This window comes from Ornithorhynchus anatinus, chromosome 11, assembly GCF_004115215.2.
Source record: "Ornithorhynchus anatinus isolate Pmale09 chromosome 11, mOrnAna1.pri.v4, whole genome shotgun sequence".
Classification (NCBI taxonomy): Eukaryota; Metazoa; Chordata; class Mammalia; order Monotremata; family Ornithorhynchidae; genus Ornithorhynchus; species Ornithorhynchus anatinus.
In genome coordinates, this window is record NC_041738.1 from 50,812,377 (window position 1) to 50,876,174 (window position 63,798).

Sequence of the window (63,798 nt, forward strand, 5' to 3'; positions counted from 1 at the left end):
CCCCAGTAGCTCCCTGCAGCCTGGCTCGGTGGCAAGAGCCCGGGCTTGGGAGTCCGAGGTCGTGGGTTCGAATCCCGACTCTACCACCTGTCAACTGTACGACTTTGGGCCAGTCACTTCACTTCTCTGTGCCTCAGTGACCTCATCTGTCAAATGGGGATGAAGACTGGGAGCCTCACGTGGGACAACCTGATGCCCCTGGACCTCCCCCAGCCCTTAGAACAGTGCTCTGCACACAGTAAGCGCTTAACAAAAACCAACATTATTATTATTATTATAAATGAACTGGAGAAAGAAAAGAGCAGGCCAGAAGCCGGGGCGGGGGCTGAGCTCCCCCTAAGGACTCACCTGGTCCCGGCTCCCTCCACACCCTCCAACCTCGGCCAGCTTCCCCGCCGGAAAGGCCGAGCCGCTTGGCGGACTACGCATGCGCCCGCCTCATCCTGGGACTCCATTTCCCAGCATGCCCCGCCGGACGAGCCCGGCCCGCCTCATCCTGGGACTCCATTTCCCAGCATGCCCCGCCAGACAAGCCTAGCCCTCTAATCCTGGGACTCCATTTCCCAGCATGCCCCGCCAGTCAAGCCTAGCCCCCTAATCCTGGGACTCCATTTCCCATCATGCTCCGCCAGACAAGCCTAGCCCCCCTCATCCTGAGACTCCATTTCCCAGCATGCCCCGCCAGACAAGCCTAGCCCCCTAATCCTGGGACTCCATTTCCCATCATGCTCCGCCAGACAAGCCTAGCCCCCCCTCATCTTGGGACTCCATTTCCCAGCATGCCCCGCCGGACGATCCGGCCCCGCCCCCTGCGCCCTTGAGAAAGGGAAGCTTCGGGGCCTGGTGGGAAGAACCAGGACTTAGGAGTCAGAGGACCTGGGTTCTAATCCCGCTCCGCCACTTGTCAGCTGGGTGACTTTGGCCAAGTTCATTTAGCTTCTCCGGGCCTCAGTTACCTCGTCTGTTAAATGCGGATTAAGAATAATAATCATGTTGGTATTTGCTAAGCACTTACTATGTGCAGAGCACTGTTCTAAGCGCTGGGGGAGATACAGGGTCACCAGGTTGTCCCCCCGTGAGGCTCCCAGTTTTCATCCCCATTTTTACAGATGAGGGAACTGAGGCCCAGAGAATAATAATAATGTTGGTATTGGTTAAGCGCTTACTGTATGCAGAGCACTGTTCTAAGCGCTGGGGGAGATCCAGGGTCATCAGGTTGTCCCATGTGAAGCTCACAGTCTTCATCCCCATTTTACAGATGAGGTCACCGAGGCACCGAGAAGTGAAGCGACTTGCCCAAAGTCACACACCTGACTGGTGGCGGAGCAGGGATTAGAACCCATGACCCCTGACTCCTAAGCCCGGGCTTTTTCCACGGAGCCACACTGCTTCTCTGTGACCCCCACATGGGGCAACCTGCTGACCATGTATCTACCCCAGCGCTTAGAACAGTGCTTGGAACATAGTAAGTGCTTAGCAAATGCCATCATTATTATGGAGAAGCAGCATGGCTTAGTGGAAAGAGCCCAGGCTTGTGAGTCAGAGGACGTGGGTTCTAATCCCACCTCTGCCACTTTGCTGTGTGGCCTTGGGCAAGTCGCTTAACTTCTCTGGGCCTCAGTTACCTCATCTGGAAAATGGGGGTTGTGAGCCCCACGTGGGACAACCTGATTATCTCGTATTTCCCCCAGCGCTTAGAACACTGCTTGGCACATAGAGAGTGCTTAACAAATACCATAATAGCAATAAAGTCACTTGACTTCTCTGTGCCTTTGTTTCCTCAACCGTAAAATAGGGATTCAATCCCTATTCCCCTTATTACTTAGACTAGTAAACCCTCTGTGGGACAGGGATTCTGTCCAACCTGGTTAACTTGTATCTATCCCAGCATTTAGAATAGTCCTTGACACAAATACCAGGGCATGTCACCCCCCTCCTCAAAAATCACCACTGGTTACATATCAACCTCCGGATCGAGCAAAAACTCCTCACTATTGACTTCAAAGCTCTCCATCCCCTTGCCCTTCTTACCTCACCTCCCTTCTCTCCTTCTACATCACAACCCACACACTCCACTTCTCTGGTGACGCTCACCTTCTCCCTGTGCCTCGACCTCACCTGTTTTGCCGCCGACCCCTGGCCCACATCCTACCTCTGGCCTGGAACACCCACCCTCCTCAAATCCGCCAATCACACTTCTCCCCTTCAAAAGCCTTAGAACAACAGCGCTTAGAACAGTGCTTGGCACATAGTAAGCGCTTAACAAATATTATTACTGAAGGCGCACCTCCTCCCAGAGGCCTTCCCAGACTAAGCCCCCTTTTCCTCAGCTCCTCCTCCCTTCGGCGTCATCTCGACTCGCTCTCTTTGCTCTTCTCCCCCTCCCCACACAACAGCGCTTATGTATATATGTATGTATCTCTAATTCTATCTGTATTAGTGCCTGTTTACTTGTATTGATTTCTGTCTCCCCTGCTCTAGACTGTGAGCCCGTTGTGGGCAGGGATTGTCTCTATTTGTGGCTGAATTGTACTTACCAAGCGCTAGGATGGTGCTCCGCGCACAGTAAGTGCTCAATAAATGCGATTGATTGATTGAATGAATGAATGAATGAATGAATACCACAACACCCCTCGCTCCCCACATTAGCCAGTGTTTTAATCCCGGCTCCGCCACTTGTCAGCTGAGTGACTTTGGGCAAGTCACAACTTCTCTGTGCCTCAGCTATCTGTAAAATGGCGATGAAGATTGTGAGCCCCACGTGAGGCAACCTGATCAACCTTGTATTCGCCCAGCGCTTAGAACAGTGCTTGGCACATAGTAAGCGCTTAACAAATGCCATCATCATCACTATCCAGGTGCAGGCAAAAGCAGTACTAGATCTCCGGTGTCCAGGAGCAGTAAGCTTTCCACGGGACCAACAGAAGGGGTGAAGAACCCGAAAACGATCGGAGCCGGTATCGGTAGAAGAGAAGCAGCATGGCGTAGTGGTTAGAGTCAGAAGGTGGGTGGTGGTGGGTGGGTGATATTGGGCTTGGAGGAGAGAGTGGGAAGGGTGGGGGAGAGGAGAACAAGGATGCAGTGAGCCGAAAGAGTAGTGTAGAGCCAGGCCAGGCAAAGGGAAGGTGATGGAGGTGTGATGGGGCGGGTAGACCACGCGATGGTGAGGTTGGGGAGCAGGAGGCTCACGGTGGTTCTGCAAAGAACTGGGTCAGTGGTAGAGGAAGGGGAAGGGGCCCGTTGGAGGGGGCTCTGCCATTCATTCAGTCGTATTTACTGAGCGCTTACTGTGTGCAGAGCCTTGGGCTAAGCACTTGGAAAGTACAATTTGGCAACAAATAGAGACAATCCCTGCCCACAGCAGGCTCACAGTCTAGAAGCGGGGAGACAGACAGCAAAACAAGTGAACAGGCATCAGTAGCAGTCCCCCGGGGGTGTGGAATAATAATGATAATAATAATAATGGCATTTGTTAAACACTTACTATGTACGAAGCACTGTTCTAAGCGCTGGGGGGGGATACCAAGTGATCAGGTTCTCCCACGTGGGGCGCACAGTTTTAATCCCCATTTTACAGAGGAGGTAACTGAGGCCCAGAGAAGTGAAGTGACTTGCCCGAAGTCACACAGCTGCCGAGCGGTGGAGTCACGATTAGAACCCATGACCTCGGATTCCCACGCACGGGCTCTTTCCATTCTGCCACACTGAAGCTTCTCCTTGGGACCTCCTATTCCTACCCTGAGTGAGAAGCAGTGTGGCTCAGTGGAAAGAGCCCGGGCTTGGGAGTCCAAGGTCATGGGTTCAAATCCTGCCTCCGACGCTTGTCTGCTTTGTGATCATGGGCAAGTCACTTCAGTTCTCTGGGCCTCAGTTACCTTGTCTGTAAAATGGGGATTAAGACTGTGAGCCCCACGTGGGACAACCTGATTACCTTGTATCCTCCCTAGAGTTTAGAACAGTGCTTTGCACATAATAAGCACTTGGCAAATACCATAATTATTATTACCCTCCTCTGTCCCAGGAGCTGCCCATTAGGATCAGTCTCCTGGGATACCCCGACAAACTGACAAGAAACAGTTCCCATACATGCTTGGAGAAGCAGCATGGCCTAGTGGATGGAGCACAGGCCTGGGAGTCAGAAGGTCATGGGTTCTAATCCTGATCCACCACTAGTCTGCTGTGTGGCCTTGGGTAAGTCGCTTCATGGCTTAGTAGGAAGAACATGGGCTTGGGAGTCAGAGGACATGGGTTCTAATCCAGGATCCGCCACTCGTCTGCTGTGTGACCTTGGGCAAGGCACTTCACTTCTCTGTCCCTCAGTTACCTCATCTGTAAAATGGGGATTAAAACTGTAAGCCCCAAGTGGGACAACCTGATTTACTCTGTTTCTGTCCCAGTGCTTAGAACAGAGCTTGGTACATAGTAGGCACTTAACAAAGACCATTATTATTATGCTCTGCACACAGTAAGTGCTCAATAAATACAACTGAATTATTATTTTCTGTGCCTCAGTTACCTCATCTGTAAAATGGGGATTGAGACAGTGAGCCCTATGTGGGACAGGGACTATGTCCAACCCGATTTGCTCATATCCACCCCAGCACGGAGTACATTGCCTGGCACACAGTAAGCACTTCACAGATATGATGATTATTATTATACATGCACCCACCGAGAGCGTGAACTGAAAACTGACTGAAATCCTCAAAAACAGGAGATTTTTGAGTCCATTCCTGGGACTCTGCCTTTCAGCCGAGGAAAACATCCCTGAACAGGCACCCCCGGGACCTTTATCTGCCACTTGTCAGCTGTGTGACTGTGGGCAAGTCACTTCACTTCTCTGTGCCTCAGTGTGCCATCTGTAAAGTGGGGATTAACTGTGAGCCTCAAGTGGGACAACCTGATGACCCTGGATCTACCCCAGCGCTTAGAACAGTGCTCCGCACATCGTAAGCGCTTAACAAATACCAACATCATCATCATTATCCAGGGTAACTCCCCCCCACTCTCAGGGTTCCCCCTCAACCAACTTCCTGCCTGCTGGGCTCTTGCTTCCTTTGGGATTCTCTGTTGGAATTCTAGATAATTGCACATACGTGGAACTAATTTCAAACCCAAGCCGTCACATAACTCCCATCATGAGAGGTTAGAGCCTCGCCTTGTTGCTTTGGGGAAAGGCTTGGCTAACACAACCCACTTTCCCACCTCCCTCTCTTCCTTCTTGGTAGCAAAGCACCAGCTGGGACTCCATCCCTCACCCTTTCCCCACCACACTATCTGGTACTTCCCGCATAGAAGTGTCTGGCAGTCACTCCAAGATTGAGGACTTGGAAGCATTCCTAAGAAGGAGGAGGAGAGGGGGGAAAGGGAAAAACTCAGCCTAGTGGTGTGGAATGGGGCTGGGGCAATCTACAGTTCAAAGATCATCTATCCCGGGAAGCGTTTTCGGCATAATTTTAGCAAAACTTCTGGGAGCAAGGAGGAGAACTAATCACTCCCCATTCTTGCACCGGACCTCACTATCCTGATCCTTCTCTGGCCACCTCCCGATCTTCCTGCCCCTGTCCTCATTCCCTTTCCTCAGCGGTTTCTCTTCTCCTTCATCGCTACTGCCTCCCAAGTCTTCCCCTTGCCCATTTCTGCTGGGACCCCCCGCCTTCCACCTGTGACCGCACCGCTCCAGAGCCCCCTTCCCCTCAGCCCTTGCTGGCTTCCATCCCCATCGCTTGGATCTGTACCCTTTGAGCACTTGATAGTCACCCCACCCTTAGCCCTACAGCCCTTACGTTCAGATACTGTTGGTATTGGTTAAACGCTTACTATGTGCAGAGCACTGTTCTAAGCGCTGGGGTAGATACAGGGTAAGCAGGTTGTCCCACGTGAGGCTCACAGTCTTCATCCCCGTTTTCCAGATGAGGTAACGGAGGCCCAGAGAAGTGAAGTGACTCGCCCACAGTCACCCAGCTGACAAGTGGCAGAGTTGGGATTCGAACCCATGACCTCTGACTCCCAAGCCCGGGCTCTTTCCACTGTGCCACGCTGCTTCTAATCATAATAATAGTGTTGGTATTTGTTAAGCGCTTACTATGTGCAGAGCACTGTTCTAAGCACTGAGGGAGATACAGGGTAATCAGGTTGTCCCAAGTGAGGCTCAAAGTTAATCCCCATTTTCCAGATGAGGTAACTGAGGCCCAGAGAATAATAATAATAATGTTGGTATTTGTTAAGCACTTACTATGTGCAGAGCACTGTTCTAAGCACTGGGGTAGATACAGGTAATCAGGTTGTCCCATGTGAGGTTCACGGTTAATCCTCATTTTACAGATGAGGTAACTGAGGCACAGAGAAGTCAAGTGACTTGCCCATGGCCACACAGCAGATAATAATAATAATAATGTTGGTATTTGTTAAGCGCTTACTATGTGCAGAGCACAGTTCTAAGCGCTGGGGTAGATACAGGGTAATCAGGTTGTCCCACATGAGGCTCACAGTTAATCCCCATTTTACAGATGAGGTAACTGAAGCACAGAGAAGTGAAGTGACTTGCCCACCGTCACACAACTAAGTGGCAGAGGCAGGATTCGAACCCACGACCAATGACTCTCAAGCCCGGGCTCTTTCCACTGAGCCCCGCTGCTTCTAGACCGTGAGCCCGTCGTTGGGCAGGGATGGTCTCTCTCTGTTGCCCAATTTTCCATTCCGAGCGCTCAGTACAGTGCTCTACCCCTAGTAAGCGCTCAATAAATACGATTGAATGAATGAATGAATGAATGGGCTCCGCACCAATGGGAGAGAGGCCAGCCAGGAAAGCCCCGCCTACCTACGCTATGATTGGCTGGAGCAGCCAAGGGGGCGGGGCCCCGGTCCTGGTTTCAGCGGCGGCCGATGACGCACAGGAGGCAGGCGGCGCGCGGAGGACCCTGGGAGTTGTAGTCCGTAGCGCCCAGGTCCCGCCCTCCTATTTCCTCTTCCGGTGCCGCCGCCCCCCTCCCCCGCCCCGCGAGTAGGCGACGCCCAAGTGCGACCTGCTGATGCTAATGGCTGTGCCTGCGGGCAGCCGCTGGGTGGATGCCCAAGCTTTGCGTGATTTTTTATGGGATTTGCTAAGCGCTTATTAGTTGCCAGGCACTGAACTAAGCGCTGAGGTAGCTATAATCTAATTATTGAGAAGCAGCGTGGCTCCGTGGAAAGAGCCCGGGCTTGGGAGGCAGAGGTCATGGGTGCGAATCCCTGCTCTGCCGCTTGTCAGCTGGGTGACTGTGGGCAAGTCACTTCACTTCTCTGGGCCTCAGTGACCTCATCTGGAAAATGGGGATTAACTGTGAGCCTCACGTGGGACAACCTGATGACCCTGGATCTCCCCCAGCGCTTAGAATAGTGCTCTGCACATAGTAAGGGCGTAGTGCTCTGCACATAGTAAGGGCGTAACAAATACCAACATTATTATTATTCATTATTGAGAAGCAACGTGGCTCAGTGGAAAGAGCCCGGGCTTGGGAGTCAGAGGTCATGGGTTCTAATCCCGGCTCCGCCGCTTATCAGCAGTGTGGCTTTGGGCGAGTCACTTTGCTGGGCCTCGGTTACCTCATCTGTAAAATGGGGATTAAAATTGTGCGCCCCACGTGGGACAACCTGATGACCTTGTATTCATTTATTCAATAGTATTTATTGAGCGCTTACTATGTGCAGAGCACTGGACTAAACGCTTGGAATGTACAATTCGGCAAAAGATAGGGACAATCCCTGCCCGTTGACGGGTTTACAGTCTAATCGGGGGAGAGAGACGGACAAAAACAAGGCAACATAATCACGATAAAGCGAATCAAGGGGACGTACACCTCATTAACAAAATAAATAGGGTAATAAAAATATATACAAATGAACACAGTGCTGAGGGGAGGAGAAGGGAGAGGGGGAGGAGCAGAGAGAAAGGGGGCTTAGCTGAGGGGAGGTGAAGGGGGGAAGGAGGAGGGAGAAAAGGGGCAGCTCAGTCTGGGAAGGCCTCTGTTCCAGCGCTTAGAAGAGTGCTTTGCACATAGTAAGCGCTTAACAAATGCCATCATAATAATTAGGTTGGATGCAGCCCGTGTCCCACATGGCATTTACAGTCGTAATCCCCATTTGACAGATGAGGTGCCTGAGGCACGGGGAAGTTAAGTGACTTGCCCAAGGTCACACACCCAGGCCCCATGCTTTATCCACGAGGCCACGCAGCTTCTCACAAGCTTTGAAAACAGAGGCTGGGGGACAGAGGGGAAGGTTGGGGATGGCGGAGGTAAAGGAGGTTCAGGAGCAGTTACTGAGGGCCGGGAGCCTCAGGTCTAATTCTTTCCTCGTCTTCTTGAGGCTGCTGATCCCACTGAGGGCCCCACAAGATAATAATGATGATGGTATTTGTTAAACACTTATGGCCAAGCACCGTTTTAAACACAGACACTGTTCTAACCTTTCTAAGATAGTAACATCAACTGCAGGGCAACACAGGGGCTCCAAGCCGGGTAATAATAATAATGTCGGTATTTGTTAAGCACTTACTAGGTGCCAAGCACTGTTCTAAGCACTGAACTAGTTTCCCTAGGTGTGTGGGGAATGATGGACCCACATAACCCTCTCCAACCACGTTATCTCCGGGGCCAAAAGGGCCAACCCACTGCCAGCAGAGAAGCAGGCCTGTCTCCTCAGCCCAACCTTATCCTTCAGCCTAGTCAGCTAAGGGACATTAGGATAGATTGTGCCACAGCAGTGAAGGGTCATCCACAACTGGATAAACTGGGCAGAGGCTTGGGGACAGCTCTGCATGCTAATCCTTGAAGCCCGCAAAGCAATGCAGGAGGGAGAATGTGGACAAGAGTTAAAACCAGAGGCCAGACCTCAGGCAGTTACACAGTCACCCACCTCTGTACGGTAGGCCCCATCTTCTCTTGAAACTAGTTTTAGGAGCTTCTGGTTTCTAATAATAATCATAGTAATTATGGTCATTGTTAAGCACTTACTATGTGCCACATACTGTTCTAAGCACTGGGGTAGACACGATGTAATCGGGTTGGATATAGTCCCCTTCCCACATGGGACTCTCAGTCTTCATCCCCATTTCACAGATGAGGGAATTGAGGCACAGAGGAGTTGAGTGACTTGCCCAAGGTCTCACAGCAGACAAGTGGCAGAGCAGGAATTAGAAGCCACATCCTCTGACACCCAAGCCCATGCTCTTGCCACGAGGCTATGCTGTTTCTCTGAACCAACTCTCTTGGCCCCCCATCTCTAGATTCAATCGGGTCCATTCTTTTGCATCCCAACATTCTATGCAGTTGAAGCTGTAGTTCTGAGTTTTATAGGTTGAACTCCTGGTGGATTCCCTTGTTCCACTATCCAGGTCAAAGAGGTCAGCGTTTTCTGAAATCCTAAATTTCTCAGCCTTCCACTCTTTTGTGGGGACAGTATCTCAGATAAAGCACCCCAAGATATCTAGCTCTCCCTATCACCATTCAGTGCCTTGACCTCTCTTTTCCAAGCAGTGGAAAAGCTGAGGTTGGCTTGTCTAAGACTTTCTGTCCCCTTCCTCAGTAGCGTTGCCCAAATAACTAGAATTAAGAGTATTTATCAAGTGCTTACTGTGTGCAGAGCACTGAACTAAGCACTGGGAAAGACTACATGAGGGGAATTAGACACAGTCCCTGTCCCTTGGGGAGCTCAAATCTTAAAAGGGTAAAAACACTCAACATCAAGACACACAGATATTTATTTTAATACATAAAAAGAAAGAAAAATGCAACTTATTAAACAAAGCTAAAGATAGATTTTAGGATTTGACCAAAAGCACAGTTTCAATAGTATTAAGCAAACAAACACGAAATAAAAAAGCATGCATAGTCAAAAGAGCATCTAAAGAGCTTCTCAGGAATCAGGATGGCCTAGTGGAAAGAGCCCAGTCTTAGGAGTCAGAGGACCAGGGTTCTAACTGTATCTCTGCCATTCACCTGCTGTTTGACAGTGGATAAGTTACTTAACTTCTCTGTGCCTCAGTCTCCTCCTTTGTAAAATGAACAACCAGCTCTCCCATCTCCTCAGACTGTAAGCTCCAAGTGGGACCAGGACTGTGTCCACCCTAGTTATCTTGTATGTGCCCCAGTATTTAGTACAGTGCTTAGCACAGCAGTAAGCACTTAATAAATACCACAATTTATTATTTTTATTGATGATACTTCTTGACTCAAAATAAAATTTGGAAACTCCTTAAACTTTTCCTGCTGTTTGGGCTTGCAAAGATTTAACTTTAGGCTCTTCCTTCCTCCATACGGCTCCTTGCTCAGCATCGTTTCTCAAAACTCCTCACAAACTGCGGTCATTCATTCATTCCTTCATTCAATTGTATTTATTGAGCATTTACTATGTGCAGAGCACTATACTAAGCGCTTGGAATGCACAATTTGGCAACAGATAGAGACAATCCCTGCCCAACAACAGGCTCACAGTCTAAAAGAGCGAGACAGACAGCAAAACAAAAGGCATCAATACCATCAAGATAAATAGAATCATAAGTATATACACATCATTAATAAAATAGAGAAATAATATCTACAAATATACACAAGTGCTGTGGGGAGGGGAAGTGGGTAGAACAGAGGGAGGGAGAAGGGGGAATGGGGAGGGGAGAAGGGGTAGAGGGAAAGGGAGGGCTCAGTCTGGGAAGGCCTCCCGGAGGAGGCGAGCTCTCAGTAGGGCTTTGAAGAGGGGAAGAGAGTGAGTTTGGCGGAGGTGAGGAGGGAGGGTATTCCAGAATAGTAGTAGGACGTGGGCCAGGGGTTGATGGCGGGATAGGAGCGAACAAGGGACTGTGAGGAGGTCAGCGGCAGAGGAGCGGAGTGTACGGGGTGGGCAGTTGAAGGAGAGAAGGGAGGTGAGGAGGGTCCTTACTGCTGTTCCACAAGACTGTCAACTTACTTCTCTTTCTCTCTTTTCCTAATATCAATGACTGACTGACTAATCCGTGATTCCAAGATCCCATTCCTGAATGGGTAGTGGTTCAGCCTCTAGGACCTTGTGCAGGTGGCAGCATTTCTTTTGGGCATCTGCCTGGATCCCAGATGGCTTTATCTTGCCCTCCATTAGGATTCTGCGATCCATGTGGGAAGGGGAGGGGGGAGAGAGAGAGAGAGAGAGAGAGAGAGAGAGAGAGAGAGATGGGCGGGCCAGCAGGGGAAGGTTGCAGGCTGGAACTGTCTGCATCCCCGCCTACGACGGACACCCCCGTATGCCACATTTAGATCAATCAATCAATTGAGCAATCGTATTTATACAGCACTTTCCGTATGCAGAGCACTGAAAAGCAGCGTGGCTCAGTGGAAAGAGGTCATGGCTTCTAATCCCGGCTCCGTCACTTGTCAGCTGTATGACTTTGGCCACTTCTCTGTGCCTCAGTTCCCTCATCTGGAAAATGGGGATGAAGACTGTGAGCCCCACGTGGGACAACCTGATCATCTTGTATTCCCCTAGCGCTTAGAATAGTGCTTCAAACACAGTAAATGTTTAACAAATACCATCATCATTATTATTATTACTGTACTAAGTTCATGGGAGACTACAATGTAAACAGAGTTAGTAGACCCATTTGCTGCCCACAATAAGCTTACAGCCTAGAGGAGGAGACAGTCACTAATATTTTATAATATCAATCATACCACTAATATCAAGTCACTGCACTTCTCTGTGCCTCAGTTACCTCATCTGGAAAATGGGGATTAAGACTGTGAGCCTCATGTGGGACAACCTGATCACCGTGTATCCGTCCCAGCGCTTAGAACACTGCTTTGCACATAGTAAGTGCTTAACAAATGCCATCATTATTATTATTAATATAAATAAACAAATTCCCAATATATACATAAGGGCAGTTAGTGCTGCTCTACAACCTCAATGTGGAGATTGTCCCGGTTTGAACAGGGCAGTTCAGAGTGGAGCGGGAAAGAGCCTGGGGATTTAAGAAATAAACTGTTACCTTTGTCGTGTTGCTTTTTCTGAACTATTGAATTTAGCTTTCATTTTTCCCTTTAGTGTTCTGCCCTCCCGTTCTGAAGCTGCGAACTCCTTGAGGGCCATGGAGTCCATGAGAATGAATGTTCATGTATTCTTCCCAGTGCTGAGCACTGTGCTTTGTGTATTGTAAACATTTAATAAATGTCATTATTATTGTCAAAAATAAGCAGGCAGAAGCATGGAGCCTATGAATTTGCAAACAGTCTCTTTCAAAGCCCCTGCTATCAGCAAGCCTTCTGACTGCAAGTCAGCTCCAGTATGAGGGAACAAATCCTCCAAGGTCATTTCAAAGATAAAATCCAAGTCTAATGTACAGCTATTTCAGATTGATAACAAAGATGAAGCAGAGTGTTAAAACGAAAATAACCTACACTTCTGACAGTCTCACTGACTAAACTGCCGAGCACCCAATGGGAACTCAGTATAAATACACTCAATATATGCGTTCATATATCTCAATTGTACTTATTCATTCAGTTGTACTTATTGAGCGCTTATTGTGTCCAGAGCACTGTACTAAGCACTTGAGAGAGTCTCTCTCCCCCTTCTAGACTGTAAGTCCGTTGTTGGGTAGGGACTGTCTCTATCTGTTGCCGAATTGTACTTTCCAAGCACTCAGTACAGTGCTCTGCACACAGTAAGTGCTCAAAAAATGCGATCGAATGAATGAAACGTTGTATTTCTTAAGCGCTTACTATGTGCAAAGCACTGTTCTAAGCGCTGGGGATGATACAAGGTGATCAGGTTGTCCCACGTGGGGCTCACAGTCTTAATCCCCATTTTAATAATAATAATAATGTTGGTATTTGTTCAGCGCTTACTATGTGCCGAGCACTGTTCTAAGCGCTGGGATAGACATAGGGGAATCAGGTTGTCCCACATGGGGCTCACAGTCTTAATCCCCATTTTACAGATGAGGGAACTGAGGCACAGAGAAGTGAAGTGACTTGCCCACAGTCACACAGCCGACAAGTGGCAGAGCTGGGATTCGAACTCATGAGCCCTGACTCCAAAGCCCATGCTCTTTACACTGAGCCACGCTGCTTCTCTTAATAATGTTGGTATTTGTTAAGAGCTTACTATGTGCCGAGCACTGTTCTAAGCGCTGGGGTAGACACAGGGGAATCAGGTTTTCTCACGTGGGGCTCACAGTCTTAATCCCCATTTTACAGATGAGGGAACTGAGGCACCAAGAAGTGAAGTGACTTGCCCAAAGTCACACAGCTGACAAGTGGCTGAGCTGGGATTTGAACCCATGACCTCTGACTCCAAAGCCCGTGCTCTTTCCACTGAGCCACGCTGCTTCTCTACACATGAGGTAACTGAGGCACAGAGAAGTGAAGTGACCTGCCCAAAGTCACACAGCTGACAGGCGGCAGAGCCGGAATTTTAACCCATGACCTCTGACTCCCAAGCCCGGGCTCTTTCCACTGAGCCACTGTACTAAGCGCTTGGGAAAGTACAATAAAACAATAAACAGTGACAATCCCTGACCACAGCTAGATGTGCTTTGAATAAGGCTTTGAAGGTGGGGCAAGCGATCGTCTGTCGGATATGAAGAGGGAGGGCGTTCCGGGCCAGAAGCAGGATGTGGAAGAGACATTGGCGACAAAGACGGACGAGATGGAGGTACAGGGAATAGGTTGGCATTAGCGGAGTGGAGTGTGCAGATTAAATTGTAGTAGGAAATTAGGAAAGTAAGGTAGGAGGGGCCAAGGTAATTGAATGCTTTAAAGGAGTTTCTGTTCGATGCAGAGGTGGGTGGGAAACTACTGAAGGTTCTTGAGGAATGGGGAAACATGGACTGAACATGTCTGTAATAATAATAATAATAATGTTGGTATTTGTTAAGCGCTTACTATGTGCCGAGCACTGTTCTAAGTGCTGGGGTAGACACAGGGGAATCAGGTTGTCCCACGTGGGGCTCACAGTCCTAATCCTCATTTTACAGATGAGGTAACTGAGGCACCGAGAAGTTAAGTGACTTGCCCAAAGTCACACAGCTGACAAGTGGCCGAGCCGGGATTCGAACCCATGATCTCTGACTCCAAAGCCCGTGCTCTTTCCACTGAGCCAGGCTGCTTCTCTAGAAATATGTATATATTTATACATATACATATATAGAAATATGTAGAAATATGATCCAGGCAGCAGGGTGAAGGAAGGACTGAAACGGGGAGAGGAAGAAGGCAGAGAAGTCAGCAAGTAGGCTGATGCGGCAATCAAGGCGGGATAGGATTATATAGAGTGAAAGAGAGTAATGAAAATCACTGTGTGTGTGTATATATATAAACGTATATATACATATACATATGTCTGTGTATATAGAGTATACAGTGTATATATAGTCATGTCAGTCAATAGTACATATTTTATACATATGTAGTTGACTGACTCATCACTACATTGAGAGAGAAAATAGTTTCCTTTCAGAAATGAAACGCCTCGTCGGGAGCCAGTTTTGGCCAAAGTTTGTTTGTCCTCATTGGGTACTGATACTGACGGGATTGCTTGAGTGGTGCCTGCTGTGAATAAGAAGTCCCAAATAGATTCAGGAAGGATGAGGGGCATGCCAGAAAGCTGGATCCAGACTTGGAGGGAATCAAATGATTCGGGAAAAGGGGCGTGAATACTGGGGCTCTAGACCGAGGAGCAAGAATTTGGAAAAGTGGGAATTGAAAATGGAGAATGGAGGGGCTGAGCGTCCTGGAACTGCCACATTAAGGCCAGGAGTAGAGTGCACAAGTGGAGGAGCCAGACAGTCAGTCGATCAATAGCAATTATTGAGTACCTACTAAGTGCTTGGGAAAGTACAATACAATTAGTAGCCGTGATCCCTGCCCTCAAAGAGTTTACAATATAATGGGGACAGAGCATTAAAGTAAGTTACAGATAGGAAGGAGGAGGAAAAGGGGATACTTACATGAGTTAGCGCTTAAATAATAGGGTATGTAAGATATGTACCTAAGTGCCGCGGGAGGTTGAGAGTACTTAAGTGCGTAGATGCTTCGGAAGTGCTGAAGTGGCAGTTGTGAGGGTATTATAAACCGAGGAAGTTAGAAATTTATCAGGGAAATCCTCCTGGAGGAGATAGGATTTTAGAAGAGCTGTGGTCTGTCAGTTATGGGGTGGGAGGGTGTTCCAGGCAGTGGGGAGGGAGTGAGCAAAAGGTCGATGGCAAGAGAAATGAGAATGAGGCCTAGTGAGTAGGTTCCCTTGAGGGGAATTAAGAGCGGCAGCTGGGTGTAGTGGGAGAAGACAGCAGTTAAATCGGAGCGGGAGAGCTCTTCCACAAAAACTCCTCATCACTGACTTGAAAGCACTCCATCACCTTACCCTCACCTTGCTTCTTTCCTACAACCCGGAAAGCACTCCATCACCTTACCCTCACCTTGCTTCTCTCCTACAACCCGGCCCGCATACTTTGCCTCGATCTCGCTTGTCTCGCCGCCAACGCCTGGCCCACATCCTGCATTTGGCCTGGAACGCCCTCCCTCTTCAAATCCTACTGACAATTACTCTCTCCACCTTCAAAGCCTTGCTGAAGGCGCACCTCTACCAAGAGGCCTTTCCAGACTAAGCCCCATTTTTCCTCATCTCCCACTCCCTTCTGTGTCACCCTGACTTGCTCCCTTTGCTCTTCCCTCACCTCCCAGCCCCACAGCACTTATGTATATATCTGTAATTGTATTTTTTTTTTTTTGTCTGTCTTCCCCCCTCTAGACTGTGAGCTCGTGTGGGCAGGAAATGTCATTGTATATTGTTGTATTGTACTTTCCCAAACGCTTAGTACTGTGCTCTGCACACAGTAAGCCCTTAATAAATATGAATGAATGAATGAGAGCTGAATAAGCACCTTAAATCCAATGGATGGGGCTTCTGCTTGATGTCAAGCGGAACAGGTGACCATTGGAAGTTTTTGAGGAATGGGGAGACGGTTCAGAACCATATTCTAGAAAAATGATTCGGGAGGGGGGAAAGTAAAGTATGAACCAGATAGGGGAGAAAGTGGAGAACAGTAAGGAGGGTGATACAGTAGTCCAGCCAAGACATGACCTGAGCCGGGGCCAAGGTAGTGACCGTTTAGATGGAGAGGAAGAGGCTGGTCCTGGAAAAACCAACAGGACTTGACAACAGACTGTTAATGGGGATTGCGAGACAGGGAGGAGTCATGGATAATGCCAGAGTTGTAGACTTCAGAGTCAGGGAGGATGGGGGTGGTGTCAACGGTGATGGGGAAGTGAGGTGGAGGACAGGATTTGGGAGAAAGAATGAGGAGTAGAGTTGTAGCCGTTTTGAACTTGAGGTACCGGTGAGACATCCTTTTGGAAATATGCTAAAGGATGGAGGAAGTAAGATGCTACCGGGGAGAAAGGTCAGCCCTAGCGAGGATGATTTTGGAATTACTCTCACAGAGATGGTAGTTGAAGCCATGGGAGTGGATGAGTTCCCCAAGCAAATGAGTGTAAAGTGAGAAGAGAATGGGACCCAGAAGAGAGTCTTGAGGAACACCCACAGCTAGAAGGTGGGGAGTGAAGGAACTGCCAGAGAACGAGAAGAATTGCTAGGAAAAGGAAACCCAGGAGAGAACTGTATTTGTAAAACCAAGATTAGAGAGTGTATCCAGAAGAAGGAAGTGGTCTAAGTGTGGAAGGGGGCTGAGTGATCAAAGAAGATTGGGACAGAGTAGTGTCAGTTATATTTGGCCAGAAGGAAGTCATTGGTAACTTTGGAGACAGTGGTCTCAGTAGACTAGAGGGGCCAAAACCAAATCGCAGAGGGTCAAGAAGGGGGATGGAGTAAGTGGAAGTAGTGGAGTGAAGTGGAGTGGAGTACAGTTTGCTCAAGGCATTTGGAGAGGGGTAGGAATGGATCTCATAGGGAACAGAGGTCCAGACTGGAACGCAAAGGAGCAGTCAGAAATGGGTCAACCTGTGAGAGACAATTGGTAGGCAACTCTTTTTGGACAACCTAATGCCAACTTTGCTGTACTGTGCTCTCCAAGTACTTAAAACAGTGCTCTGCAAACAATAAGGGCTCAATAAACATCATTGATGACAACGATGATGATGGTGGTGGTGACTAAGTTGGGTTTTCCATTGACCAAACACGAGAAGCTTAGGATTGAGAAATGATTGAACTAAGGCTGCAAACTAAGGGATTCTACTAGAGCCTTGAAAGGGTCCCTATTTGGGTTAGAAGTGGGCCAAGTTTCAGAACTGGGGCTTAACAGGAATCTGTGTTTTGGGGGAAGATATATACAGTTCAGATATGGAGATGGGTGGATTTGGAGACTTTCAAGTCTGCTGATTTAGAGGGACATTAGGCTAACCAAACATGCTCAAATTGCTGCAGTAACCTCAAGTGAATGAATCTTAAACATTTCTATTTATTCTTTCAGGTTCTGAGAGGAGGAGTGAGAATGAAGAGAGTTCAATATCTGAAATGACCATCCAGATGAATTTGCACAGAGCATTATCAGGAAAATTCGAAGAGGATACTCATCAGCCTACCAACCAGCAAAAAGACTGTTAAAGTGACTGTGTGCCAGGAAAACAATGGGTATGCTGCTTAACAGGGGGATTTGGAAACCCATTCTCCCGGAAAAAATGTAGGGAAAACCGTTGATGATCAGGGCCTTTACACAGAACGGGAACTCTGCAGACGTTTGCTATTTGGGAAATCTTTCAATTGGAATTCACATTTCACCAAGCCCCAGTTAACCCACATAGGAGAAAAACCCTATAAATATATCGATTGCAAGAAAAGCTTCAGCAACAACTCGAACTTTTAGATGCCGGAGGAGGATCGGCACAGGAAAGAAACCTTAAATATTTCCCCCCAGTGTGAGAAATACTTGCTACAATCCTGACCTGAAAAAGCACCATAGAATCTACATGGGGAGAAGTCACATCATTGTAGTTTTTGTGGGAAAAGCTGTAACAGTAGTTCACAGCTTAGGCATATTGGCTTTCTTTCCACCCTACTCCCTAGTTAACTCTCTTCATTTGTCCCAACTAACCTTCTAGCTGCACCTCACCCTGAACACTCTCACCTCTGTCCCAGTGCCTCGAGCTGTTCCCCTTTACTGGAACTCTTCCCCCATCCCTGGCCCAAATCTGAATCTCAAGTTCAAAGCCTTTATAATACCCTTCCTCCTCCTACAAGCCTTCCCCTAATTAACGCCCAAACCCTGAAGTTGTATCAACCCAAAAGCCACCCTTAGCACATATGTGTTGACTTTTACCCATCCTCAGCGTTTGTGTAAAGATGCCTAATCAACTGTACGATGATTTTTTTCTCCTATCGTTATTTGTAAATATTTTTATGTCTGTCGCCTTCAATGAAGCAAGGTCCCTATGGGCAGGGGAAGTGCCTGCAGTTTCTGTTGTACTTTCTCAGTGCGTAGTACAACACACTGCACTCAGTGGGAGATCAATAAACACCATCACGGCTACTATTTGCTATTTCCAGCGCTTAGTACAGTGCTCTGCCCATAGTAAATGCTCAATATATACTATTGAATTTATTACTATTGAGACTGTAAACCCTATTTGGGAATTATACACCGTCTTTGGCCTTTGATACATTGCTTTACATTCAGTAGGTGCTTAATGAATACTATTATTACTTACCACTTACCACAACTTACCACAACTATCAGAGTACTCACACTGCAAAGAAACCTTTAAATATAGTTATTGGGGAAAGGCTTCAGTAACAACTCACAACTTATTTCACCCCTTACTGAGCAGCAACATGGCCTAATGGACAGAGCACGGGCCTGGGAGTCAGAAGGACCTGGGTTCTAATCCCGGTTCTGCCCCTTGTCTGCTGTGTGACCATGGGCAAGTCACTAACTTCTCTGTGCCTTAGGTACCTCACCTGAAAATGGGGATTAAGACTGTGAGCCCTAAGTGGGATGGGGACAGTGTCCAACCTGAGTACCTTGTATCTACTCCAGTGCTTAGGACACTGCCTGGCACATAGTAAGCACTTAATAATAATAATAATGTTGGTATTTGTTAAGCGCTTACTATGTGCCGAGCACTGTTCTAAACGCTGGGGTAGACACAGGGGAATCAGGTTGTCCCACGTGGGGCTCACAGTCTTAATCCCCATTTTACAGATGAGGGAACTGAGGCACCGAGAAGTTAAGTGACTTGCCCAAAGTCACACAGCTGGCAAGTGGCAGAGCCAGGGTTCGAACCCATGACCTCTGACTCCAAAGCCCGTGCTCTTTCCAGTGAGCCACGCTGCTTCTCAACAAATACCAACCTCCATTGGTTGCCTATCAACCTTCGCATGAAACAAAAATTCATCACTCTTGGCTTCAAAGCCATCCATCACCTTGCCCCCTCCTACCTCGCCTCCCTCTCTCCTTCTACAGGCCATCATGTATGCTCCGCTCCTCTGCCGCTTACCTCCTCACGGTCCCTCGTTTGCGCCTGTCCCTCGGCCCACCCCTGGCCCACATCCTACTGCTGCCCTGGAATGCCCTCCCTCCTCACGTCTACAAAACTAACTCTCTTCCCCTTTTCAAAGCCCTACTGAGAGCTCACCTCCTCCAGGAGGCCTTCCCAGACTGAGCTCTCCCTTTCCCTCTGCTCCTCCTCCCCTCCCCATTCCCCCATTCCCTCCCTCTGCTCTTCCCCCTTCCCCTCCCCACAGCACTAGGCATATTTGTACTTATTATTACTTTATCTATTTTGTTAATGATGTGTATATATCTATGATTCTATTTATCTTGATGATATTGACGCCAGACTGCTTGTTTTGTTTTATTCTGTTTTATTTTGTTGTCTGTCTCCCCTGTTTAGACTGTGAGCCCATTGCTGGGTAGGGATTGTCTCTATCTGTTGCCAAATTGTACATTCCAAGTGCTTAATACAGTGCTCTGCACATAGTAAGCGCTCAATAAATACGAATGAATGAATGAATGAATGAATGAATGATTATTATCTCACCCCAGAAAACTCATCCAGGAAAGAAAACTTTACCAATTTACAGGTTTGGGAAAGCTCGAAGAAAGAATGCAGCAAAACCTAGTGACACGAGCACGGGTTTTGGAGTCGGAGGTCGTGGGTACTAATCCCGCCTCCGCCTCATCAGCTGTGTGACTTTGGGCAAGTCACTTAACTTCTCTGTGCCTCAGTTACCTCATCTATAAAATGGGATTAAGTCTGTGAGACCCAAGTGGGACAACCTGATTACCTTGTATCTACCCCAGTGCTTAGAACAGTGCTTGGCACATAGTAAATGCTTAACAAATACCATCATTATTATGATAAAGATTAATTCTAAATATCAAGAATTAGGGGAACTAGTCCCTGCTAAATTTTTATCTTCCATCCCTGGCCTATTGCCAGGAAATACTTTTTAGGCATTTTCTCCTGACTCTCTGGGCTGATTCTGATGCTATGACATGATGCAATGCCCAAATATCAAGAGAAGAGTGTCCAGTCTTCTAGATATCAATAATGATTTTGCCTCGCAACTAATTCAACTAAACTGATCTCATCCATCTCTTTGGTCCTCAGTCTCTTCTCTTTCATCTCTAGAGAGGTGATCCCCATTCTCACATGACAGAAGAATCAATCATATTTATTAAGCACTTACTGTGTGCAGAGCACTGTACTAAATGCTTGGGAGAGTACAATACAGCAAAGTTGGTAGACACATTCCCTTCCCACAGGGAGCTTACAGTTTAGGAGGGCTTATAGTCTAGCGGGAGAAAGGAGAGCTAGAAAAAAAGAGATCATATCTGAAAAGTGGTTTGAGCTCCTTTAAGAAAGGCTAGAGAGAAAGCCAAGAAATGAACATTACTCACCTACACACAATCAAATCAAGTACATTAGCATTGATCCATAATCAATCACTTAATCCATAGTATTCATTGACATACAACCTAGGGCCGGAAAGAAATCAGGTTTTGTTTTTTTAAATGCTGCAGGCAAGCAAAAATGTAAATGAAATGGAACGTATATCGCAAAGCACCAAAATAATATCTCTTTAAACCACCGATGCTTAAAGTCAACAGATGCTTAATCACCCCTGACACTAGAAAGGGAGAACAGAGATGATAAAAATGTCTATTGGCTGGTGGGTGAAAAAAAAATCTATTAAACAGTCATGATTTCCTTTGTTTACCTAGCACGGGTTTCCTGCGTTACTCTGCAAATCCCCATCGTTCAATCTATTTCGATATTTGGCATATGAATGCCCAAAGTGTTTTGTTACCCTTTTGTTATAATGCTATGTTGATCACCTTTCTTCTGAGTGGCTCAAGCTGGCACACAAAGGGTTCTACGTAACCTGTGAAGCAGAAAGAGGGGGTCCGGGTTTAAGAAGAAGAGGAAAGAAGGACACGGAAGGGCACGAAGGAAGGAGAGGAAGGATGAACAGGCAAAGAGTTGGACGTTCTCCATCCCAGGTACCAACAAAGCACTTTTTTCCTTTAACCTATCACAGTGACAGCTGCCCCTGCAATCATGGCCAGACAGGGATGCCCAGTGATGGTGGTATAAAACAATCTACTCTACTGTACTGTCCTCTCCCAAGGGCTTAGAATAGGGCATCACACCCAGTAAGTGCTCAATATCAAAATCACTGATTGATTGGTAACAAATTGGGAAGGTCTGCACCATCCCTTGCCCAACACCTCCCTGCTCTGGTCCATTCCTGATGGATCACATCTATTAAATTCTATTGTCCTTTCCAAAGTGCCTATTACAGTGCTCTCCACAGAGTAGGCACTCAATAAATACTAGTGACTGACTGGTTGACTGACCGATCCCCTTCCCACAGCTTTGGTCAGGATGGGGATGGGGAAGGGAGGCGAGAGCCACTTAACTCATTTAAATTTTTTTAAAAGGGAAAATGTATGGGGTAAGATTTGTGGGGGGCACTGAGGAGACAAGAGAAGATGGGACAAGTTCAGGGCGAGGGGAGGTAGAAGAGCAGCTGGGAACAGAGAAGGGTGGAGAGGGAGTTGGGGAAGGGGAGAAAGGTACAGGGAGGGAAGTGGCTTACCTGCTCTGATAGGATGTAATGTGGGGAGCGGGCTTATGTCTGCCTTAATAAGTCAGCCAGTGGTGCGGGACGTACCCATGGGTTGCACGCACTGCTGAGTGGCCGCAACCCGGAATATACCTGTAAAAGACACAATCCCTGCTCTTAAGGATTCCCAGCCAAATGGGAGAACAGTAGACATCGATGGATAGATACAGAGCGGGACGTACCCATGGGTTGCACGCATTGCTGAGTGGCCGCAACCCGGAACATACCTGTAAAAGACACAATCCCTGCTCTTAAGGATTCCCAGCCAAATGGAGAACAGTAGACATCGATGGATAGACAGGGTGTATCTCTCCTCCATCTGGCTTTCCTTGGGAGATCACCTGCAGGTATAGAAGATTACAATCAATCATGTATTGAGTGCTTATGTGTGCAGAGCACTGGACTAAGCACTTAGGAGAGTATACTATCAGAGAGTTAGTAGACACGTTCCCTGCTCACAACCAGTTTACAGTCTAGAGGAGGAGTTTACAAGGTCAGGCTCAACTGCTTTCTATTTTGTACCTTCTATTTTTCCCTGCAGCTCCTCCTTATTGTGAGCCTCAAGTGGGACAACCTGATTACCCTGTATCTACCCCAGTGCTTAGAACAGTGCTTAGCACATAGTAAGCACTTAATAAATACCAATGTTATTATTATTATTATTATTCAAGATCCAGCTGTACCTCAAAAGCACATAACATTGGCCCCTGCCCTTCATATTCCCAAGCACCATTTTACACGGCCCGCCCCACCCAGTAGGGGAAGGGAGCCCTTCTGAAGTGGCTGACCGTCCTAATACCTCAAAGCAACGGCCCGGCCTGAAGAACCTCTTAGACTGAAGACTCCTGGACCCTCCAGCTATGGATGGTCCTTTTGGGGAATCTGGCCTTTTCTGGTCTGCAGGAAATCAACAAGGGTAAATGACACGTACTACTTACAACACCGAGCATCAACCTAACTCCGGCCCTGAGGTATACTTGGTATTTTCTCAGAGCATCCAAAATGGCATTAAAGTGGTCTGAGGCAACTCCAGTCCCACAATATATATTCTTACACCCTAGTATAAATTGTAATCTTGATGGATTGATTTCCCTTATCCTGATTTATTTTAACGTCTGTCTCCTCCTGTAGACTGTAAGCTTGTTGTGGACAGGGATTGGGTCTACCAACTCTGTTGAATTTTCCCAAGGGCTTAGTACTGTGCTCTTTGCACACAGTAAGTGCTCAATAAATACCCTGGGTTGACTGTTTCGATCTCCAGCTACGGAAGTGAACTGATGCCTTGTGATTTGGCACCATATTGCGCCAGGGGCCATCACCCCTTTACCTTTGGATGTACATTGCCCTTGCAAAGAACTTAGCTGATATTGACAACTTGGAAAAGGGAAGGAATGGGGCTCTGGAAAGGGGAGGGAATGGGGCTCCGGAAAAACTCTACGTGACCAACACAAAAGCACTGGGTTCTTTGGGCCCCGTGAATAGGCTTCCCCAGTCCCAAATCTGGCATAATGTTCCATGTGGAGCAAGCTGTGCCTCAGTTACCTCATCTGTAACAGTGGGGATAAAGACCGTGAGCCCCATGTGGCACACGGAGTCTTCCAACCCCACTAGCTCGTTTCTATCCCAGCACTTAGTACAGTGCCTGGCGTATAGTAAGCACTTAACGAATACCATCAAGAAAATCTGAGAGACCAGAAGTCTTTACATAGATCTAAACTAAAATCACAAGATAGACACCATCAAAGGGAGGATAAAGGAGCGTGTCTTGCCCAGTGCCAGTTCCCCAATTTGGTTCCCACAGCATTGACTTCCCTCCTTTCTCATCACTCATTTCTGCCAAAGGAAAGTCACTTGGCTTCTCTGGGCCTGGGTTTCCATCTGTAAAATGGAGATTAAAAACAGTCCTTAGATCACGCGGGGGAACCGGACCGGACCTGGTCGTCATCTCTCCGGCCCAGGACTCAGTACGGCGCCGGGTTTAGACTGGGAACCTTATGTAGAACAGAGAGTGTCCAACCTGATTATCCTGTATCTACCCCAGGGCTTAACGCACAAAACGCACAAAATAAGCACTTCACAAATACCATAATAATCATTATTATTATTCCAAGGGCTTGAATCACTGAGCATGCAGAGGCATGCATAGATACGTAATTACTAATTCATGCCTCCCTCAGCCAGCAAACATGGCAGGCCTTAATGTTGCCAGCTTCGAAACCCCACCTTCTCTTCCTGCTTTTGTCCGGATTTTCTTAATTTCTCGACTGAGGGACAGGGGCCGGGTCTAAATCCCACCCGTGTCTTCTCTCCCGGGACCAGGTACCGTATCCTGCACCCAAAAAGTGATCAATAAAGAGCCTTAATTCCTTTTACAACGACTCTCCCGATGCCTGCGACAATCCCTCCCCGTTGGTAGCGGCATTTCCCAAACCCTTATTTTTGTTGTTGTTCCTTTTCTCCCTGATAGAGAGGACGGGTGCTATGTGATTATTATTTTTTTTTCTATTTTACTTCCTTCACATCTCAGGCTTAATAGTGAGAGGGAGAAAAAGCCAAAGCCCGAAGTTCCTGAGGAAATGGAGTCCTATTGGGAAAGATTGGAGGAAAAAAAGGCTGAGCTTTCGGGGCGCCCTTCTCCCTCTCCCTCCCGCCCATCCATCTTTCCCGAACGGTGTGAAGAGAAGGGAAAATACCCAGTTGATACGAGGAGTGTGAAGTAAAAGGAGGAAAATACACGAAGCGGGGCGCATCGAGCCGCCGGGATGACCCCCAAAGGGGTGGATTTTTCGAGAGGCTTTCGGGGGGCGGGGAGAGCCGGGGTCTGGCGGAGGAGGGGGGGGGGATCGATAAATCAATGATATTTATTGAGCGGCGAAGGGGGAGGGAGGGAGGGCGCGGGGTCGGGGCCGGGAGTGTCGACAGCGAGGGGACAATGAGGAGGCTGCCCTGACGGGAGCGGGCGGCGCCAGGTGAGGGGAGCGGGAGGGACGGGCCGGGCCCGGCTGAGGCGACCACGGGGCGCGCGCTTTCGGGCCCCCGCGTGACGGCGCGCGAGGCGGAGGGGGCGCCCCCCCCCCCCCAACGCGGTTCCCTGGTAACCTCAGGTTACCCTTGGTTACCGCCGCCTCGAGACCCCGCACGGCGCGCGGGGCCCTGGGGCAGGGCCGAGAGCGCCCAGCCCCTCCCCCATCGATCCCCTCAGCCCCCCCCGCCCCCGCTCGGGTCGCTCAGCGCGCTCCCGCCTCGCCATTGGCGGGCGGAGCCGTCGATCTTGCTCCGCGCCCGCCTCCCCGCGCTCCGATTGGCCCCCTCGCCGGCCGGGCCCGGGCCGTCCTCGGCCATGGAGTTCCGGCGGTGGGGGAGGGAGGGGGGCTGGCGGCTCCCGCGCTTGCGCCCTGCGGCTCGGCCTGCCCGTCGTTCCCGTCGTCCCCCGCTCGGTCTTCCGGCCTCGGCGCCGAGTGGGGGGCAGAGCTGAGGCGGCGGGGCGCGGGGGCCGGTGAGTCCCGGGGGCCGCTGGGGTGGAGCGCGGGGCGGGGCGGGGCCGGGCGGGGCGGGGTGGGCCCGAGCCCCGGGGCGGTCCCTGCTCGGCCCGAGAGGCGGGGGCCCCGTCCCGCCGAGCCCCGGGGGGGAGGGGCCAGCCCCGCTTCGGGTTTCACCCCCCCCCCTCCCGGGGTGGGGGGAGGGGCTTCTCTCGTTGCGATTCGGGGGGTCCCGGGCCGAGGGACCGACCCCCGGGGGACCATCCTCCCCCTGACAGGCGCGGAAAACTAACTCTGACTCCCGGGGAAACTGCCAACTAGTGAGAGGGTAAGCGCCCACCCGAGGGACACGGCGTGGCGCCCGACATTCCCTTGGGAGGGGGGCGAGTCGAGGAAAAGTGCACGTCCCCCCCGCCGGGGCGAAAGACGGGCTTCGGTTCCCTGCTCCGAATGAGCCGACCCCAGCCCCCTCCGTCGGCCGGGTTCCCCCCGGCCGTTGGCAGGACCTGAGGGACCGGGGAGTCTCCGTGTAGCGTCTCTTTCATGCACGGCTGCTGCAAAGACGCCGACTCCATCTCCCGGCAGTACATACACATTGGGATAAACAACTGAGCATGCCCGAGGTTAGCACTGTGCATTATTGATTCCTCCAAGGCCTACTCCCTCCCTGGGTTGGGCCTAGCCGGGATCCAGACAAAGAAAAACGAGTGTCAGGCCACACAGTCGTCTGGTTCATCTGGGGCCGGACCCAAGAATTTCGGCCCACGAGGGTCGTTGTCGGGCCCCGAACAAGAACCACCAACAGAGATAGAGTAGCCGCCTTCCCACCTCGACGCTCACCCGGTCGGAGCCAGGAGAGAGATCCACCCCCCATCTTCAAATGCCCACGATCCCACTTCAGCATCTTTCCCTTCCCCGAAGATGTCCCTTCCCTTTTCTGCCCCCCAGGAGGGACCCTGGGCCAGGGGCTGCTGGATTCCCTCTCTTTTTAAAAAAATTATTACTGCGACTATTATTATCACCGTGGTGTCTATTAACTTGAAGCACGATGTGTCGACGCTGTTCCGGGAGCCGGCACCGGGATGGGTACGATTAATCGGGTCCGACGCCGTCCCTGTCCCGTACGGGGCTCACAGTCTAAAGAGGAGGGAGGGAGAACGGGTCCCCATTTTCCAGATGAGGAAACCGAGGCCCAGAGGAGTTAAGTGACTTGCCCGAGGGCCCCCCCCCCCCGCAGGCAGCTGGCAGAGCCAGGATTAGAACCCGGGTCCTCGGACTGCCAGGCCCTGGGCTCTTCCCCCTAGGCCATACTACTCCATCTGATCTTGCTCTTTCCTCTTTCATACCTCCAATCCCCGCTCCCTTTCATTCCTCCAATCCCCGTACTGTAGTGAGAGTGGAATATTCGGAAAAGGAGGTAGGATTATAAGTCAGGGTTAGTCCATAAAAGCCGCTTTGTCCTCCTTTGGGATAAGGCCAGATGAACCAGTCGGATGTGGCCCTCCTGGAAGATAATGACCATTTCTGTTTAGTTTTATTCAGAACCCAGGACAGTAGGTGCTTAATAAGCACCGTTTAATGATGCCGCCAAATATCTCCCTAGCTGATGTAGTCCTGCCTCTGCCTACAGGAAAAGCACTTCTTAGAGGGGCTTCACTGGAAGAGGCTCTGCGGAAACGCAGCGGGGACTCACAGGTTCGAACGCTGGAGTGCAGGCCCCTGCCGAAGTGAGGCCCTTCCCTGAGGTGGAGAATGGCTTCAGCCCTGGCTTCCCTGGACCAAGAGGGGCTCCTGATTGTGAAGGTGGAGAGGGACTATATCTGGAAGGAGGACACCGTCCCCCTGGAGGATGACATCGCCCCGGAGAGGTTCCACGAGCGCTTCAGGCAGTTCTGCTACCAAGAGGTGGCTGGCCCAAGAGAGGCTCTCAGCCGGCTCCGGGAACTCTGTCGCCTGTGGCTGAGGCCGGAGATGCACACAAAGGAGCAGATCTTGGAACTGCTGGTTCTGGAGCAATTCCTGACGGTCTTACCCAGGGAGATCCAGAACTGGGTGCGAGAACGCCATCCAGAGAGCGGAGAGGAGGCCGTGGCGATGGTGGAGGATTTGCAGAGAGACCCCAGGAGACTGAGGCAGCAGGTGAGGAGGAGGTGGAGGAGGAGGAGAGAGCTGGGTAATAAAGTCATAACTTAATGGGCTATGGAATTAGACTGGGGAGAAACTGGGGAGTTGAGATGGGCCAGATGATGTTTCTATTGTCTTCCTCTGAATGTCCCTGGGCGATATGGAAATGAGAACCCCTTTGACTCCAGCGAATATATAACGCTGTGGTTTCTCCCTCGGGTGGGAGGCCAAGTTGTCTCTTCTGTCCCCACCGTCTTACCCATCTGTTAGTACCAGTCCCACCGGGCTTCGGGCATTAGGGATGTGAGTTTTGTGGGTTCCGAGACGTTGCTTTCAAGAGAGCAAGGATTTTTACCAGTGGCGACCTACTGCATGTAGTGGATGAAAGGTGCATTTTGGAAGGGGGGAGAGATGGTGGCAAAGATAGGTCGTCTGAAGGCCCTATCCCGACGCCTGGGTGAATCCTAGAAACCTGCTGGCTGATCGACTCCTTATCCTGCTGGACTCCAGTCGGGGTTTTAGGGAAAATGGGTCCATCCCAGGGTTTAAGGGGATCTTGTCTTCGAATGACTCGACACCACCGGCAACCCCGTTATTGGGGCTGAACACGCAGGGGATCTGCAGCTATCTGGGGCACCTCACTCTACCAACTCAGTTCAGGTGGTCTTGGATCAGCGCTCTACGAGCCGTCACGATACAACACAGTTGGTTCCCCCAGACCGTATCTTAAGTCGAAGCGTTGTGGGTTGGAACTGCTAGTCTCGTAGGAACGGTGTTGTAAATGCAGGATTGGTCCCTGAATCAAGGACGACTACGTGATTCCTATTCAGCTTACCCAGAATTGTGTACCCGGTCAATTCTGGGTGAGTTCCGTAGCTCCATTCGTGTATTTATATTGAGTCAGAGAGGTTCCACGATGCTATGATAGCCAACCTTTACTTCAAGTAAAATGGACGTTTCGACCCTCCCTGGCGATACCACCTGACGATCAGGTAAACCCTTTCCCGTTTCACCCTTCCAACCCCTGGCCATCTCTGCTCTCCCACCTCCTCTCCCACTTCTCCCTCCCCACCCCCTTAAGTTGCCCCCCTCCCCCTCTGCCTCCTTCCCCTGCATCATGGCTCTTGAAAGTGTTTTCCTATTTCCCCATGGCAATCCTAGTCTCCTCCTTCGCTCCTCCTCCCCTGCACTCCCTTGGCACTCTCGGAACAAATGACATAAAGAAGGCTATTGTTGTAAAGCTGAAACAGGATGTAGATTTAGAAACGGAAGTGCTTTTCGTCGTAACTCAGCGTCTTAGGTAGAGGGCTGCCTCTCTGTGTGCGTCACATCAAGATTGGAGCTGCTGGTAGAAATGGCGCCAGGGTCCGACTTGGCGCAGAGGTTCCCAAGGTTCAGAGTTAGAAGTACTGAGGTTTAGAAATTTCAAGTTTCGCAAGATAATGTCGTCTATCCTCTAGTACAGAACGTTTCACCTTCCGGTAAGTGCGTTCATTAGGGTCCATACATCTCTGTGTGGCACAAGAAATAATGGGTGATTTATTGGGATTGCTGTCCAAGAGAAACTGAACCAAAGGAGGAAAGCTGGAGAACGGTGGGTGGGAGCAAGTGACCTGGGCAGATTAGGGAAGGGGCTCCGTGCTCGGTAATAATTGTGTTTGATAAGCACTTTCTATACGCCAAGCACTGTATGAAGAGCTGCAGTCGACGCAAGATCATCGGGCTGGTTACAGCCCCATGTCCCTCATGGAGCTCACAGTCAAAGAGGCAGGGAGGACAGATAGCGAATCCTCACTGTTTGTGTCAATCCCGCCTGGTTCTTGCCAGGGCTTTCCATTTTCTCCACGTGAGGAGGACTTTTCACTGCTCAGCATCGCTAGGCTTCTTTAGAAGTTTTAACTCCGACTCCCCAAGTCTTTTCCCCAGTCCCCGGCTCCACGGTGACGAACAATGAGGTCTGTTCCTAGGTTACACTCCGCCGGCAGGGTCAACAGGGGCTCCTGGAAGATGCAGAGTCTCTCAACCTGCAGCCGAAGGAAGAGGAGCAGCGCGCGAGGGCGAACCAGGAAAAGGGGCTGTGGAGCCCCCAATCTGAGCCGCAAGAGCCATCAAGCCCTAAGGAGGCGCAATCAAGCCTTGAGGAGGAGCTTCAGCCTCTGCGGGAGAGAGGTAAGGGACGAGGGATGGGCAGAGCCCTCCCCCAGATTGGGGGTGTTGCAGAAAGAACCTTGCCCGTGAAGGAGAGAAGTGTCCCGAGCTGTGGGAATGGGGAGCATCTTAGATTACCCACAGGGCTGGAAAAATCCCCAGAAATTGCCTGGTACCTTCCACAGTGTCCAGGCTGGCTTCACTTTAGTGATTTTTGTGGGAAGTTGCTTGTGCATTGAGCTTAATTCTCCCAGGGCCTGAGTCTGTGGGTTGGAGCAGAGTAAACCAAGCACTTTGGAAGGGGCATTGTTTTTTTCAGATCACCAGTGAGCGGTGGAGGGCATTACTGGAAACACTGAGCTTCCTTGCTTCAGTGGCCCCATGAAAAAGTTAATGATCCACAGGGAGAGGAGTCACTTTGGGCATCGGGAGAACTGAGCCCCTAAACTTCCTGTGCATAGCTGTGCAGAACCAGTTTTGAGGGGAGATGAACCTAGTGGTCTCCCGGGATTCCAGTTGTTAGAGACTGCTGTTTTTGGGCCCCATTCCTTCATTCATTCAATAGTATTTATTGAGCGCTTACTATGTGCAGAGCACTGTACTAAGCGCTTTGAATGGACAATTCGGCAAGGTGATGGAGAGCCTTGAGGCCAAGAGTGAGGAGTTTTTGTTTCTTGTGGAGGTTGATAGGTAACCACTGGAGGTTTTTAAGGAGGGGAGTGACATGCCCAGAGCGTTTCTGCAGGAAGATGAGCCGGGCAGCGGAATGAAGAACAGACTAGAGTGGGAAGAGACAGGAGGAAGGGAGATCAGAGAAAAATAGGGAACGCTTCACGAATTTGCATCCCACCCCTGCCTCCAACCCGCAGATCTCCCAAACGCAGATACACTGGGGGGATCAATCCATTAATCAGTGTTATTTATCAAGCACTTACTCTGTGCAGAGCATTGTACTAAGTGCTTGGGAGAGTACAATATAACAGAATTAGCCGGCACATTCTCTGCCCACAGTGAGCTTACAGTCTAGAGGACGTAACCTTGTCTTTCCATGGCCTGCGATCAGCCATACCAGTCACACTGACTTTTCGAGGCCCTCACGTAAAAGCGGTGGTCAGAGAGTTTCATTTCCTGCCATTTCTCCATAAAGAACCCCCTCCCTGGGTTGAGTCCGGGGCAGTGCTGGCCTCTTGAACCCAGTACCTTCTGGGAAGGAGTCTTTGAGTGACAGGGAACTTCACACTTTATAAGCCATCTCTTGTAATAATCATAATGATGGTATTTGTTAAGTGCTTACTATGTGTCAAGCACTATTCTAAGTGCTGGGGTAGATACAAGGTTATCAGGTTGTCCTGCGTGGGGCTCACAGTCTTAATCCCCATTTTACAGGTGAGATAACTGAGGCATAGAGAAGTGAAGTGACTTGCCCAAAGTCACACAGCTGACAGGTGGCGGAGCCGGGATTATAACCCATGACCTCTGACTTCCAAGCCTCTTTCCACTGAGCCACGCTGCTTCTCTCTTCTTCAAACTTGGGCTAGTGAAATGACAGCTTGCTTGGTCTGGATCTCTGAGGTTTTTGTGCTGGCCCTTTATGAATTCAGGAACCTTTTAGCAGCTTGCAGATATTTTTCCCTTCTGCAGAATTCTTTGCAGCCCACCGCCTGTTTAACAATGCCCTGATGATTTGCTAGTCTGCATGGGAAGACTCTAAATCTCTTCTGCCTCAACCTTTTGTTCTGCCCAGGGCTGAATATGTTGTTTCCAAAGGTCTGTACTCTTGTTTCTTCACCCCAGTTTTGTGCTCACTTTTTCAGAAATAAAAACCACCCCCTTAATGATGTTGGAGGGTGTGGGGGGAATGTGTCTGCCAACTCTGTTATACTGTACTCTCCCAAACGCTCTGCACCCAGGAAGTACTCAATAAATATGATTGATTGTATAGCGATCAGTTTACCCTTTATCCTTCATCTGCTGTAACAGCCTGCCATTTTTCACCTTGTAGTTGTAGATTTTTTTTCATTCTTTACTCTGTTTCTACCAAACCTCACCCTGTTTCTTTCTGAACAGTTCCAAGTTGCCCTGGTTGTTGTGGATTCCCATCCTCTCCTCCAAGGCCCTACCCACCCCTTCTGACTTGGTAGCGCCCACAGCTTTTCTAAGTGGGCTCTCTTGACCTCTGTCAGAAAAAAAAAAAAAGGGATAAACCCAGGCCCAAGAATTAATCAATCACCGGTTTTTATGGAGCACTTACTCTGGGCGGAGATCTGTATTAAATGCTTGGGAGAGTAGAGAAGACGTGATCCCTGCACTGAAGCAGCTTACAGTCTAGTGAGGAGCACGCCCCCCCGACTCCCCCCCTCCCCCCCCAAGTAGTATTAGAATAATTGTGTAGTTGCAGCTGAATCACAGATGACCTGTGCTTAAGAGTGACCTGTCTCTCTGTTGCATCCTACTTTTCAGTGATGTGGTCAAGAGTAGAGCTGTTGTCGACCCCAAGGCTCAGTTTGGGAGCTGCAAAAAGGCCAGAAGAGGGAACTGTCTGTTTGCCCCCAGCTCTGACTACAGCAGGAGCAGCCCCCACCCCGGCTTCCTTAGCCCTTTGTACATTAGTGTTAAAAGCTCATTTCTCCCTGTGTGCTACGAGGATGTAATCCTACTGATGGATCTTTGGCGTTATCCATCAGTGGTATTTTTTGAGCACTCACTGTCCTGAGCACTTGGGAGAGTACAATACAGTAGAGGCGATATGATCCCTGTCTGCAAGAAGCTTACTATCTACAGTGTTTAGCAGGACCCAAAAGCGTCTACATCTGTGAGGCTCTTCTTTGGCATATTTGCTTTCTGCGAGAAACTGCTTGGCTCACGCTACTGGAATGACTATGCGTGTTGCCTCGTTAATCTCTTTGTTGTAAATTTACATTAATGTCTGTGGGTGGCTGCGACCAGCCCATATTTGGTGCCTGTCACAGATCCTGGAGGAAAGGTGTGTGCAACATGGCTGCCGTATCATAGTACTGTGCGGAGGCTGGGTTGGGGGTTAAGGGGTTTGGGGGGAGGGCGGGCGGTGCGAGGTCAAAGGGAAAACTCCAGAATCCACCAGCAGAAATGACTAGACCAGCAGGGCCAGGACCGGCTGGAACAGCAGAATCTTCCACCAGGGATCTTATGTGGGCCAGAGGAGACTAATTTGCCTCCCCATTGCCTGTACTATCCAATTCCCTGACCCTGCCTCACTTCTGACATGGAAGTGGCCCCAGGCCTCCACTTCCCTGGCCCCATCACAAGCAAAGCAGGTGGGTCTGTTTGTGTCCGAGGGACTCTGTGGAAAAGAGGTTTGTTTCTTCTATTGTGTGTGGGGGGGGTATGTCCCTGAGGGAGAGAGGTTTTTTTTGTGTGTGCGCGCATGTCTATGCTCCTGCTGGGCTATTGGGATGAAAGAGGAAGGCCATGGAAGTCAGGATGAAGGGGAAAGGAGAGGGGAGAAATTGGGATGGGAGAAGATGAAAGAGTAGGTGGAAGAGAAGCGAAGACACAGAGGAAACCTAGATGATGGGGGAAAAAACAAACAGGGAAATAAAGACAGTGAGGAGCAAAAACCCTCAAAATTCCTTGAATTTTTCATTGGTGGCTGAGATGTAAAAAATTTCACTTGTTCGAAGCACCTGGACCATGATTCTGTGCATTCTCCCTGCCAGGTACTTCTCCCTCTCTGTTACAATGGTCAGGAACGTGAAGGGGGAAAGGTGCTAGGAGCCAGGGCCCCGCGCACTCAAGATTCCAAGTTGGAGTTAAAGAGTTTCTTCTTCCTCAACTCTCCTCCTCCCCAACATGCTCTGAACCAACCAGTATTTTCCTAAGAAGAAATTTGCACCACCAGTAAATTTGAACTGGACACCTCTGACATCCACCCAACCCCACATGATATGATACCTCACCTTGATGTGATGTGGTTTGACGAGCCACATTGAAATTAAATGAGGCCTCCAGCGTATTAATAAGACCAGGCCAAATCACCCATCATTCTGTTTGTGAACAAGGCCTGAGAGTTTGGCTTATTCATGTCACAGCAACTGCAGTAATCCTTTATTTTGGGAGAATAATGAAAACTGCATCTAAACAAAAGATTAGTGTTGTTACATGTCAGAAGAAAAAAATAAATGTTCAGCAATGGCTTTAACCCCCAAAATAGAAATATTGATAATCTGAAATTAGGGCAAGGGAGTGTGGCCCTCAGCCATGTATATGGGGGTGAATGAGTCAAACATATGAAACATTGAGCTAATAAGAGAAGCAGTGGGGCTTAATGGACAGAGCACGGGCTTGGGAATGAGAAGGACCTGGGTTCTAATTCCAGCTCTGCCACTTTGGATGTCACTTAACTTCCCTGTGTCTTGGTTACCTCATCTTAAAAATGGGGATTGAGACTGTGAGGTCTATAAAAAAGGGGCCTGTGTAAGTGCTGAAGGACCTCCAGATGACCTGATAAATATTATTATCGTTGTTATTTTATTGTATTTGCTAAGTCAAGCAGTCTACTAGGCGCTGGGGTAGATAGAAATTAATCAGGTCTAACACTGTCCTTCTCCCACATGGAGCTCACAATCTAAATAAGGGGGAGAACAGGCACTGAATCCCCATTTTACAAAAAAGCTAAACACAGTGTGGACAAAAGTTGAATGGAACAATCAGTGTGTGGTTTGAAGACCCAGTTCAGAAATGGGTCCCTCTGAATAGTTCAGACACTGAAGAGAAGACTTTAGACTTTACACCCATGTGGCACCATCTGTGAAGAAGGCAGGGTGCGAAGCAGTGTGGTCTAGTGGAAAGAGCACAGGCATGGAAGTCAAAAGGACCTGGGTTCTAATCCTGTATGCTGTGTGACCTTGGGTAAGTCACTTCACTTCCTCCATGCCTCAGTCCCTCATCTGTAAAGTGGTGAGACAAGGACTGGGTCCAACCAATTAGCTTGTATCTACCCCAGCACTTAGAAGAGTGCCTGGCACATAGTAAGTGCTTAATAAGAATCACAGTTATCATTATCAGTAAGGCAGAAAATCATGTTCACTTGATTGTACTAACATTCCTTTCAGTGCCAGTGTGGGGCGGTTTGTTTGGTTTAGATGACCCCTTCCACAACATGAAACTGTTGGGTAAATCCCCCTTTCCAGGTCATAGGCAGCCAAAAATTACTTGCCACCATATTATAGAATAATTGAGGAGAGAGAGGTTACAGATCCTAACGTATTTTAAATGCAGACGAAAATGACTTTTTTAGGGGAAAAGAATGTCAAACAGAACATGTATTTCAGAGGAAGAGCTAGCAGCAGCTAGTTTCAAAGCCACAAAGCCATATGTTGCTCTTGTGTTTGATTGCTCTGGGGGATCTCAAGTGCAAGCCTGTCCATCCATCAATCGATCAATCAGTGGTATTTATCGAGCATTAACTGTGGTGCAGAGCACTTTACGAGGTGCCTGGCTGAGTACCGTACAACAGATTTGATAGACATGTTCCCTGGGAACGTCCCCACAAGGAGCTTACAGTCCGGAGGGGGAGCTAGACATTAAATTACGAATATGTACAAAAAAGGTGTGGGACTGACAGTGGGGTGAATAAAAGGTACGTATTCAAGTGTAAGGGCAACACCGAAAGGAGAGGAAGTAGAGGAAATGAGGGCTTAATTGGGGAAGGCCTCTTGGAGATGTGATTTTAATAAGGTTTAGAAGGTGGGGAGCGTGATGGTCTGTCGAATATAAAGGGTGAAGGGGTTTCAGGGCAATGGCAGGAAATGGGTTGGGGTGGTTGGCAACGAGATAGGTGACATTGAGGTAGAGTGAGGAGGTTGGCATTATTGGAGTGAAGCGAACTTGCTCGGTTAAGAAATCGGCAAGGTGATTGAGTGATTTAAAACCAGTGATAATGAGTTTCTTTTTGATGTGGAGATGGAGGGGCAACCTCGGAGGTTCTTGATAAGTGGGGAGACATGGGCTGAATATCCCGGGCAGCAGAGTGAATTATGGATGGAGCGGGGAAAGCCAGGAGGCAGGGAGATGAGCAAAGGAGTCTGATGCAGTAATCGAGGCAGAATCAATCGCTCATATTTATTGAGCACTTACTATGTGCAGAGCACTGTGCTAAGCGTTTGGGAGAGTACAACAGAATTAACAGACATGTTTCCCACCCATAATGAGCTTACAGTCTAGAGGGGTAGGCAGACATTAATAAGAATATATAATATATATTTTAAAGATAGGTACTTAAATGCTGTGGGGTTGGTGGAGGGGTGATTATGAAATGTCCAAAGGTCACAGATTGAAGTGCATAGACAGGGCAGAGGGAGAGCAAACCGGGGAAAAGAGGGCATAATCGGGGAAGACCTCTTGGAAAAGATGTGACCTTACTAATGCGAAATAGGAGAAGTGCTCGGATTAACATGGTAGAAGTTTGGGTGGATAGGGAAGGGAGGATTTTAGCAATGTTGTGAAGGTTGAATCGACAGTATATGGTGACAGATTGACTATGTGGGTTGAATGAGAGATGAGTCGAGATAAACAAGCATGGGCTAAAAACTCACGTGTTTTGAAAGGCAAACAGAATGCGTATTTGCCAGATTACCGGAAATCAAACAGAAGGTCTGGGTCATTGCAGGGTTATTTACAGACTGGTTCAAATTTTGTGTTGTTTCCCCGGTCAAAGATTACTTCAGGGAGCAAAACTTGTCTTTTAAAGCTCTGCTCCTTGATGAAGCTCTTGTCAACAAAAATGTAGAGGTCGTACTTTCGCCACCACATGCAACGTCCCTTTGCAGCCAGTGAGCCAAGGAGTATTTAAAACTTGTAAAGGTTGAAGCTGCCCCCCTAGACTGCCAGCTCCTTGTGGGCGGAGAACTTGTCTGCCAACTCTGTTATATTGCACTCTCCCAGCCGCTTAGTACAGTGCTCTGCTCATAGGAAGCCTTCAGTAAATACAATTGATTGATTGATGACCACACCAAGCCCGCTTCAGGAGATTCCTGCAGAGACTGGAGGAAAACCTGGCATTCATTTAACAGCAAGAATGTTGTTGAGATCAGAAAAGGGTCATTGGGTGAAGTCAATAAGTTGATTCTGAATGCCTGGACTAATAGAGTCCGGGGCTGGGAGCCAAAGGACATGGAATCTAAACCCAGCCCTGCTATTTGCCTGCTGTTTGACCTTGGGGAAGTCCCTTTACTTCTCTGGGCCTGTTACTTCATCTGTAAAATAGGAATTAAGTCCTCCTCCCTCTTACTTAGAGTATGAGCCCCATATGGGGCAGGGCCTGTGTCCAACCTGATTTATCTTATATCTATTCCAGTGCTTAGTACATAGTAAATGCTTAATGAGTCCCATTAAAAAAAAAAAAAAAGGGTGGAGGGATATGACCAAATGCTGCGAAAGACCTCTGTGGAGTCTCCCAATCCAAGGAGAGGTCTACAAGATCATCAAACTGGCAAAACCCATTGCAAGGGACAGGATTTGAAGTTCTACTAGAGTAGAAAATTTAGAAGTTGTTGGGAGTCCCATCGGGAGAAGCTGGCCCAAGAGGAATTGGTAGAGCGCCATCCATCTAGATAAAGTGAAAGAGTGAGTGAAGAGAGTGAGTGGCCGACACATCCACCGGAAGTTCATGCAGAGATTTTTTTTAAGAGACGTGGAAAAGTCCAGGGAGAATCAGTGCAGCTTGATCCCGACGTGGAATGCAGCGAGGCATTTGGGAAGTTATGGCTCTGTATCACATTTACCAAAGTAGGAAGTTCAAGGCCCAACAGAGGCTCTTGTAGCATCCAGCTTTGTCCCCCAAGAGCATCACAGCACTTGCAACAAGCAGCAGCATAATAGTAATTCTGGGACCTGTTAAATGCTTAAAAGGTGCCAAGCACTGGGGTAGATAGATACAAAATCTTCAGATTGGACACAGACTCTGTCCCCCATGGGGCTCACAGTCTAAGTAAGAGGGAATAAGGTTGACTTCCCATTCTATAGGTGAAAGTGAGGCCCAAAATAGTTAAGTGACTTGTCCGAGGTCACACAGCAAGCAAATGGTGGAGCTGGAGTTGGAATTCGGGTCCCCTGACTCCCAGGCCCGTGCTCTTTCCACTAGGCCACACTGTTTCTCTAAGAACACATCAGCAACACCCAAAACACATCCCCGATGGCTTCCCAATATGGATGTTTCACTTTTCCCAAGACTCAACCTTCCCCTCTTTAAATTGGCCTGGAGACCTTGAAGGCTTAGAACTTGGGGTAGATGACCCCAAACCCTCCCACAATTGAAATTACCCCCATCATCCAAACCATCCTTTCTGTTAATTCTTTCTGATCATTCCTCATCTTCTATTGAATTTATTCACAATAGCTTTTTAGGTTTGTACTGTGTGCTTGTTATTCATGTATTCAGTTCATTCAATCACATTTATTGAGCAGTTACTGTGTGCAGAACACTGTACTACGTGCTTGGAAGAGTACAATACAACAATAAATAGAAACATTCCTTGCTCACAATGAGCTTACAGTCCAGAGGGGAGAGAGAGGCATCAATACAACAAATAAATTACAGATCTATATATAAGTGCTGTGGGACTAGGCGCGGGGAAGAACAAAGGGAGCAAGTCAGGGTGGCACAGAAGGGAGTGGAAGAGGAAAGGAGGGGCTTAGAATATAAACATGCGTGTTTATATTATAAACATAAGCTGTTCTGTCCATTTCAGTATCATACATAAATTAATTTTGGATTTTTGAAAAGTATGAAAGATCGGAGAGCTTGAACTTAATTCCCATTGCTTTCTTGTTGATTGACTTCTTCAATGGTTGTAGCATTTTCCTAAAGCACAATTGCGGTGCTGTTTATGCTGATTTATTCTGCAACCTCAGTCACTGTCGAAGAAGTCTCCACTGTGGCCTTCCTCCCATACCCAAGATCTCCAGTTGTCACCATTCATTGGTCATCGATGTGCTTATTAACCCAGCTTTCCTAGGATTTATCAGCATATTTTGTTTTGTGACCGTCCTGCTCTGAGTACAGACTGCTTTGGTAGAGACTTCAGTTTTCAAATTATGTGTGAAGGAATGTTCCTTGAATGTCTTGATTTTTAGTGCTTTTTAGCTCCTCTGAAGTTTTACTGCCTCTTGTAAAGTATTGCACATTTGCAGGTCACCTTGTGCCCCATCTCAAATTGTGCTCTTTGGATTCTACTAAATGGACACCGTACGGCCACTTTATGGAAAATGGATACTGGTGCTTTTGTGTGGTGACTCTCTGTTGTTGTTGGGTTTTTTTTTGTTCCTCTTGGCCCCTGACTGTGACCTTCTCATTGTCTCTTTACTAAGCTGTGAGACCATTTCAAATCAGGAGACTAGAGGAAATGGCCAGGCCAGGATTCTGTGCAGGGTGGAGTGAGGCAGGGTGGAGTGTGGCTGCCCCTGAGCTAAGCCTTTCACCATCCATGCACAAGGCGTCTACAGCATCGTCCATGCCCCCAGTCACACCCTTTACCTACTCCCGACCCTCTGAAGAGCTCTGAAATGCCACTCTCGGCCTCATTTTCCAAGCTTTTGGATGACTGCCATAACCGGCAGAGTTAAGTCCCGACTGGGGTTTTATGGCAGGAGAATGGAAGCTGAATCCCTGAGGTCTGTGCCTAGAGAGAGGAGATGTTAGGGTGCCAGTGATTCGGTTCTCATGCTCCCCTTCACATCAGGGTACAGAGGGAAGAACTACTTCTAGCCACCTAGGAAACAAGACATTTAAAACCCCAAGCTGAACAAGTGGATAAACTAGTTTTTTGGGGGGGTTTTAAGGTCAAATCCGGGTACTGAAGTTGTTAGGGAGTGTCACATATTTTAGAAATCAGTGCACAGCGTCCATCCCCCCCGCCCCGCAAAGGCTCAGGGCCCCTGCTCTAATGGCTCCTTTTTCCTCTCTCAGCTTCTCCTACTCCTCGGGTTCCTAGCCTTTCCCGGAAGGGGACCACCAGAGACCGGGATATGGCGGTCGCACTCCTTTCGTATGACTCCCAGGTGAGTTCAGTTCCCTTTGTCTCGCCTAAGATCATGAAGCCCACTGCCTGCCAAGAATCTTCTGCCCTTCCTCCCCCTAAGCCATCTGGGTCATGGCTCAAGAAGCTGGCCCACTCCTCTCGGGGACTCGGGAACTGAGCCCGAACTGTGGGGCAATTGACTCCTTGTAGGCCGCTCCCCCACTGTCTCTGTCGTTCATGGAAAGAGTTCTGTGTTTCCCCAAGATGTCTAGCAGTCTGTCTGATTCTTCTTATTGGGCCTGGATCCATTTCTCTGGGTGTGAGAGGAGTTTTCTCAGAGGCAACAGATTCTCAGTAGGCCATCTCCCTCTTGTGTTGTTCCAGAGATCCAAGAAGTATGAGAACGCAAGCATGTCCCTCTCCCAGGAAAGGCAGAACCATCTGGTTCCTCCCCGAAGAAACCTCCACCGACACCTCAAGCAGGAAAATTATGGGAATATAAGCTCACTGGGTAAGACCGATTTCCCCCTTGAGATTCCAAATTGTGGGGTCCCTGGTGTTCTCAGTTCCTGATCTGACCAGAGACCTTTGAGTTCCAGATCTCATGACAAAGAGATTGCCACCCTACCTGTCCCTCACACAGCTCTCTTTTAGTTCCTTCTATGGCAGAGTCTTGGAAATTCAACTTCCCAAGAGCCTTCCAAAGGGAGAGAGAGTTCCCATTTCTGGAGGGTAAAATCTTATCTTAGAGGGTGCACTGTTCTCTAGACGGAGGAGCTGGCTTTTTCCAGCTCCTTTCCTGACTCCAGTACCTTTCTGTCTTCCCCAGCCGCCCCACAGCAGAGTGGCCTAGTGGGTAGAGCACTAGTGGGTAGAGCAAAGGCCACCGAGCCAGAGTACCTGGGTTCTACTCCCGGCTCCACCTCCTGTCTGCTGTGTGATCTTGGGCAAGTCAGTTCACTTCTCTGTGCCCCAGTTTTGTCATCTGTAAAATGGGGATTAAGACTGTGAGCCCTATGTGGGACATGGACTGTCCAACCTGGTTAGCTTATATCTATCTGAGTGCTTAGTTCAGTGCCCAGCACGTAGTAAGTACTTAAATCCCATTTAAAAAAAAATGTGTCTCCCAGAAGTTGTCCTGTTTTATGGTGCAAGGGGTAGGGATTGGGCTCAGGGGAGCTCTCTGTGACCAGCTGATCCATAATGCCACTGTCTGCTTCTCCCTGAGCAGGTTTTGGCGTTTCCAAGCCTGACATCTCTGGGCTGAAGCCAGGGGAAGAAGAATTGGGTGACCTGGATCTTCAGGGCTCCAAGGATAAGGACATCCTGAGAGGCTCCTGTCCCGAGGAGCAGGAAGAGACCGAAAGCGAAGCACCAACAAGGCGGGAAGAAGCAAACTGGAAAGACCAGGAGCCCGAGGCTTGGAAGGATGAGAAGGTCGCAGGCATGCACTGGGACTCGGAGGAAATTAAGACTTTACTCGCCATTCTCAGCGAGCCTCAGTTTTACGAAATCATCCGGATCTGTCACCAAAACAGCCAGGTGTACGGGGCCGTGGCAGAGCGGCTGCAGGAGTACGGCTTCCTCCGGACACCGGAACAGTGTCAGGCCAAGTTCAAAGGCCTCCTAAAGAGCTACCGTAGAGCAAGGAGCGGCCACGTGCTGGAGCCCTGCATCTTCTATGAGGAGATGGACGCCTTGATGAGCTCCTGGTCTCCCGTTCTCCCTACCGATGTCCTAGAGGAGGGGATGTCTCTCCCTTACTACGGAATGGGCCATGCCGAGACGGACGAGCAGGAGCCCGGGGCCTGGGACCACGAGGTGGCTGCAGCCGGTGTCTTGTCTGAAGAGTCTGACAGTGATGAGTTGGGCATTGAAGAACCGGCCCAAGAGGAGGGTCCTTCATCTCTGTTCCAAGGCTCTCGAGGTAAGAGTCCGTCTATTTCGCGGGGGGCTCTGGCCGGGAAGGGACAAGCAGTGTGGCCTAATGAAAGGGCCCTTCTGGCTCTGGGAGGGATTTCGGCAGTGATTCTGGCTTTGGGAGGTGTGAAAGAGTTGCCGGTAGCTTTAAGGGGCACTGTACCCCGGGTCAGGTCCAGGGTTGTTTGCAGGAAGGAGGAAAGGAAGATTCCTGATTATGGCAAACTGATCCCGACAGTTTGTGAGTGGAAGAATGGTCTGAGGAGGAGAAGGCGGGATTTTGATTTTGTCCTAGCTGAGTGGTTCTTCCAGTTTTTCATGGGAGTGCACACTCTTGGCCACTGAGGATTAACCTATTTCTAGTGTCAGTTGTTGGGCATGAATCCAGAGAAGAGGTGTCTCTGGGTTTTCTTTTTTCTTTTTTTGCTCGCCTTCCCTCCTTTCTTTTTTTCCTGTTCTTTTTCCTGTTCCTCATTCCCTTCCCCTTCTCGTTTCTCATTGCTTTCTTCCAGAATCTCTTCTTCCACCTTCTGGGTTCAGCCATTTTAAAACCATGTGACTTTTTAATTTTTCTTATGCTCCATTTTTTTTTAAACCCCACTAAGACACAGTGGGGTATACACATCAGGAGGCATCCTGTGAGTGGTGTTCTGGCTTTAAATGGGTCCACTCTAGGGAGTTATCTGAGAGCAGAAATGGTATCGTGAGGGTCATGGGTCTGGTCACACCCCCATCGCGTTTGTCTTCCATCGTCTTCTCGGTGTCTTCGGGGTGGGGCTTAGGCTGGTGACAGTGAAGCACTCAGTGTAGAATTGAATGGTGGGAGTTCCATTCTGCTCTTTTCCCGGGCTCTCCCTTAGGCTTCTGGATAGCGTAAGGAATAGGGCTGGATGGGAAGGGGCACAGGGTGTATGTATTATTAATGCATTGTTAGTTTGGCCAACTGGGAATAAATGTATTTGTAAATGGAAGTGGAATCCCCTGCCAACACCCCTTTTTGGGTAGACATAGGGGATCAGGTGTGAGGGTCCCATTTTGTGTGGGCTTGCTGTGTGCTTGTTTTGGGCGAGGGAATGGCAACACCAAGGGAGGGTCCGTGGCTACCACCCACTCATTAGTAATCAAAAATTGTTTGCCTCCTCTCCCACCCCCCACCTATCCAGAAATGACACCTCCTTGCTTCACCTAAAGAGCCTCCTAAGGTTGAACCGCCCTAGGAGAATGGGGTTTCCTTTCCCAAGGAAAACAGAGTACCAGATGTGAAAAAATTTGAATTTTAAAAGGCCGGAGGAAACTGGGGAAGGAAGTTTAGCTCGGGGGCCCACGGATCTCCCAGTTTACGGGGCAGCAGAGATTCGGTTCCCTCTGGGGGTCCGTTGTCCCTGCTGGCCCCTGAGCTGTATGTAGGAGGGCAGTAGGCCCTTGGGAGAGCGGGGTGTGGTGCTGAACCAGCTGCAGGCCCCCCCCGGGGCTCTGGGCTGCAGCTCCCCGGCCCTTCACTCCTCTCCCAAGGTGACCTGGTAGAACTCCCTCCCCCCACTGCTCTCCTTCAGAGATGCCTGCTTCAGCACACAGTAGGCGTTCAATAAATAATATTGATTGATTGATCCGGCTCTCTGCATTGCGCACTTCCAACGGGAGTTGCATAAGGGCCAGACTGCGGCAGTTCTGCTCTCCTTCCGTTTGCGGGGGTGGGGGGTGATGTCAACGCTTTCCCCTGCCCAACAGTAGCGGCTGTGATGCTTTCCCCAGTGGCCCCTGACCTCTGCCCCACACCCCTCCACCCCGACCCATGATAATGCCAGTGATGTCGTTCCCCCCGCAGTGGTGTCAGCAATCCTGTTTTCCCACCTTGGGGATGGGGCGCCACCCCCAATCTTCTGCCCCCCACACGTTGGGAGTGGCTGGGAGTCCTAGGTTTGGGACCCCGTTGGGGCGGGGCCCTGCGGAGCCACGGCAGGTCCGGGGAGTCTGTCAGGAGTGTAAAGCATTGTGGCATGATGCGGGGGGAGATTGGTGGCAGTGGCCGGTGATTGGGTGGTTGAGGAAAGTGGAGTGCGATCCATTTTGCCGTGTTTTTAGGGCAGGAGAAGTTCAGATGTGGCCTATTTTCATCCCATTATTTTCCCATTTTTAATCATTTGCTGATTAGGGAGTTCAGAAAATAATTGAAAACACAGCATTCGTAAACCCCTTTTGGTATCTCAGCAGGAACAGTGGCGTTTTTGTCCTGGTGAGGGGTGGGTCCCTCATCCACCAGCATGACTTTGCGACACATTGGAAATGCTTTGGGATACTTTTGGGGTCTGATATCTTTGGGGAATTGGGGGGTTCAGGTGGGTATGGTTGGTCCCTAGGAGTTAGGGAGCTGGTTCCATCTCAGCCTACTGGAACCGTCCCCCAGTCTTGTCAAAAACCCCCAAAAGTCTCAGAACCTCTCTATCCCCACGAGAATCATCAGGCTAGAAGCTGGCCTGGCTAATAATTGTAATGGCCGTATCAGTTACATTAACTATGGGCCAAGCACTACTCTAAGCACTGGAATAGACACAAAAATAATAATTGTATTATTTGCACCAGACACTGTGCTGAGCACTACGGCAGATACGAGATAATCAGATGAGACCGGTTATTGTCCACATGGGGCTCCCAGTCTAGGTAGGAGGGAGAACAGATATCGAATCCCCATTTTCCTCTTGAGGGAATGGCACAGAGAAGATAAGTGACCTGCCCAAGGTTACACAGCAGGTAAATGGCAGAGTCAGGACTAGAAGTTTCTCTGACTCCCAGGCCTGTGATCTTTCCACTAGGCCGTACGGCTGGCTCCCTGGTCGTGACCCGAACCTCCCAGACCCATCTTGTGGGTTAGGGGGTTCAAGCACAGTGGATCAGTGGCCACTGGGTGACTCTGAGTACGAGCTTCAAGGAGCATGGCTTAATTGCCAGAAGCCATCAGGATGTCTTTGACATTGGATATTTGATATTCATCATATTTGATATTTGCCCCACCCTCAACCTCGCAGCATTTATGTACATAGCTTTTGACTTACACATTATATATTATTCATATTAAGGTCCGCCTCCCTCTCTAGACCGTAAGCTCGTTATGGACCGGGAACATGTTTGCTAATTCTGTTGTATTCAAGTCTCCCAAGTGCTTAGTACAGTGCCCTGCGCATAGAAGCCACTCAAATACCTTTGATTGATTGAGTCATCCATACCCAAGCCTGTTGGACCCATTCAAAGTGGATGAAATGGTTTTTCACCCCTTTGTTTTCCATAGAGGAACATTTAGCATTCTGTAATCCCAGATGAATCCAGATGGATCAGTGGTGTTTGTCCAGGTCCCTGAATAGCCTCAGGAAGCCCAGCCCAACCCTGGGACATCCCTAGGCGAGGTCTGTATTCCACTCATTCTTTTGTATTTACTGAGCACTTACTGTGTGTGGAGTGTTGTACTCTAAGAGCTTGGGAAACTACAGTACAACAATAAAAAGACACATTCCCATTCTGTAATAGAGCAGAGCCCCTAGTTATGACCCCCAAGACATACCTCAGTGTTGACACATGGGAGGATTGCTCCAGAGCAATGACCCCAGGTTTAAAATTCAACTCCTGTGATAGGACTGGCCCAGGGCCAAACTGACTGCAGAGAAGAGGCCTAGGGACAAGCCAAATTGCCATGGTCTATAGCAGGAGTCAGGAAACAGTGGTTCTAGTCCCAGCTGGCTGGTTTAGGTAAGTCACTTCACTTCTCGGGACATCAGTTTCTTCATCTGTAAAATGGGGATAAAGCACCCGTTTTCCCTCCCTCTCAGCCATGTGGGCTCATCCCAGTGCTTAACATGGTTCTTGGCCTGTAGAGTTTAATAAATACCATCATCGTTATTGGCATTATTCTCCTCCTTATCAGCCCAAGGCAAAAATGAAAGCCTAGAGGAAGATTTGGCCCCAGAAGAAGTAGCGGTACATCCATGATTCTGTGCAAAATCCCAGAAGTCAGGAATATCCGGAGGAAAAAATGTTTTTAAGCCCCAAGGAGCTAGGTGCCTAGCAGGGAGGAAAGAGATGTTTGAAAGGGGGGAAGTGTTTGTTCCCTAGTGTGGTTTTATTGAGTGGGTGTGTGTCCAAGGTGGGAGTTTTGTGTTGGGTAGAGAAGACCAGAAATAGGAGACAGTTGTAGCCAGAGGTGAGATTACCTCAGCAGAGCCTCAGTGAAGGAGTGTCCCAGGGAGATTTCTGGTTGATGGATAAAATCCCCAAATCTCTGAGGGGCCAGCCATAACCTCTTCTCCCCACACCCCCACCAATTTGTGTTTCACGCTCCATAGGGTACATACCTGGCAGAGAAAAGAGAGAGTGAGCAGCACTGTGAAAACCACTGCCACCATCTTCAATTTCTCATGCAGGTTATCGGTCCTGAAGCCTCAGGACCGAGATCTAGCTATCATTCTTACTGGTAGATTCTTCATCAGCGGGTACTCTAACCACCCACCTGCTGCCCTCTCACCTCTCCCTCACAGTTACCAATTCCCAGTCCTCTGGAACAAAAGAGGGGAGTTCTGGTTTAAGTAAGGAGCTGGGGAAACTGGGAATATAGGGTAGCTAGGTATTCCTGTTCCCAGTGCTGATGAAAAATCCCTGTACCCCAGGATTCTTCCATCCCCATGGCCTTCACCATCCCATTTCTGCCCACATCATTGTGGGCAAGGAACATGTAATAATAATAATAATGTTGGTATTTGTTAAGCGCTTACTATGTGCCAAGCACTGTTCTAAGCGCTGGGGTAGACATAGGGGAATCAGGTTGTCCCACGTGGGGCTCACAGTCTTAATCCCCATTTTACAGATGAGGGAACTGAGGCACAGAGAAGTGAAGTGACTTGCCCACAGTCACACAGCCGACAAGTGGCAGAGCTGGGATTCGAACTCATGAGCCCTGACTCCAAAGCCCGTGCTCTTTCCACTGAGCCACGCTGCTTCTCAACATGTCTACCGACACTGTTTTATTGCACATACCCAAGTGCTTAGTACAATGCTCTTCTCATACTAAGTGCTCAATAAATACGATTGATTGATAACGTTCTAATTCCCCCTTAGCTCTTGTGCTCTGTCACCCGTGGTTCTTATATACATATTTATGTGCTGCGCTAGTTGAGCATTTATTAAATTCTCCAGCTTCCTAGTCTCTCTTCACTCCTAACTGTAAGTAATTTTATTGTCTTTCTCCTCCTGTAGATTGTAAGATTCTTGAGGGCAGTAATCCTGTCTTTTGCTTCTGTTGTATTTTTCCAAGAGCTTAAACTTAGTACTGGGCCCTGCACACAGTAAGTGCTGAAAAAGTATTTTCCATTAATTCCAGAAGCCCAGATTTGGAGCCTGCTGAGGAGATGACTGTTTCCTCTATTAATCAGTGGTGTTTATTGAGCGCTTACTGTGTGCAGAGCACTGTACTGAGTGCATGAGAGAGTACAGTAATAGAATTGTAAACGCAATTCCTATCCACAAGGACCGTACGGTCTACAAAGAAATTACAGTCTACAAGACTGTAAGCCTCTTGATGGCAGGGACTGCAACTTCTGTTGTTTGATCTTTTTGTATGTTTCTTTTCCGTTCTCCAAGTGCCCGGTACTCCACGGGCTCAATCAATAGTGTTGAAACAAATACTGAATGGGGAATCCAAGAGGATTCACATCCCAAATGCAAGTTCTCAGCTGGCCAGTGATGGTTGGCCAGGAAGTGGGTTGGGAAGCTGGTAAGATGGTCACCGTGATTCTACCCCTTATGTCCCTTGGTCAGTGTCCAAAGCCAAATTGAGTTTGTCCCTTCTGAGACATCATATTACTTCTGGTGATTTAGGGGGAGAATGATGTGAGATGGGTCTTCTGGAAGTCATAATGGGCATCAGGGAGCATAATATGGGAGAAAATAAACTAAAGGTGAAGATAAAGGCAGGTGGTGATTAGAGATGGTACATTAGGAAAGGAGTATTGGGGTACCCAGGGAAAGGATTATTGAGTGGAGGAGGCCTGGGGGTGAGGAAGAAAGCACTTGAGAAAGTCAGGTCCAATCAGGCATCTGCTCTTTGATTCATTCAACGCAGCACTGGCCAACCTTACCCACAGCTGACCCTGGGTTAGCCAACGTGACCTGTAACACTGCGGCAGGGACCTGAGGTCGGGACAGGTAAAGGACGGGCCTAACCCTAATTAGGAGGAGGGACATAGGAAAGAACGCTGAGGAGGATGAGGCTTAGGGAGGTGATGATAAGAAGGCCATGCATGGGGAGTAACTCAGAAACTTTTAAGGCGCTCAGACTGAGTGACTCTGAAGAAGGGAGGGCCTGCCACTTCATAACATCGGGTTTAGAAAGTTGGATGCTGGATGCAGTAAGATTCCATGTGTTAGAGGACAGTAAGCAGCGTGGCTCAATGGAAAGAGCACTGGCTTGGGAGTCAGAGGTCATAGGTTCTAATTCCGGCTCTGCGACCTGTCAGCTGTGTGACTCTGGGCAAGTCACTTAACTTCTCTGTGCCTCAGTTCCCTCATCTGTAAAATGGGGATTAAGACTGTGAGCCCCGCATGGGACAACCTGATTACCTTGTATCCCTCCACAATGCCTAGATCAGTTCTTGGCACATAGTAAGCACTTACCAAATGTCATTATTATTATTATTACTCTTTTGCATTGACACCATTAAAATAGAGAAAATGAACGTTTTCTAGCCCCAGGCCACAGTGGGGTGGGCCATGCGGCCCGCAGTAGAGCTGCTGAGGCGCTAAGGTTCTGCTGAGTGGCTCTGCTGGCCCTTAAGCCAGGGAATGACATCGGACTCAGGGTCCACTCAGCTGAGCCTTTAGGGTTTGGGGAGGAGAACAAATATATTTCTCTTTTCAGCGTGGCTCAAGAGAAGCAGCGTGGCTCAGTGGAAAGAGCCCGGGCTTGGGAGTCAGAGGTCATGGGTTCGAATCCCAGCTCTGCCACTTGTCAGCTGTGTGACTGTGGGCAAGTCACTTCACTTCTCTGTGCCTCAGTGACCTCATCAGTAAAATGGGGATTAACTGTGAGCCTCACGTGGGACAACCTGGTTACCCTGTATCTCCCCCAGCGTTTAGAACAGTGCTCTGCACATAGTAAGCACTTAACAAATGCCAACATTATCATTATTATTATTATTATTTAGTGAAAGCTCAGGGTTGCATGTGGACCCAACTGAACTCTCTTCTGAGAATTTTCATAATCAATCCCACAGCACAAGAAAGGCCAGGCGAGTGCAGTAGTACTTAATAGGTGGAATTTCTACATATGGTACTTGGCAGGGTACTGCCATTATGATAGGCTCAAAGTACACTGTATTTTCACAGTATTAGAGGATTGTCAATTCACCCATCAAGAGTAATGTCTTCGGCATCCTTATAAAACCCAATTTTCCCTTTTTATGAAATGCTCCCAAATGGAACCTTTTTTTTCCCCTCCTTCAGCACTCTCTTTGGACATTCACCAGCCGTATGGACTTAGGACCTGGATTCTATTTCTGGCTCCACCATGTACCTGCTTTGTGACTTGGGCAAGTCACTTAACTTCTCTGTGCCTCAGTTCCTTCATCTGCATAATGGAGATTCAATACCTGTTTTCCCTCCTACTTAGGCTGTGAATCCCATGTGGGAGCTGATTATCTTGTCCCCAGTGCTTAGTTCAGTGCTTGACACATAATAAACACTTAACAAATACTGTAATTACTAATAATTACCGTAATAGTAATAATAATATCAACCTACTCTGAGTCCAAACAACCACTCAATGACTAACGCAGGGTGCCATATCCCCTTATCTTTTCTAGAAGCAATGTTTCCAAAAAAATTCCCAGTTGGTTCCTAAAAACAGCATCTTAAGGTGAAATGTGGAAAATGGGAACCAGCTTCCTCATAGGAACAGTGTTGTGGATGGGTCCCTGAAATAAGATCAACTACCCTGTTTTTACCCAAATTATCCTGAATTATACACCCAATCCATTAGAAGTAAACAGTATTATGATAATTTATATTGAGTTAGGTTCCACAGTAGGCTAGCTGACCTTCACTTCATCTGAAGTGAAATGGACAGGTTGGCCATCCATGGTGGGGGTCAGACAAATCCTCCCTGTCCCCAGCCTCTCACTCTTCCCTCCCCTATTTAACTACCCCCCCCCCCCCAATTCTAACCCACCCCTTATATTTTTTCAGATTGTCCATTTCTTTGCGGTTCCCCGTGCGTCCATTGCTCCCCTTCCCAGACTAGTGCCGTAAGAGAGGGTAATGCTGTAAAGTCAGAACCGATGTGTCGTGAACCTGAAGCAGCATGTAGATCGAGAAACCTTGTGCAACTTGTCGGAACTTGAAGTATCTGAAGTTCAAAACTGCCCCTCATCTCTTTCTCTGCTGAAATGCCAGAGCCATAGAACCAGTTGTTCAGGGCTTCAAGAACGGGAGGAGAACGAGTCAGCCCTTTCGGGAAAGGAAGACATTGGTCTTCCAACGGCCTTGGGGAATGAGCATATGGGAAATGGTGGGCCAGCATCCCTGCCTTGCCAATCATTTGGTTTTAACATTTTCTCTCCTTTCATCATTTCCTTTTGCTGTGACCTCTGCAATGTCTGTCCCTTTTTTCAGGTTTTGAGTTCGGGAATGGTATTAAGAAGAATCCCAAGCAAGAAATTTCTGATGAAGTGAAACTACACGGGACATTTCCAGGAAGACCCAAAATGGATGCTCCTCTGCATCCTGATTGGGAAAAAGCTTTTGAGAATGAGTGCAGTTCAGGATGGCAATGGGAAAACCCCCAAGGAGAGAGGCAGCAGAGATTGACACCTCAGGAGGATTTAGAGAAAGTCCTAGGCTTCCAGTGGCCGTACCTGGGGGAGAGTTCATTTGCGTATCTCAAATTTGGGAAAGGCTTTCCTCATAGCTCCCACCTTATTACCCATCAGCTAGCCCATCAGATAAAGAATCCTCACACCTGTAGCGAATGTGGGAAAAGCTTCGATCTGAGCCGGAGCCTTATTAGACACCAGAGAATCCATACAGGAGAGAAACCTTATAAATGTCTCGACTGTGGGAAGAGCTTCAGTCACAGCTCAAACTTGTGTGCCCATCGGAGAATACACACGGGAGAGAAGCCCTATAAATGTGGTGAGTGTGGGAAATGCTTCAATCAAAGCTCAAGCCTTATCGTGCACCGGAGAATTCACACGGGAGAGAAACCCTTTAAGTGTGCCGAGTGTGGAAAGTGTTTCAACCAGAGCTCAAGTCTTATAGTGCACCAGAGAACCCACACTGGCGAGAGACCCTATAAATGCGGTGAGTGTGGGAAAAGCTTCAACAACAGCTCCCACTTCAGCGCACATTGGAGAACCCACACAGGAGAGAAGCCCTATGAATGTCCCCAGTGCGGAAAAAGCTTTAATAGAAGCTCTCACCTTACCAAACACTGGAGTATCCACAGGAGAGAAAAGCTGCTGCTACAGCCTAGACCTAGTTACACCCCAGAGGACCTGCAGGGGAGTAGCGTGCTTTAAAGGTGTCAGGCTTGGGAAAACCATTTTTGGGAGCTCCCACCTTCCTCCTCTCAAAATTCCTACTTATCCTATCAAAATAGTCCATCAGGTTTAGGAAAGAATCTTTGGGGTTTTCCCTCCGCTTCGTGTAGCAGCTCTTCTGCTCCTAGTATATCTCAAGCCAAATTCCAAAGGTGGACAGCCCAGGAGTCGGAAGACTTGGGTCCCACTTGCAGCTCTGCCACTGACTTGATAAATCGGGCCATGACTCTCACATCTGTCCCAGTTTCTCTGGGTCACATGAGGAGAAGATAAGAGCTGGGTGTTCCATTTGTGATTCCTGTTTAGTGATTGTTACCCAGCCGGGCGACTGACTGTGGGAGCTTGTTGCAGCAGCTCAGAGGAGAGTCAGAAAAATGCAGGTTCGACATGCTTCAGGGTTGGGCTCAAAGATGGGCGCCTGACTGGAGGGAGGATGCCCACGGTGACAGCATCTCTTCCTCCCCCTGAGAACCTCTCCTCTATGGAAGAGTCCCTAAGGCCAGGGTCTCCACTAGGATTTTGCCTGGACTCACATCCAGATGTTTGAAAAAGTTATGCAGATATTACCAGTACATTTGCATCTTTAAAAAAAATGTATTTAATTTTCGTTAAATTTGCATCATTTTGCATGTCCCTGCATAAATTACATGCTTAATTTTGATGCATTCCTAGAGTTTTTCCTTCTTAATTCCTTCCCATCTGTCCATTCATGTAGCAGGAGGACCGGCTTTCCAAGGCCCCGTGTATAGGTCACTTCCCGGTTGAGAAGGTCCCTCCGAGGATGGGTGAGTTCCATCCTGTAGGTTCAAATCTCTGAGCCAGTACTTAGACTAGCCTGCTAGGGTTGAGGACCCGAAACACGGGGCTACCCGGCTCTAGAATGGAGCTGCCAGGCTCCCCGGAGGCTAGACTTAAGTGAGATGAAGTTCATTGAGCATGCAACTTGCTGTATACCTTTTGAGGGCCTCCAGCCCCAGAGACTTGGGTCCCAGAGACCAAGCCTCGTCTTCGCTAAAGGGTGGGTTGGGGCAGGGCTAGTAGGATTTACAGAAAGCTTAGGGCTATTACGGATTTATTACTTTATTCCCCAACCCCCTGCAGAAGAGCCATGCTTTCTAAACTCTCATATAGGGCAGGACTACTATTAGGCTAGAGGGGCCAGAAGAGGAGGAGGAGTCAGTGGAAGTCAGGAAGCCTTTATGTAAAATGAAACAAAACCCATCTCAGAGGCGAGGGAAACCTCCAACTAGGGGACTTGGGAGGGAGTGGCCTACAGAACAAGAAAGCCATATTTTCTTTTCCATTTCGGCCACTTAACCCAGAAACCAATTCCAGAGACCTGAATACTGGAGCCCAGGATGAAGGTTGTTCATCCTTCCCACACTTCTAATCCCACTCATTTTGCCTCTTTCTTTCTCTCCGAGCACCCTGCTCAGATGTCTAACACTCCCACACGCAAATGCTAGCCCACATCAGACACAGTTTCAAGTTCATGGAGACAGGCACAGTCTTTGGACGCACAGGCAGAAAGACCCAACCAGCACATAGTGCACTGGGCATCCTCACTGATCTAACGCATGAGTGTCAAGGCTGTTTCATTTATTGGGCTGCCAAAATGGTTAATTGCCACACCAGGGCCTTCCAAATTCCAGTTGGATTACGGTCAGGCTCAGGTAGTGCTGCAAAACAGACCTGACTCCAGTATAATGCATTCTGGAAGCAGAAGTCTTTCCTTCAACACTGCCAGCCTTTAGAAAGTGAGTGAATTGGGAAGAGCATTCTGTAATTCTCATTATAATATGAGATTATGTTGCCCCAATGTTGAGGACTGCCTAGGACTTGTAGTCCTAGTGACGTGGAATCTGAGCCCGGCGCCTTGGCCGTCAGATTTCAGAAAGAAAACCGAGTGGAAGTTTCCAGTGGACAATCAGAAAGAGATGTCTACTCCTCCACCAAGTGCCACATTGTAGCAGGCCCAGAAGGAATATAGAGCAGAGGGTGGGAGAGCTAGGGAAAATGATCCACCAGTGTCATTAACTGTCCCTGATCAGGTCATTTTTATGTTTTAGAGAAGCCACTGACCCATTCAAGTTTTAAATTTGAAAAAGATGCATTTTTTTCTACCATAATCCTTTTGACTTGTAACAATTTCAAAAGGATTTTTAAAGAGATATTTTGAACTGAAGCCCTAGCAGTGGCTCTCAGATTCTGGCCCTCCTCTCTTAGTTGCCCCCAGTAAGCAGGGGAACTCAGTAATTCATATTTTGCACCAGGTTCTGCACAACTTTAAGCCGGCTGTGCTCTCTGCACAGGGACAGCCAGGAACACACTACACATGTATGAACAGGCTGGAACACATAGATCCATCCGTTCAAACTGGTGCCCAGGCTAAAGCACTGGATGGAGCTAACTAGGGGATGGTGAGGAACCAGGTAGGCCGAGTACCAATCAGGGCACCGGAGAAGGGGCATCCAGGGGTTGGATGGGGAACTGACACACAATGCCAACTTCTAAAGAATCCTGGGAATAGAAGTCCAAGCCACAACTAGAAAAGTTCTGGTAAATCTAGCAGAGGGTTTGAAGTGCATCACTGGATTGTGTGCTCATCAAGGGCAGGGATCATTTGGTAGATTTCTGTCTGCCCTCCTAAGTCCCTAGAACAAGGTTCACCGTGCCATAAATACTGTTGATGAGGAGGTCTCGGCGAAGGCAGAGCAGAGCACTTAAAGCCCGCAACTAGCCTAGTGATAATGGCATTTTTATCTCCTCTAAAAGTCATCTGGTGCTAAGTAACAACCCCCAGAGAAATGGTCCTGGGGCCAGCTGAACAAACACTCCCTTTTTGAAGAGCCCAGCGAGCAGGTTTGAATCGCTCATGTCCCAGAAAGCTTTTCTCCCCTTTGATTAGTTTCTGGGTTCTCACCTCTTTCCGAGTTTTACTACGGAGACCTGGTCTTTCCTGAGAAATTGAATCCAACCCTTCAGGTTTGGAACATCATCCTCTTCTGGACACTAAGCCCTGTGACAGCTGCTGACTTCAGAACTAGAAAGGAGGACAAAAGGACATGAGAGAGGTCGGTCCCATCTGAGGGTAGGCCAAAAGGTGGGGGTGAGTTCTGTGGGAAGCCCCGCGTTGGGAGTGAAAGGTTCTGAGCTAGGAAGTGGGGAGAAAAGTTGGCAGTGGGTGAATTCCTGGGGACCGAAGGACTCAGATCCACTTATATTGAATCGACCCTAGCACTTAGCACAGTGCCTGGCACTGTGGTTACCTGATAGGATTTTCATGATTATTATGATTATTAACTGAGATGGGAAGCTGGGACATCTCAGCCCAAGGTAAATGCTGGACAATGTAATTGCTAGAAAAATACCTCATGCTAGTGTAGGGCAGCTTCCCCACCATGGCCAGGTCCACCGAGGACACCTCCCCCAAACAGGACAGAACTCATACATTCCACTCAAAAGTTCAAACTCTATCGATTTTCCTTGTTTTTTGTTTTGTTTTGTTTTTTTAACCTTCCCTTTTGTTTCAGGTGTAGTAAGTGTATTTGAAAAGACAAAGGAATGAGTGAGGTTGGAGGGCGAGTGAGGTTGGAGGTAGAAAGTGACGTGGAGGAGAATAGGGTGAACACGGGAAAGGAAGGGGATGTTAACGGGCCTTAGGTGGGCCCAGCTTTCTAATCAACTTACCCTGCTGGACCAATTATCCTGCAAAGAGTAGAAAAAGTGGATCAGCATTGCTCTTTTCACCTCTTACCCCTATCAAGGTAAAGTTCACCCCCAGGAGCAGCATCTTTTGACCAAAGGACAACTAACTGTAGCCCATAGGAGAGGTGAATATGCTCAAGGTCAATAAAGTGACTCCAGGGCGTGGCTGCCCCTTTTACCCTCTACCCCTCGCTCTGGACCCCAAGCCCACATATGCCACGCACCTAGAGTGAGGCCAGGATACCTAGAGCCACCCTGGAGGTATGGAATCCAGCCGGAGGAAAAACGGACGCACGCCTGTGCGCGCTTGCCTGTTTCAGTTTGCAAGGAGTGGTTTTCCTACTTTCCTCCAGCTTCTGCTTCGAGGAAATGTGGTGGCAAGGTAGGGGGCACTTGGAAAGCCTTAGGAAAGTTCATTGATCATCTGCATTTTGTCTCTGCTCTTCTGGGGGTCTACTCCCTTGATTAAGCCCATCCAACCCACTGGCCCAACCTGTGACCCATTCCTCCCCTTCATCTCATTCTTGTAATTATTCTATCTATCTATGTGTGTGTTGATGTAAGTTAGTCTTAACTCCCCTATTAGATTGTAAACTCCTTGAGGGCAGAAACCATGTCTATTCTTTAAAATGTATCCCTAGTGCCTGGTTCAATGCTATGCATCCTGTGGGCACTCAATAAAGACTTGTTTGACTTGATTTATTGCCCAAAGCTGTCAGATGATTTACATGACCCCACTTCACTTTCCCTTCTCCATCTCACTGCAGTCAGAAGTGGGAGGACACACGGGGCGGGGTGAGGTGGGCTGGCGGGGAGAAGAGGTAAGGGAATGAACTGGGATTCAAAACAGCTCAACATAGTGGGGAAAGTTCAATCTCTCCCGGATTCCTGGCTCCCTGCTGATAGCCTCCTTACATGCAAGGAAACCCCCTCTAGGCTCATTTTGGGTAGGGAATGTGTCTGTTATATTGTTCTCTCCCAAGCGCTTAGTACAGTGTTGTGCACACAGTAAACGCTGAAGAAATATGATTGGTGGGCCACCTTTGCACATTTTCCCCCATTCATTTCATTTGAGTCGTATTTATTGGGCACTTACTGTGTGCAGAGCAGTAGAGAAGCAGCGTGGCTCAGTGGATAGAGCCTGGGCTTAGGAGTCAGAGGTCATGGGTTCTAATTCCGGCTCCGCCACCTGTCAGCTGTGTGACTTTGGGCAAGTCACTTAACTTCTCGGTGCCTCAGTTACCTCATCTGGAAAATGGGGATTAAGACTTTGAGCCTCATGTGGGACAACCTGATTACCCTGTATCTTCCCCAGCGCTTAGAACAGTGCTTGGCACATAGTAAGCGCTTAACAAATACCAACATTATTATTATTATTATTATTAAGTGCTTGGAAAGCATAATTCGGCAACAGAGAGAGACGATCTCTACCCAGCAGTGGGCTCACAGTCTAGAAACCGGCTCACGGTCTAGAAACCACATTGGATTCTGAACCGGTAGTTGGGTAGAAGACGGGAAGGGAGGGTAATAGGAGGGCAGGCCCACGGGAGAGGGAGGTTTGGACTCACCCCTGGGGGAACGGTGCTTCCCATTAAGGAATTCATTGGACACCACAGTGAACCGAATACATGGGGCCGGAGGAGGCAGGAGGGAACGTAAGCCTAGGACTAATGGTCGGGGGGGCGGTGGAAGCCGACGTGTTCTGACAAAAGTTTGCCCGCTGGGCTCAGCAGGAGAATGGGGTGAGGTGGGTTAACCTGCCTGGAGAAGCAGTGTGGGCTAGTGGATAGAGCCCGGGCCTGGGAGTCAGAAGGACCCGAGTTCTAATCCCGGCTCTGCCACCTGTCTGCTCTGTGACCTCGGACGAGTCACTTCTCTGGGCCTCAGTTACCTCATCTGAAAAATGGGGACTATGACTGGGAGCCCCATGTGGGATGTGGGCTGTGTCCAACCTGATTAGCTTGTATCTGCCCCAACGCTTAATACAGTGCCTGGCACATGGTAAGTGCTTAACAAATACCATTAAAAAAAAAGCCACGAGGGCAGCAAGAAGGCTGGCTGGTCCAGGCAGAAGCGGCGGAAAAACACTGTCCATGGAGGCAGGTAGGGGTGCCTGGAGAAGCAGCGTGGCTCAGTGGAAAGAGCATGGGCTTTGGAGTCAGGGCTCATGAGTTCGAATCCCAGCTCTGCCACTTGTCGGCTGTGTGACTGTGGGCAAGTCACTTAACTTCTCTGTGCCTCAGTTCCCTCATCTGTAAAATGGGGATTAAGACTGTGAGCCCCACGTGGGACAACCTGATTCCCCTATGTCTACCCCAGCGCTTAGAACAGTGCTCGGCACATAGTAAGCGCTTAACAAATACCAACATTATTATTATTATTATTATTATTAACCACGGGCCAGGGGGATGAGGGTTGGCAGTTCTGGGACTCAAAGCAGTGGCGGGCATAACTAAAAAGTGGATGGGCAGGAGGAGGTAGAGGGGCAGCGGATGGGACTCATCCCCACTCCCAATCTACGTGCTCACGGACCACTGGGAAAGACAAAGATCTAGGATTGCATTATTCATCTCAGCTGGTCTCGTAATTCAGAGGTAATTTGGTGAAAATTTGACTTAATTCTTTTAAACGTTGAAATTTTCAAAACTTCCAGGATTTACTTTTTATGATTCAGCTACCATATCATCTGCATGGCAAGTGTTCTGAAATGTTACTCCTTCCAGGATTTGCAGATAAAGTGAATGGTGTAAAAAAAAATAAATCACATTACAGCTGTCTTTCATCATTCAAAGCAATGGTCAGGTAACTATGCTGTGTGACCTTGGGCAAGTCACTTAACTTCTCTGTGCCTCAGTTACCTCATCTGCAAAAATGGGGATTTAAAAAAAATGAGCCCCATGTGGGATAATCTGATTATCCTGTATCTACCCAGCGCTTAGAACAGTGCTCTGCACATAGTAGGCGCTTAACAAATACCATAATTATTATTTAATTTAGGGTATTGGATTCCAACCTTAATCCAAAATTTAACAATGCCCATATCTTGGTTTGGAGATGAGGGCTCTATTTTGGAGAGAGATGAATGATGTCACAAGGAAATGGGCAAAAACTGACCAATTACACAAGCATCACCATTCTCTATAAATTCAGAGAGAGGGGAAATCATGCAAAAAAGATTAAAATTATGGTGCATTTTAAAATGACTAGTTCTTCCAGGAAACATTCCCAAATATGGCTGATTCTATCCTCGACAGCAGAGATTTTTACCACTCATCATAGAGATGCACAAAATCAACTTCATTCAACTGGCAGAATTAGGAGGGATTCTTTAAATTCACTTTAAATTCATTTGGGGAGTGAAAGCATTTTGAAAAACTTAAAATCTTTTCAGCTTTAGCCCTTGTTTTTTTTAAATGACTTGGGAAAGAGCACTCGGATAAAATCTTAAAAATCCTCACCCTGCTTGAAAGAGTGGTGAGCCACTGACCCACTGCTAAGAGTGTATGACTGGCTCCAGGTAAGCAGTCGAGTCCCGTGCCAGCTCTGGATTCGGTGAAACTGGGGAAACCATGGCCGGAAGTTCACGGGGGGCAGAAAAGTTGCCCTAGGATGAGGGGCCATCGCAGGACCAAGACGGAAGACAGAGGGGACCCCAGAGGAAGCAAGAAAAAGGGAATTTTCGCTTCTCCACAAATAATTGCCAGCTTCTTTCTGCTGTATGTGGTATGTATATCGCACATCTACACCGGTAAGTGCCTGGCAAGGGTAGTGTGGGAGGGGAAAAGGGTAAAAATTGTAATGGTATTTCGTCTCAAGGAGAGCCCTGGGTAAGCTCACTGTGGGCAGGAAATGTGTCTGTTAATTGTTTATTATTGTACTCTCCAAAGCGCCTAGTACAGTGCTTTGCACACAGTACACGTTCAATAAATACGAATGAATGAATGACTCCCTTGGGCTAATAGGGTTCTTCCAGAGTTTAGTGCCCCAGGACACAACAGTGACAATAAGTGGCACCTCCACTTCCAAATACACCTATAGGGCTTCTCTCTCAGGCCATCACCAGCTCTCCTGTGACGTAAATGGAGTGGAACCACCCGCACGTGTAACCTCGGTCAATGGTCTTTGCCGAGCACTTACTATGTGCCCAGCACCGTACTAAGCGCTTGTGAGAGTAGAACAGAATTAGCAGACACACTCCCTGCCCATCCTGAAGCGCTCCCCATCCCAAGGAGGGCATCTTGAGAGCTAGGAAGGGAAGGGGGCACAAATTCCCCCCCAGCTGTTAGTACCTCCTAACTCGTCACCTGCTGACTCAACTATGTGTTCGGGGTGAGGCTAGCAGGGTGGAAGGGGAGCATGCCCAAGGAAGAAGCAGGCCACCGACCCCTTGCCAGTCCTGCGGTAGGGGCAGGGAGGACTGCCCTAGGAATCACAGCCAGAAAATGTCACCATGTAGGTCCCCATTTCTCAGTCAGTCTTATTTACTGAACACCTACTGTGTGCAAAGCATTGTACAGTATAACAGTAAACAAACACTTCTCATCTGACCTATTGCAACCTCCTTTTCCCCGATCTCCCAATTCCATCCTCAGCGCTGCAGTCCAAGCTGTCTTCTCAACCTACCACTCGAACATGTCCTCCCCTGGCCTACTTATTGTCTCAAAGTAATTTCCCCTGCCCTAAGGAGCCAGCCGAGCTCTACAACCTTCCCACCGAGAACTTTGACCACACTCCACTCCTCTGGCTCTTAGTCTCCCCTCATCATTCCCTTCATTCTTCCCGTAAGGCTCTGCTCAAGTCTCCCTCCGAGATTCTCCCCACTGCACCACGAGAATTAGCATGGCACAGTGGATAGAGCACGGGCTTGGGAATCAGAAGGTCATAGGTTCTAGTCCCGGCTCCACCACTCGTCTGCTGTGTGACCCTGGGCAAGTCACTTCACTTCTCTGTGCTTCAGTTACCCCATCTGTAAAATGGGGATTGAGACTGAGCCCCACGTGGGACAGGGACTACGTCCAACCCCTTTTGCTTGTATCCACCCCAGCACTTGCCTGGCACACAGTAAGCACTTAACAAATACTACAATTATTATTATTATTATTACTATTGTTACCCAGGGGTCACATAGATGTGCCCAGTCCTGGGGACACGCTTCCTATCACCACCCCCAATTTACATCCAAAGCAGCATGGCTCAGTGGAAAGAGCCTGGGCTTGGGAGTCAGAGGTCATGGGTTTGAATCCCGGCTCCGCCACTTGTCAGCTGCGTGACTGTGGGCAAGTCATTTCACTTCTCTGTGCCTCAGTGACCTCATCTGTAAAATGGGGATTAACTGTGAGCCTCACGTGGGACAACCTGATGACCCTGTACCTACCCCAGTGCTTAGAACAGTGCACTGCGCTTAACAAATACCTACATTATTAGTAGCGAGGGAAGGGAGAAGGAAGCTTAAACCCCCAGGCTTTCTAGAACCCGGTTCTTTCTAAAATTGGAGGACTCCCCTCTAATTTTTTTCCAAAGTACTTCCCAAACCCTGAAGCCGGAAGCCCGAGCCATCCGTCCCCCCTCCGACACGCTCGTGGTTCACACTATTGACGCACAGTTGGGACACCACTGCTGCCGGCCACCTAAAGCCCGAAGTCACCTCAGGTCGCGGGTACCGTTTCCGGTAAGGACGCCGGGCCGCTACTGCAACCCATCTCCGGCAGCGCACGCTACCATCGCCACCCCTGCTACCAGTGCAGCCTGACTAGCCCGCTTTCCTCACCCTCCTTCCAGGTACCGTACCTCACGTCGGTCCCATCTTGGCCCGACAAGCGTCCCCCACCACCTCCCCGTAGTCCCTCTGCCTTGTCTGACTCCCGGCTAGACTGTCAGCTCGTGGTGGGCAGGGAACGTGTCCCCCAACTCTGTTTTAGTGTACTCTCCCAATTGCTCAGTAGAGTACTGTGCATACAGTAAGCACTCAATGAATATGATTGATTGACCGAGAATGGAATCAGGTACAGACCAGAGTAGGAGAGAGGCGACGCGGGCAGGAATTCTCTCTCTTTATTGCTGAATTGTACTTTCCAAGCGCTTAGTACAGTGCTCTGCACACAGTAAGCACTCAATAAATACGATTAAATGAATGAATGAACGAACGTGTTGCTGCGGATGAAAAGCCAGCAACTCTGTGGCTTTTCCCTTCCCGGCTGTGGCCGGGAAGGGGCTAGGTTGGGTGGGAGGGGGACATCGCACAACAGAACCAGCCTTGCTGGCAGTAATGGTTAGGACCTGGGTTCTAATCCCGGCTCTGCCACCTGTTTGCTGTGTGACCTTGGGTGAGTCAATTCACTTCTCTGTGCCTCAGTTCTCTCATCTGTAAAATGGGGATTGAGACTGTGAGCCCCATGTGGACTGGGCCTGTGCCCAACCCACTTACCTTGTATCTACCCCAGTGCTCAGTGCCAGGCACTTAGCAAATGTCACAATTATTATTATTATTACTATGAAGAAAGTTCAAAATAAATATTGGAGTGTGGAGTGTTTGGGAGAGAAGAGAGGGGAGGAGAGGGCGCTGAGTTCGGGCATGTGTGGACAGGCAGAAAAGCCCTCAGGAAAGGGAGAGTAATAAATGAGGGAAGCAGGGCAGCAGGGAGGGATTTACACTGTAATTTTTAACTTACCTATAGGGCTCAGTAGTCATGTTGGGGCTGGTTCTGGAATGGAACCTAAAAAACTGCATGGAAATCTGTGGGAAAAGATAGCCCACAATATAGCCCTATATCACAAAGACACATTTTTGAGGAACATATCACAGGTGTAGCATGAAGTTCACCTGTATTTAATTTAAATATTGACTCCAAATAATAATAATAATTGTGGTATTTAAGTGCTTCTTCTGTGCCTAGCATTGTACTAAATGATGGGGTAGATAAGACACAGGCCCTTCCTGACCACGGGGCTCATGATCTAAGCAAGAGGGAGAACAGGTATTTAATCCCCACTTTATGGATGAGGAAACTGAAGCACAGAGAAGTCAAGGGACTTGCCCAAGGTCCCACAGCAGGCAAGTGACGGAGCTGGGATTTGAACTCAAGCCTTCTGATTCCCAGGCCCTCGTTCTTTCCATTAGGCTATGCTGCTTTTTTAATTTAAACATTTTTCCTTATTGTCATAGATGTACTTTTGAATTGATTGTATAACCTGATTTTTAAATCACTTTTTAATATATTTATATTCTTTTGGTCAATCTGAGGGATCTTGAGTATGCATGAATGTACTTTTCATCATTTCCAGGAAATTATACTCAATTTAGCATGCTTTCCCTTAACCCTTCATTGATGGAACTGATTCAGTGCAACAAATTATTGCAGCATAGTTCATTACTGCTGTTGCTTCTGTTCACTACAATTTTTCACTGTTGTGTCTCTAATAATAATAATAATGGCATTTGTTAAGCACTTACTATGTGCCAAGCACTGTCTCCCCCTCCCATCTCCCTGTGACAGGGCCTGACAAGTCTCGTTGGATGTACTGAGGGGCTGGTTGGGTGCGGTGGCTTACGTCCAGTTAATTAGTCGGCAGTTTCAGCGAGCAGGTGCTTGGGATAAGGAAGTTCCGGGCTTTGGATGAGCACCTGGGGGCGTGTCTGTTTAAGACAAACACAATTTAGGCAGAGGATTTTTCCATTTTTTCAGTTGAAAGTACAATTCCTGCCATAAATCTGTTCAAGACAAACTCGGAGATGATGATATTTAAGTGCTTACTGTGCTGACAGGCACTGTACAAACTGTCGGGGTAAGTACGAGACAAATAAGGTCAGATGCAGTTCCGGTCCCAAATGGGACTGTGTAGCCTAAGTAAGAGGGAGAACAGGTATTTACTCTCCATTTTACAGAGAAGTAAATGGAGGCACAAAGAAACGAAGTGACCTACCCAAGGTCACCTAGCAGGCATGGGACTTAATGGAAAGAACCCAGGTCTGGGAGTTAAAGGGTCTAGGTTCTAATCCCGGCTCCACCATATGCCTGCTGTGTGACTTTGGGCGAGCCACTTAATTACTATGTGCCTCAGTTACCTAACCTGAAAATAGGGATTCAATACTTGCTCTTAGTGCTTAGTAGAGTGTTCTGCACACAGTAAGCACTCAATAAATACAATTAAATGAATGAATGGTCTCCCTCCTATGTAGATTTGTGAGCCTTGTGTGTGGCAGGAACTGCTTCTGACCTGATTACCCAGTATTTTGCCCAGCGCTAAGAACAGTGCTTGACACAAAGTATATGCTTAACAACTCTCATTAATTTTTGTTAATATTAAGTGGTGGACCCAGGGTTAGAACCCAGGTCTTCTGATTTCCAGGTCCATGCTCATTCCATTAGGCTACGCTGCTTTTTGCTTGATGTTAAATCCCAATCTACACCGCTAACCTTTCCTGAGTCCACCTCGGTAATCCTGATGACGTATGTCGCCTAGATTGATGGATGGAAAACAGAGGTTTTCCCTCCCCTTCCTCTCTAGTCTAAACCTTGCCACCAAACCAACCCAAGTAGGTTCAGGGGAATCCTAAGCAGTACAGAGGTGGTGAAAAAGGGGAACCTGGGTCTCTAGTTGCCTCTGGCAGCATGATCTAATGGAGCGAGCATGCATAGGCTTTGGAGTCGGCTTTGAGTTCTTATCCTGACTCTGCCACTTGCCTGTTGTGTGACTTCAGACAAGTGACTTAGTTTCTCTGGGCTTAAGTTTCCTCAGCTGTAAAATGGGGATTACCTG

General features: G+C 48.6%; 2 protein-coding genes and 1 long non-coding RNA gene across 8 annotated transcripts in view; 1 reads left to right on the top strand and 2 right to left on the bottom strand.

Moving 5' to 3' along the window:
* LOC103171105 (zinc finger and SCAN domain-containing protein 32-like) overlaps positions 1-401 on the bottom strand; it is a 17,543-nt gene extending 17,142 nt beyond the window's left edge. For all 4 annotated transcript variants that reach the window (XM_029074465.2, XM_029074468.2, XM_029074466.2 and 1 more), the window contains exon 1: positions 349-401. The gene's annotated coding sequence lies outside the window, so the exon portion shown is untranslated. The remainder of the gene's footprint in view (positions 1-348) is intronic.
* A 20,352-nt stretch (positions 402-20,753) lies between these two features.
* Positions 20,754-22,215, bottom strand: LOC120638701. The gene is made up of 3 exons (XR_005660586.1): positions 22,066-22,215; positions 21,302-21,348; positions 20,754-20,941 (listed from the first exon to the last, which is right to left on the bottom strand). It is a non-coding gene; the product is annotated as an uncharacterized LOC120638701 (long non-coding RNA).
* Positions 22,216-25,490: 3,275 nt separating this feature from the next.
* On the top strand, positions 25,491-55,739 carry LOC100085655 (zinc finger and SCAN domain-containing protein 29-like). 3 transcript variants are annotated; one of them, XM_029074472.2, is made up of 7 exons: positions 25,491-25,588; positions 27,202-27,710; positions 29,663-29,864; positions 39,787-39,878; positions 40,223-40,349; positions 41,070-41,765; positions 50,408-55,739. In XM_029074472.2, exons 2-7 carry the CDS (start codon positions 27,324-27,326, stop codon positions 51,310-51,312), a joined length of 2,409 nt encoding a protein of 802 aa, XP_028930305.1. In that variant the 5' UTR covers positions 25,491-25,588; positions 27,202-27,323; the 3' UTR covers positions 51,313-55,739. The 3 variants fall into 3 exon arrangements, with proteins under 3 accessions (XP_028930305.1, XP_028930306.1, XP_028930307.1); XM_029074473.2 differs by lacking the exon at positions 25,491-25,588 and adding an exon at positions 25,776-25,899; XM_029074474.2 differs by lacking the exon at positions 25,491-25,588 and adding an exon at positions 26,050-26,194.
* The last annotated feature ends 8,059 nt before the right edge of the window (positions 55,740-63,798 follow it).

Coding starts and splice junctions, on each gene's coding strand:
- LOC100085655 (XM_029074472.2), top strand. CDS start 27,324: ATGGCTTCAGCCCTGGCTTCCCTGGACCAAGAGGGGCTCCTGATTGTG. Junction 27,711..29,662: donor CCAGGAGACTGAGGCAGCAG/GTGAGGAGGAGG, acceptor GTCTGTTCCTAG/GTTACACTCCGCCGGCAGGG. Junction 40,350..41,069: donor TGGGAATATAAGCTCACTGG/GTAAGACCGATT, acceptor CTCCCTGAGCAG/GTTTTGGCGTTTCCAAGCCT.